This window comes from Odocoileus virginianus, chromosome 1, assembly GCF_023699985.2.
Source record: "Odocoileus virginianus isolate 20LAN1187 ecotype Illinois chromosome 1, Ovbor_1.2, whole genome shotgun sequence".
Taxonomy (NCBI): domain Eukaryota; kingdom Metazoa; phylum Chordata; class Mammalia; order Artiodactyla; family Cervidae; genus Odocoileus; species Odocoileus virginianus.
The window spans coordinates 4357589-4418536 of record NC_069674.1 but is presented as its reverse complement, the minus strand read 5'-3'; the positions used below and the strand labels follow the sequence as shown (position 1 = coordinate 4418536).

At 46.9% G+C, this 60948-nt stretch overlaps 1 long non-coding RNA gene across 1 annotated transcript; it reads left to right on the top strand.

Annotated features, from left to right (window-relative positions):
- Positions 1-4984: 4984 nt before the first annotated feature.
- On the top strand, positions 4985-30839 carry LOC139029845 (uncharacterized). The gene is made up of 4 exons (XR_011482094.1): positions 4985-5450; positions 15468-15577; positions 29710-29948; positions 30051-30839. It is a non-coding gene; the product is annotated as an uncharacterized lncRNA (long non-coding RNA).
- Positions 30840-60948: the final 30109 nt, after the last annotated feature.

Here is a 60948-nt window from a genome sequence, read left to right as displayed (position 1 = left end):
GCTTGCAGAGCTCCTTGAACATTACTGCACTTTGGTTTCAGCTGAGAACAGGAGATCCGTGCTTTCTCTCCCAAGGAAGGTGGAGACCTGTGTTCAGCTTCTAATGTGTGCCTGGTCACTCAGTTGTGTCTGACTCTCTGCCACCCCATGGTCTGTAGCCCACCAGACTCCTCTCTCCATGGAATTCTCCAAGCAAAAATATCAGAGTGGGTTTCTATGCCCTCCTCCAGGGTTCCTTCCCCACTCAGGGATTGAACCTGCATCTCTTGCAACTCCTGCATTGCAGGCAGATTCTTTAGCACTGAGCCACCAGGAAAGCCCTCCGAATCCTCTAAGAGTGAGCTATCTGGGGCCACTCTGTGATCCCAGCCCCACGTAGCCTCTCCAAGCAGCTGCCCATTCACAGAATAAAAGAACGAAGAGTGATGGCAATAGTGCAAAACCCCATTAAGGTGGAACTTGCCCTGATGGCTTCAAACTCTTGATCAAACATTCGGCAAGAAACACAGCTTTAAAAGCTCCCAACTGCACCCAATAACTCAGACCACGAACAATGTGCTGCCAAGTGGAAAGCTTTGGAGCACCTGCTTTAATGGAAATAATTATAATTAGCAAAGTGATTAGAGTCAGAAGTTGCTGCTTGAGCATCTCCCGGGGAATAATGATTGTTATTAATTTGCTTCAACTTAAAAATAGGCCTTTTCAGCTTACCACTGACATGGGGAGGCTTTGAGTGGCCAGTGCTGTTTCACCTGTCCAGGATCCATTTCCCCTTTTTCTGATAAACAAAGAGTCAGCCCCCCTGGACACTGTGTTCCCCTCATTCTCTGTCCCTTGTGTGGTGGAACTGTGCCCAGCTGCTCCTCCAGGGGTGGACATGGGACCAGGGCCTGGCCAAATAGTACTATTTCAGCCATCCTAGAAGGTGTAAGGTAGTATAGCTCAGTCAGGTTTTGACTTGCATTCCTCTAATGATTAATGAAGGGCTTCCCAGGTGGCACAGTGGTAAAGCAAGAATCCTCCTGCTAATGTGGGAGATGTAGGTTCCATCCCTGGGTTGGGAAGATTCCCCTGGAGATGAGAATGGCAACCCACTCCTGTATTATTGCCTGGAGAATCCCATGGACAGAGGAGCCTGGCTGGTTACACTTCATGGGATCACAAAGAGTCAGACATGACTGAGCGACTACACAACAACAAACGATGAATAATGCAGAGCATCTCTTCATCTGCTGTCTTCTGAATGCAGGATTTTAAAGAAAGGTATTTTGTTGTCATCTAACCATTTTGGGAAGCATTCTTAGGACTTTAGAAACTCAACAAAACCTCTATAATGTGCTTTCTCCCTTGTGATATGTAAGTAGATGCAGGGTAGAGGTGAGTGGGTGGCTGGGAAATAGAAGAGCTGATTCCTGACACTGTCTCTGCTTCAACCTTGTTACTGTTCCTGGACAGGCTAATCGTGCACAGGGCAGGACACCTCAGCTTCTCCAAAGCCCAGAGATGTTTTCCTGACCCAGTGGCTATCTGGTATCCTTCCAATAATGATGTGGTTAGGACAGAGCTGGGCACAGCTGTGCTGTGTAATGAAGTCTGGGTCCCTGGAGCTGCCCAAGATATTGCTTCAGTAAAGAGAACGTCTGAAGGCGGGCTGTAGTTTTATGCCGTGTCATCTTTCATCCCCTCGTGGGAGACCTCAGTACTGTTTGGCTTTCCCTGAGTCCCAAGCTAACAATTTTAGACAAACCATGAATTTTCCGTGGGGCTGGCGATGGTGTATTCTCAGGCTCAAATGGATAATAGATGTAAAATCAAAAGTTAACCATCAACAGTAATGCAATTAATTTTTTTTTTTAAAATCAGAAGTCAACCGCCACCTTCTTCTCCATAGTCACTTTGAAACATGATGCACCTCTATTGGAATATCTTCCCTGGCTACTCCTTTTCAATGAAATGAAATCCATGAATACCCCTGCAAGGCCCACATGAGGTGGCCTCATCTTCAACAGCTTCTGCCCCTCAGCCCCTCACCCCCGAGGACCCTGTCACACTGGCCCCTCTCCCGTTGAATCTGGCCCGCTGTGGCGTCTCTGCTCTGGACACAGAGCCATCAGAAGCGCCGTTAGCGCCGACCCTGCTCTGGGTGTGAACACCCTGCCCTTAGCTCCCCCTGCAGCCACCCCGCTCCGTCCTTAGACCTGAACTCACTAGAGAGGCCTTTCTCATCCACCTTATAAAAGATAGCACACCTCTACCTTTGGTTTTTGCCAAGGAAAAAAAGTATTCTGATATTTGTTAAAATGGTGAAGACTTCATTAGGACTATCCGGATATTGTGTTGACAATAGAGAGAAATGGGGCTCACGTTGAATACGATAGGAGTGTGGGGGTTTCCAGCCAAGGAGCAGGGTATGGGGGCGCTGGTGGATGGGAAGGACCAGGAGACCCCATCGAGGCTGGGGGCAGGGCTTTTCCAAACTGGCCTAACAGGGCTCGTGCTGAAGGCAGGCCAGATGATCACTGGGGGCTGGTGGGGACAAGCATCTAAGTGGACTTGGCAGGATTCTTGCTGAAACCGGGCCCTGCCAGTGCAGCAAGGATGGGGCCAAGGTTAGTCCAGAGGACGGCTCAGAGGAGCCTGGATGAAGTTTGCAGGAGAGAGGTTTGTCATGATGCACAGTTCTATGACTGTGTTTATTTCTTTTAGTGCATTTATCCCAATCTACAGATATAATGCTTACAATGATCTCATCTCTGTTATTTACTGTTTTGTCTTCCCCAGCAAAGCAAACACTCCTGAAGTCAGAGGTTTTCGCTCATTTCAGCCCCACCCTCTGTGTCCAGAGCGGTGTTTTCTGTAGCAGGCCATCTGGAGGTGTGTGCCCAGGGCATGACTGGGTCCTGCGAAGTTGTCCAGAAGAAACACACTTGTGGAACTCGAGCCCTTTGCTGTAGACAGCACATGCGAACAGGAGAGAAAGCAGGGCTCTGGAGGGCTCTGCAGTAAGCAGACCCACCTGTCACTCTTGACAGCTTACCTGCTCAATACCTGAACACATCAGTGTGGCCCGCATTTAGGGAAATCCCCGGCAGGGCAGGATGTCTGCTGTGACTTAAGGATCCAGGGAATGGTGTGAGCTGGTAGTTTTTGTCCTGACACTTCCTATCTCCTTCATCCTTTCAGTGGCAGCCTTGGGACTTCACAGACATTCAAGGAAACTCACCAGGGAAGCTTTGGGGACCCTACCGTGGTACAGGGTGGGCGGGCTAGTGCATATGGGCAGCTGTGTTTCATCCACAACACCGGCCACTGCTATGTCTGTATGGCTTGATAAGCAAGGCTTCTTGTAGGAACTGGCCGCCAACAAGCTTGGGCTGTTTCAGTATATTGCACAGTTGTTCTTGGCATCGGGCACTCTGCAGATGCTTCTGGGAGCTCTGCACGGGCACAGACACACGATGCCAGCTGCTGTGCCAAGTCTCGCTGTACTTTGTTGAGGACAAGGCCAAGAATCTCAGCAGTATTTTTGAGATATTGGTTCCTTTAAAAAAAAAAAACCCTACAGATTTACTTTTGATGGGAGCACATGGCTGGCAAACATTTCCCAACCTCTGGCAGTGCAGATGGATATGGTGTGTGGCACTTGATTTATGAAACTTGCTTGCAAAACTTTTCTTTTGGTCTTCACTATGCCAAACACCTGTTTCACCCAGTACTCGCTTTTCAAGTGGCTGTTTTAGGGTCATGGAGAGAACCTGGGTGTGCACGCTATCTTTAACAAGAGAGAGTTAGGCACGGCAGCCTTTTCAACAGCTCCTGCCTCTCAATTTCTCACTCCCAAGGACCCTGTCCCTGAGTTCGTCCACTAATATGCAGACCCTTGTGGAGAAATCTACGAGGGAGGGGTTTCTTTTGCAGCCACTTGCTGTGTGAACTGAGAAAGCTAAGTTCTGTCTCAGTATTTTATCTGTCAAATGAGCCAATTTCTGTTTAACCACCTTGCAGGATTTTTCTGAAGTCCCTACTAAATAAAAATCTAGAGACACCGGCTGGGTAGTGATGGACGCAGCATTGGGGCTGAGGTCTATCTCGTGCCAAATCGTCCTTGCTCACACTGGCATTTGGGGCCCTGCATGTGGACATGGGAGTTCCTTTCATGAGTAGAACGGAAGACCAAGTGACTTAAACTTTCCTAAAACGGCAGACCCAAGGCGAGGTTTAATCACCGGTGGGTTAGGGAGGTGCTACCCCAGGGCGGAAAGTGAAGTGAAAGTGTTAGTTGCTCAGTTGTGTCTGATGATTTGTGACCCCCATGGACTGTAGCCCGCCAGGGTCCTCTGTCCTTGGCATTTCCCAGGCAAGAATGCTGGAGTGGGTAGCCTTTCCCAGGGGGATCTGCCTGATCCAGGGATCCAACTTGGGTCTCTCGCATCGCAGGCAGACTCTTTACTGTCTGAGCCACCACGGAAGCCCATTCTGGAGCAGAGAGAGATGGAAAAGGGCGGTGAGGGAAGGATGGGCAAAGAGCATCCTGCTTCCCATGTGACTGCTAGGAAACACCCCGTCACACGCGGGGCACCTGCTCGACCACGTGGATGGCCTGGGGCAGGCCACTCGGGGAACTGTGCCCAGGAACAGTCCATCTGAGGGGAGGGAGAGTACGTTTTCCGCCACTGGTTGATGTTGGCTTCATGCCCTTCCCTCTGGGCTGTCATCTGCCCCGACAGTGACCACTGTGACGCGGCAGCTCACCCCAGCGGCTCTGAGCGTCCCACCGGAGTCTGGGCAGATGCCCAGCTTCTGACCTGGAGCCCCAGCTCCCCGGAGGAGTGGACAATACCAGACAGAGGGGGGAGGTCCAGATCGGCCCAGCTCTGAGTCATCCGGCCACCACGTCAGCTGAAACAGAGTCGTGGCCTGAATTCTGGAGTCAGAGCAGGCCGAGGGAGCCCATCAGTCACCTGATGGAGGGACGGGGCTTGCTTTACTGTCAGACACATCCTGTCCTGAGGCTGCCTGATAGCAACTCGACCACGGGGTCAAAATCCCGTCCTTGCAGCAGCCTGGGGAGCGCTGGCTTTCTCAAGTTCGAGAGCCCAGTGCCTGTAGTTTAAGTAACTTTAGCTGGAAAAAATGCCTTTTGCCACTTTTATTTGATAGGAAAGGGGCTACAAAGAGCAGGTGTAGTCTACATCCAGCTGTGAGCATAGTCAGATCTGGTGACTTGTTTGTGAGGTTGAGGAGAACTTTGGCCCCAAATACACCCTTTATTGGACAGCTTCCTCCTCCCACTTACTGGACTGCCAGAAATACCATCTGGGTCACGTGAGTCAAGGCGAATGTGTTTCCTGGAGCGGTGGTCCCTGGGCAGTCTGCACTCCGCGTCGGTTTTAAAGATACAGCATCTTACCCTTGAAGCCCTGTGCTAGATGCCAGATGTGGGGAGAAAGGTACGAGGCAGCTCGGTGTGCGGTCCCCGTGTCTGTGAGCTTTGCAGCAGGACTGGGCTTCCCTGGTGGCTTAGACGGTAAAGAATCTGCCTGCAACGCAGGAGACCTGAGTTACATCCCTGTGTCAGGAAGATCCCCTGGAGGGGGGCGTGGCAACTCCCTCCGGTGTTCTTGCCTGGAGAGTCCCCACGGACAGGGGAGCCTGGTGGGCTGCAGTCCGTGGGGTCACAAAGAGCCGGACACGACCGAGCGACTAAGCAGAGCATAGCAAAGCAGGACCAGTAGGCTGTTAGGCTAGCTTTAGCCCCCACACGTCCCTGGGGGTCAGGTTAGGGATGCCTGATGGGAAAAGAAAAGATGCGTAACCACCATTCTGCCCTTTGTTTCTACGATTTGTTTACGTTTGCGTGTTCTCTCGTGTCCAACCCTTTGCAACCCTATAGACTAGCCTGCCGGGCTCCTCTGTCCATGGGATGCTCCAGGCAAGAACACTGGCGTGGGCTGCCATCTCCAGGATCTTCCTGACCCAGAGACTGAACCTGCCTCTCCTGAGTCTCCTGTCCTGGCAGGCGGGTTCTTTACCACTAGCGCCCCTGGGAGGCCCCTTGTTCCTGTGAACTTGACTACTTTAGATGCCTCATGTCAGTGGCATCAGGCGGTATTTATCCTTCTCTATCTGAATTATTTCAGTGAGGGTAATGCCTTCCAGGTTCATCCAAGTTGTCATAAATGGCACAGCTTCGTTCTTTTTAAAGGCTGAATGATATTCTATCGTAGGTATGTACCATATTTTCTTTTTTCCGTTCATCCTTCAATGGGCACATAGGTTGTTTCTATATCTTGACTACTGTGAATAATGCCTTAATGAACATGGGGTGTGGATATGTCTTTAAGATTCTCATTTCAACTCTTCTGAATAAATACCCAGAAATTGGATTTTTAAAAATTATGGTAGTTTTATTTTTAATTTCCTGAGGAACCTCCACCCTGTTTTCCATAGTGGCTGTACCATTTTGCATTCCTACCAACATGCACGGGTAGATATCATCATTTACCAACTTCCTTTGATCAACTTTCAGAAGATTCTCATGGCCTTGGGATACGATATGTATTTTTTAAGGATCAGAGCTTGGCAGCTTTTTAGAGATATGTATGACTCCCACCTCCCTGTGCACTTTGTATTTTTCAATTTTTTCCGGGTCACTAAATTTGTCTTAAGATTATAAGAGATACGGAAAGGCTTTGGCTTTGTCCCACCATTCAGAGTTAGAAATTATTGTATCCTGGACTTTAAATATCATTGTATCTGTCATTTTATTATTTATTGGTGATTTCCCCAGCCAAACATCTGCCTCACACTTGCTTTTAATTGCAATGGTCCTGAAAGAGTCAGAAATCCCTGAGGGGAGAGGTTTTTCATCTGGGATGCCAACATCAACTCAAGACCTTTTGTAAATATTAGTGCTCTCAAAATAATGAAGTCTTCAGTTTTCTCACTTTCATTAAAACCAACCACTGAATCAGAGCTTCATGTCTTCACATTTTGCCCTTCTGTCAGTGAGGTTATGGCAATTTAGGAATACTGACTATGTAATTTATTTGTAGGAGGCATGCAGAGAACTTTCTATGTTCCCACCTTCATGTCTTCTATTAATTTGCTAACTTGTGACTCCCCTGGTGGTCCAGTGGTTAAGACACTGCCTTCCATTGCAGGGGGCATAGGTTCAATCCCTGGTCAGGGAACTACAGTCCTACATGCTGCCAGGCATGGACAATTTTTTTTTTTAAATTTGCTAACTTGTTGTCACTTTCCCATCACTTTTGGAAAAACCCCTCTGAGATGAAGTAACTTACAGGTCACATGTTTACATGAATGCTAGTAGGCTTGTCCTTTGGCAGCTAGATGATTCTTGGTGAACTGGAGAATTCTCTTCTTATTGTAGCTTGGAGAAGAGTTAGCCCATCACTAGGTCCACTGGAGAAGCACGCCAGGAATATTGTGTAACTCTGTCGTTCAGTCACTAAGTATGTCCCGCTCTTGCAACCCATGGACTGCGCACTCCAGGCTGCCCTGTCCTTCACTACCTTCCAGAGTTCACCCAAGTTCATGCCCACTGAGTCAGTGATGCCATCCCACCCTCTCATCCTCTGCTGTTCTCTTCTCCTTCTGCCTTCACTCTTTCCCAGCATCAGAGTCTTTTCCAACGAAAAGAGAGTTGGACCATAAAGAAGGCTGAGCACCAAAGAATTGGTGCTTTCAAACTGTGGTGCTGGAGAAGACTCTTGAGAGTCTCTTGGATGTGAAAGAGATCCAACCAGTCCATCCTAAAGGAAATCAGTCTTGAATAGTCACTGGAAGGACTGATGCTGAAGCTGAAGCTCCAGTACTTTGGCCACCTGATGCAAAGAGCTGACTCATCGGCTGCAAACAGCCAACTCACTCTATAACTCACCCGAACTGAAAACATTCAGTTGCTCCCCTATGGGGACAACTCTCCCTACAAGATATACTTCAAACCAACGTCTTCTACAGCATTTCTAAATACAAGGGGTGTGTGTCAGACAGACTGGCTCCAGTTCTGCGTCTTCGTTTACACTACTCTTCTTGCTTGGGATATCCTTGTTTCTTCTTATTCAAAACTTTTCCTGCTCCTACTTCAAGGTCTGACATAAATTCTACTCCCATTAAAACCCGTCTGGTTATGATGCCCTTTAAAGAGCTTTTCACTGAGTGTGTTTATCACCCTCCCTGTTTTTGTTGTCCACCTGAGTCATGGAAACAGTAAGTATCACAAGAAAACATTATCTCAGCATCTGGATGGTGGATGGCTTCCATGTTCCTTGTTGAATTCGACCGTGGAGGCACTGAGGACGAACTCACATGTTCGTGCTAAGTTATTTCAGTCGCATCTGACTCTTTGCAACCCTATGGACTGCAGCCTGCCAAGCTGCTCTGTCCATGGGATTTTTCCAGCAAGAATACTGGAGTGGATTTCCATGCCCTCCTGGGGAATCTTCCCTACCTAGGGATCCAGCTCACATCTCTTATGTCTCCTGCAGTAGCAGGCAGGTTCTTTACCACTAGTGCTGCCTGTGAAACCCATTCATGTGTGGATATTGCAAAAGCTTCCAGAAAGAACTTTTTACTTTCCTGTGCCACCAGGGTCTTCCCAGGTAACTCAGTGGTAAAGAATCTGCCTGCAATGCAAGAGACTTGGGTTCGATCCCTGGGTTGGGAAGATCCCCTGGAGGAGGGCAGGAAAACCCACTCTAGTATTCTTGCCTGGAAAATCCCATGGACAGAGGAGCCCGGTGGGTTACAGCCCATGGATCACAGTAGAGTCACACATAACTTGGCGACTGTTGGCAACAACAGTGCCAAAGTTCAAATTTGCTTGCTTTAAATTTTTAACCCCAACCCCCGACCTGCACTTATGGCCTTGTCTCATGAAGCATGTTGGGCTGGAGTTGCTGTGATGTGTGTCAAGGGCAGTGCAGTGTGTTTCCAAGCTGAAGATTTTGTTGTCACAGATGCATTTGCCCGCCTCCCTTTTTATCCTGGGGTCTTCCTTTTAATTTGTTTTTAATTGCCTATTTAACACACCTAGCAATTAAGGTGAAATGGCTCTTTGACAAATGTGAGGGCTTTTTAATTAGTGCTAATTGCTTTTGTTAATTAAAAGTAATGCTTTATATTGTGTTATTGGTATTCTCTTCGATAAAACTGGATTAATGAATTCCAATCAATCCTGCCACAAAAGGACTTTGCTTTGTGATCACTGGGACTTGAGGCATTGCAGTTCTCAGAGAATGAAGAAACACGGCTAGGACTTAAGAAGTTATCGGGGAGGCAGGTGATTTGTTTGCTGGCCTGGATGACTCTCACCAATTTGGAAGTTTCTTGAAAGTCCGTGGTGAGGAGTGATCTCTGCTGATGTATCAGAGGGTTTCAACAAGAAAGAGGAACATTCTTCAATTAGGACCATTTCTGGGGGACTTAAAAACAGGACTGTTTGAAAGAGTTTGGGCTAGGTAAAAGAGGTCATGATGGATAGAGCTGTTATACCCTTAGGTCAGAGAGACGGAAGTGGAAAAGTTTACTAGAACCTGGAATTGTTGTTGTCTAGTCACTCAGTAGTGTCCGATTCGTTGTGACCCCATAGGCTGCAGCACGCCAAGCTTCCCTGTCCTTCAATATCTCCTGGAGCTTGCTCAAACTCATGCTCACTGAGTCAGTGATGCTATATCTCATCCTCTGTTGCCCCCTTCTCCTTTTGCCTTCAATCTTTCCCAGCATCAGGGACTTTTCCAATGAGTCAGCTGTTGGCACCAGGTGGCCAAAGTATTGGAGCTTCTTCAGCTTCAGCATCAGTCCTTCCAATGACTATTCAAAGTTGATTTCCTTTAGGAATGACTGGTTTGGTCTTCTTGCAGCCCAAGGGACTCTCAAGAGTCTTCTCCAACACCACAGTTCAAAAGCATCAATTCTTGGGCACTCCGCTTTCTTTATGATCCAACTCTCACATCAGTACATGACTACTGGAAAAACCATAGCTTTGACTAGACAGACCTTTGTCGGCAAAGTAACGTCTGCTTTTTAACACACTGTCTAGGTTGTTAGCAGCATTGATACTTCCCCAAATATAAAGCTCATGCTTTTGAGTCTCTCCAACCCTTGTGACACCACTGACCATAGCAGTTCAGATTGTTGTCCTTCACTGAGAGCTTGGAGGAAGCAACGGCCCGCGCATAGTGCTACCCGAGCATCGTGTCAGCACCATCCCAGGGTCCTCCCCAGGGCGCTTGGTCTTCTGCCTTGGGAAGCGATCCCATCCTGGTAAACCTGTGTTCCATCCCCTCCATCCAGAAAGCTTAGGTCCTGTGTGCGTTCTCCTGGCTCCTGTAGGTACCAGTGGCCTTGGCCGATTCCAGAGGGACCTCCGGTTCTGGGAAGACCTTTGAGAGTAACCCTGGAATGGGGGGCGGAAAGAGGGGACTTGGATTTGCCCTCCTCCATCTGTCACTGGATGCAGCCTGATCTCGCCCACCCTGGGTGGGGGCGGGGCTTGAAGACTTCAGAGTTTGGCCACCAAAACTCCCCCTAGACTTGGCAATGTGAGCTTCAGTCCTGGAGGAGGGAATCTGGACCACGATCTGTGGCATCCACTTCTCTTGTTTATACAGATGATTTGGCAAACGGATAGGAAAACACTTCCATCTGTTAGGTCAACAGCTGGAGCGAAGCATATTTCATTTCTATTCACTTGGAGTATGAGGTCTTGATGTGCACACATTTTTATAGAAAAGAAGTCCTTCCACGCAACCTGGCTAGTCGGCCACACTGGTCTTCTCCCTCTTGGTTCTCACATTCACCCCTACTCTTAGCTTGCTCTGCTCTGTGTCATGGGGACTCCATCTTCCAGGCTGTTTCAGATCCTGGTTGGACCAGAGGGAAGACTGGATGGAAGCCTGGGGGCTGGCAGGAGCATGATGTTTCCTCCACCTCCCACTCTCATGCTCAGGGGAAGGCTCCAGCACTCACAGACTGACGACCACAGCCCCTGGTCTCTGAGAGCAGGGCTGTGCACCCCACAGCCTTGCAGTGGTAGCATCTGTCTTTGTCTTGCTTCATCACCGATGAGTCGGAATTGCCAAAAACCAATTTCTTGTATTAAATATCCTCTGTCTAAAATAATCCAGAGTAGCTTTAATTAATCCCCAGTTTTTGGACATGGAAGCTGTTTCTTCTCTGTTACTAGAAGTATACAGCTGTGACCATCCTTGGCACTAAATCTCTGTGCACACCGATGGTTATTTTATAAAGCTAAAATCCCAGAGGCGGAGGAATTACTGGCTCAAAAGGTTTAAAACTCTTGTTCAGCTATTGCTAACTTTCCTTCCAGAGAGTTTTCCTAACTGCTGACCTTCTCTTGGTCCCTGTGACTGAAACCCTCTCCTGGACCTGTGGCTGCCGACAGCACATGATGATGTAAATGGTGGCCATAACCGGGTGCTGTCGACAGCAAATAACTGAGTCTTGTTTTTTAAAAGCCAGTTTGGCAGTCTGTGTCTTTTGATTGGATTGTTTGATCCGTTCACATTCTGGTCTGCTTCTCCTGGAGTGATACACCTGTTGTCTGAGCAGTGATGGGTTGGGGTGGGAGCCCCTGGTCTTCTGGGCTTATCCTTCTGGTGTGGAGCCTCTCCTTATGAACGAGTTGGTGTAGGGTCTATTTGGGCTTCAGTATTGCCAGCCCATTGTACCCGGGGTAGAATTCTGCCCCACCAGGTTGGAACCTCATCTTTTCAGCCATTCGCCCCTGGAATTCTGAAAGCCTGAGAAGCACCAGTCACCTACGCCTTTCAAAGTGAAAGTGTAGCTGCACTGCGATGAAGTGGGGAGAGGAGCCCTGTCTTCTGGGCTGGACCTTCCCAGATCAGAGCGCCTGTGATCGAGTTACCCAGGGTTGGGGTGACGGTGGGCTCAGATTCCCTAGACCCCCACCGTTCTTACTGAGCCTTAGTCGATTTTCTCAAATATTTCTCCAATTGCTAAATGCCCTCAGGACAGTCCCCAGGAAGTTTAGATGACTGTTTTAAAAAATAATTTTCACTAGTTAAGTGGTTGCTTTTCCAGGGAGAATGGAGTCATTGGACTCCCCATTCATTCCAGAATTCTTCTGAAGGCAGCTCTCAACTACATGAAAATAAATGTTTCTTTCTTTTTTTTTCAATTGCCTGGCATGTGGGCTGTAATTCACCATTTTTGTCTGATGGAAAAGGTTTAGCACAAGTATCTTTATTGAAGTAAGTGACTGAGTCCCCTGAGATGACATTAAATATTAGTAATGCTACAGTTTTGATCCAGAAAGGAAACTCATTGTTATAACTGCAGTTCTTGCTCCATGAATATTTAACCCAACAACTTGTGAATTTTTATTACCAAATGCCTTTGGACCAGTGGTCCTATTATAGATTTAAATCCTCAACTTGGTCTTAGAGATAAATTTATTATTTGGTATTTGCTCCCTAGGGAGAGATTTAGGCTAGCTAGATTTTTATGGGGTTTTATGACCAGACAACAATGCTCTATAGAGATCCTTAAAATGTCTAGTCATGTATGCATTCTGTTCAAATATTCTGAGATTTTGATGTTTTCTGGAGAATTTATCCACTCTCCTTTATCCATACTGCAGACCAAGATGCCGAAGAAACCAAAGCAAGTGGCCAAGTGACCTTTATACTCTGCTATGTTCTCTGATCTTTGGTGAAATTGAGTGTGGCGGGGGTGTATTTTATTTTCTCCCCTTTGGCTTTATAATGTGAAGAACTGACTCATTTGAAAAGACCCTGATGCTGGGAAAGATTGCAGGCAGGAGGAGAAGGGGATGCCAGAGGATGAGATGGTTGGATGGCTTCACCGACTCAATGGACACGAGTTTGAGTAAGCTCCAGGAGTTGGTGATGGACAGGGAAGCCTGGCGTTCTGCAGTCCATGGGGTAACAAAGAGTCAGACACGACCGAGTGACTGAACTGGACTGAACTGCCTTTATTCTGGCCGCATTTCACATCTTTGCAGGATCTTAGTTCCCCCAGCCAAGGGTTCCCCAGACCCTCAGCAGTGAAAGCAGTAAGTCCAGGGAAAGTCCTAGCCGCTGGAACTCCCTCCCCTTGTCTGTTAAGGATTGTTGTTGTTTTATCAGTTGGGCTTCCCTGGTAGCTCAGCTGGTAAAGAATCTGCCTGGAATGCGGGAGACTGGGGTTCGATCCCTGGGTTGGAAAGATCCCCTTGAGAAGGGAAAGGCTACCCACATCAGTATTCTGGCCTGGAGAATTCCATAGACTCTCTGATTCTTTTGTGACCCCATGAACTGTAGCCCACCAGGCTCTTCTGTCCATGGAATTTCCCAGGCAAGAATGCTGGAGTGGGTTGCTACTTCCTTCTTCAGGGAATTTTCCCGACCCAGGGGTCAAACCCATGTCTCTTGCATTGCAGGCGGATTCTTTACCACTGAGCCACCAGGGAAGCCTTTTAAGGATTAGTTACAGGGATTTATAAGTATCCTTCATATATCTAATTTGCTATGCTCTATGTGCATATTTCCCATCTAATATTTGAATCATTGACACGTATGGAGGATCCATTTAAACCACATTTACAAAGTAAGTGGTCAGTTAGAACATTATCATGTGAGTCATAGCTTTTAACCAGATATCATTTAAAAATTATTTATTCCTTTGTGTCTGCACTGGGTCTTCATTGCTCTTTGCGGGCTTTCTCTCGTCGTGGTGAGCAGGGGCTGCTCTCTCGTTGCAGGGCAGCTAGATAAAGGCTTCTCACTTTGGTGAATTTACTTGTGGACCACTGGCTCTTGGGTGTACTGGGCTTCAGTAGTCGTGGTGCATGGGCTTAGTTGCCCCTCAGCATGTGGGATCTTTCCAGAACAGGGATCAAACCCAGGTCCCCTCACTGGCCGGCAGACTCTTAACCACTGGATCACCAGGGAAGTCTTTAACCAGATACAGTTTTAATTCAACCCTTTGGGCTCATGGAAACTGGCCAGTCACCCCTCCTTTTCCTCTATCAACAAAAGCTTATTGACGACCTACAATGGGTAATACTCCAAGTGGTATCTCAGGGATATGAAGAAATATCTGCCTGACTCTCTTGCAAGGACCCAGTCAGGCAAAGCTCCTTGTGTTAAATTATGAAGCAGACAAAAGTTGTTCTTGTCTTTTAGAGTCTCCTTTAAAATAAATTCTCCTATGTGTTCCTTTCTTCTCTCAAATACTATCTGCACTTTTATCTTGCCCTTCCTTTCATGCTTTTGAACGCAGTTTTGAAAGGATATTTCCACTACATGGATCCAGGTGACATGTCTGTCTTCTAAAGGAGGTTGTGGGTCCAGCACTTCTGGTTGTATAGACAGTGCCCCATGCAAGGGCACCTGGCCAATGTGCAAACATGATGGGCTGGAGTCAGACCTTACTCACTTTCCCAGTCCTGAGTCCTTGTGGACTGTTCTGGAAAATGGTATCTCACTACAGCTTCTATGCCCTAATCCTAAATGGACCACCTTTGACTAATTCTTCTAAAAGTACCATGTATGCAAGCTGACATCCCAAATATTTGAGTTTTAATATCTGAGTTTTAAGGAATATCTGAGTTTTAAGCCCAGTAATATCCCTGTGCTTTACTAGGAGGTTTCAAGAAGTCAGGGAGAAGATAGACTATTTTAGGGGGTCAGAGGGCTATGTGTGATTATGAACTCCTAAGATGAAGTTTGAAGTCTGCCCTGCTTCCATGTGGAATAGACCGAATGCTTGCTAGTCCTATATCCTGTATATTTGTGAGAAAGAGACTAGCTCCTCCCATATTGGTTAGGAGATAAGACCGGAAAACTCTGATGGGGGCTTTGAGTTAAGACTTGAGCTGTATATGTTCCTGGGGAAGAAAGGGTGATGAATTAAAACAGTTACAAGAAACTAATGCAGGTGGGTGGCCAATGTCAGTGATCTTGGCCAAGACAAGGTCAGGGAGCCTGGGTTTGGGCCACTGGCAAGAGTGGATGGCATGGATGATCACTAAGATCAAAACTGGGGACCCGGAGTCCAAAGATTAGATGCAAAGTCCAATGTAAGCATCCAGTTGAAGTCTGATTGAGGAGGACAGTCATATAAACCACTTCCAGACCCCCTCCACAACACCCTTCTATGCTTTTCAGGTCTGAGGTAAACAAAGAAATAGTGAAAACTATTGAGGGCAAGAGGAGAAGGGGGAGAAAGAGGGTGAGATGGTTGGATGGCATCACCGACTCAAAGGACAGGAGTTTGAGCAAACTCTGGGAGACAGTGAAGGACGGGGAAGCCTGGCATGCTGCAGTCCATTGGGTCACAAAGAGTCGGACATGACTCAGCAAGTGAAGAACAACAGATGATGAACTGGGAAAGCACGTGTCACACAGGGCGTTCTATGGAATCTTTGAATGGGACTAGTGTCTATCTTTCTGCTTAAGGAGAGAAGAAAGGGAAAGCAGGACGACGTGGACTCTTCCCAGAGTCGAGAGCAAAGCCTGCTGGCAGCATGGAGGGGCAAGCATGGCCCTGGGGACGTCTCTGGTTGCAGGTATGGAGGCCTTGGGTCTCTGCTTAGCTCTAGATGCTATTCTTTTGGCCATCACCATGGTGACTCTGCTCTCAGTACACACGTGGGCAGCCCTTCCTGTTTTGGTTTAGCGTTTCTTGGGAATCCATGGCCAGAGGGTGTCACTGAGTCCCAGGTCCACCTGCCTCAAGGGCAGAAAGGAGAAGGAGAGAGAGAAAGTGCAGGAGAGATAGTTGGTTCTAGTACTGATTCTGTCTGAGTTTCTGTAGAGGGTCCAGTTCACTTCAGTCACTCAGTCGGAAGAGGGTTTGTCCACGATTAGCAGCACAGTCTGGAGAGACCCGGTGCATTTTATGACTTTGTGATATTTAGGAGGGTGTTTTGTCTCTCATTTCTCTAACTTTTGAAACAGTTAAAGGATGCTTATTGGCCCCCGTTTTGTTGGAGAGACCAAGTATGCAAACTGAACCCAATATTTATAAAAAATCTAGGTGATTAGAATTTTAAATGGTAATTTATTAGTGATTAGGTATTGCAAACAAGAAGGGCTGCTCATGTGGTCACTAATAAATCCAATTATTACGCACAGAACTGGAGAACTGTTTCTCCTTAAGTGATGTGCTCTCCTATTTATTACAATAATTAAAATATTTAACAATGACTCTAAGAATTTTGTTTTGTAAAATTTGTTTACAAACTGACAAAGTGAAAGTGAAAGTCGCTCAGTCATGTCCAACTCTTTGAGACCCCACGGACTATGCAGTCCATGGAATTCTCCAAGCCAGAATACTGGAGTGGGTAGACTTTCCCTCTCCAGGAGATCTTCCCAACCCAGGGATCTAACCCAGGCAGTCAAACCTGCCGCATTGCAGGTGGATTCTTCACCAGCTGAGCTATGAGGGAAGCCCCACACTGACAGCGCCTTCATTTTTTAGTCAATTTTCACTTCTACAAAAGGGAATAGACATGGATGTGGCTGTCAACTCCAACCATGCACTGAAAAATGTTTAATTCCAGGCCAAAGGGGAAGGGGCATCAGAGAATGAGATGGTTAGGTAGCACCACCAACTCAATGGACATGAATTTGAGCAAACTTCGTAGGTAGTGGAGGACAGAGGAGCCTGGCGTGCTGCAGTCCCTGGGGTCACAAAGAGTCGGACAGAACTGAGCGGCTGAACCCCACTAGTATAGTGACACACCTGCTGCGTGTGACGTGACATTCACAACAAGCCTTTCTCACTGGGAAGACTGTCCTCAGTACTTCCACCTGTGCAGAGTGTTTTTTCGGGTGGTTGCATGTCTTGGGGGTAATTGGCATTTGATTTAGCAGTTGCCATTTCCCCCCAGGGATACCAGAATGCTTCATGTAGATTTCCAGAGTTCTTAGGACAGGAAAAAGCTTCTTAAGGTTAAGAGAATGAATGTCCCCCAGGCTCAGTACTAGGAATATGATGTCATCTACTTTAATGGGGCTTCTTGAGGTTGGTTCATCTGCAGCTCCAACTGAGAGACTTATTAAAAAGTGGATCCCTATGTCTACCCCTGAGTCTGTCATGCGTCTACGGCAGATTTGAGCATCTGTACTTTTTAATAAGCTCCTCAGAAAATCCTGACATACACAGGATGCTTGCCAATAAACCTCATGGATTCTCTTCTAATAATTTTCAAACAGCAACATCCTGAACACTTGTATCATGAAAATTGGTAAGTTATTGATGATCTTTCCTTACTGGACTGTTTCTTTTCATTGTAAATTATGATGGATAATAAAGCATGATGTAATATACCAGAGCTTAAAATGCAAAGGATCAATTCTGTTCAATAACTCAATTTATCAATTTCAGACTGTAAATATATTTAAATATTTTAATAAGTGTTAACTGCCTTTGTTTTGTTGGCTGAAACTTAGATATGCTATTAGCATTGATCAATAATTATTATTTGTAGGATTCTTGCTGGATCAACACAGCCTGGAGTGCCCCTCAAGTGTGAACTCTGTCTTGTATTAAAAGTTTTCAAGCCTCAGGAAAAATGGTCTGAAAGAATGAGCTTACTCGAGAAAAATAGTTAAAATGAGAGTTTTGATCTATAGTCATTGATTTTGGCAACTTGGCCTCTCTTAGAGTAAAAACCGGTTTTAAGTGTTTTTGAAAAAGGATTATGAAGGATTTGCATTTGTTTAATGTGAACTACAGTTCTGCAAGTTGCCCAAAATGTCACCATCTCTGATTTAATCCTTTAAATTACGGTTTCTGGTGTGTCTGTCCCACGAAATGTGCTGTTTGGTGTCAGTCTAACGATATTTTAGAGGCATTGCAGCGGGTGCAAAGGCCACTACAGTTGAAACAGAAACTTTGCAGTTCTTAACGTGTGTTCTTGGCCAAGGCAGGGCTCTCTGAGCGCTGCGTGGAGTGGAGAACTAAGTGGGATGTAACAGCAACTGATCAACCCTCTTCTTAACTCGACTCCGTTCTCTCCCCTTAACTCGACTCCGTTCTCTCCCCCTCAAAGCCGGATCCATCATCAGACATCAGGAGTGGGAATCTCAGGAATGCGGGCACCGGGTGTCTCTCAAGGGCCGCCCTCCATGGAAGAGGAGAGGACTGGAACATCTGGAGTAGGTCTTGCTGTCGCTGTCAAGGGCCTTTCCCCTCCTCTGGGGCAGTCCCACCTCCCTTGCTCTCTCATCTTTCCTACCTCTCGTCCTTTCCTGGGAGCTCAGGGTGGACCAGGGACCATCACTGCGATGTCTTTCAGCACCTGCATCACTCTCACAGAGGCAGAGAGAGGGGTGGGTTTTCTTCCTCCACCAAAACTGGCTGCGGTCTGTGTGTGTGAGTTCCCTTCTCATCCGTACAGATGTCTTTCTTTATTATCATTCTTAAGCTTGGCAATTACTATTTAGGGTAAAAATTCCCCACGTTGAAGGAGAGGAAAAAAAACAAAAGGACACAGGAACAGAAACGATAGTGGCATGCATGGAAGAGAGTGAGAAGTCTGGTTTCATTAAATGCTTTCATTCGGAGAAGGTGGGACTGGACTCTAGGAGCATCCGAAGCCAAGGTGAGCAGTTTAAATTTGATGGAGAAGGGGAAAGGGGGCCAAGCGCGCTCTGGGATACAGGCACACCTACAGGCAGTTTACCGGGAGCACTTCCCAGGTCAACGCCCGAGGAAGGGAGGAGGGCCCGGGGGGCACTGGGGTGTCCACAGCAGCCTCAGTGGACGGCCTCGGGAAGGACCTAGGAAGCTGGTGCATTTTCAGGGGGCCTGGCCTTGCTCCTCTCACACTGGCCAGTCATTAGGTGTGTCTTCCTCTGCCCGCAGTGGTGCGTCACGGGGTGAAGGGGTGCTCCTCGTCTGAGAGCAGTTTGCAGAGAGGATGGCAGCCGCGATCAGTCGTCTGGTGGGGGTGTGTGGAGTCCTTCACCCCTGAAGGAGGCTTGGCTGGTACACTGTGGTGTCCCTTACGGGGCATCTTGCTGTCCATCACTGCCGTGTCTTAAGGAATCTATTGGCAGGGACAAAGTGCTTACTTGGAGGTTGGGTGTGTTTTCGGCAGAATGAGCGAGTCTTTCAACCCGTAAGGCAGGAAGCATCCTGAAGGCTGTGGGTTGACGGCAAAGCTCTCTGGAGGAGTGAGTGGCATCAATGCGAACCCTCGTTACCCCTGATGGGACTTGGTCATGTCCGTCGTACGCTTGACCGGTGCTGTAGCAATATTTAAGCGTGCCATCTCGCTTCGCATTCAAAGCCTGCTGGTGGAGGACCGTCTTTCATTAGCATTCTGCTGGTTGTCAGCATTTTTGTGATACAATTAGAGGCATGTAATTCCCAGAACAAATGAGCCATTTCGAATATTGTGAGTTGTGTAATTCAATATCATAAGAGCCTGTAGAATAATTGAGTTTAGAGAAACAAATATGCACGAGTGTGGACTGAACAATCTGGTGGATGAGGATCCTGACAGTTCCTGACCCTCCTGATTGGGTCTTCGTGTGGAAGTGACACCCAAGGAGGGCGACCTGGCAAAAGCCACACATCTGCGGCTCCACCTGCTGAAGCTGCTGTTGCCTAGGAAGGAGCAGGATCTCGTTTTCCCTTGGACCTTTGGACAGTGCAGTTCAAGTAAGTGAGAACTGTAAATACAATCTCTACTGTGAATAAAGAACAATTTAGTTTTCCTATCAGGTTCAGCCAGAAGTGGATGCGCTTCATGTTCTTTTTAGGAAACACGTGTGGCTTTGAATCTTGGATTTCCGTATCTCAACTGAACTCATCAAACTGCTTTTAATGTTTCTTCAGATCATGTGCTAAGGCAGGGGCAGCACGTGATGGCTGGGGAGATGATAGTAAGGGTCTGTGAGCTTCAGGGAATGTGCGAAAGGGAATGTGAGAGGGGGCTCGAGGATCCAACTGCCTTACTGAGCCAAGGAAAGCCATCTGCTTAGCTCCATCAGCCTGGACAGAGGTTCCAGGACTTCCAGGCTTTGTAGAGACTGTCACTGCCCCTCCCCCTGCATGGGCGTGTGGCCAGCTGCAGCTATTTCCCATGGGGCTGGTCAGTGGCCCCTGTGACTGCCTCGCCCCCTCCTGCGACTGCAGTCTGACGCCCTGCAGGTCTCTGACCTCGTCTCTCATCGCCCGCTCCTCTGGTTCTTTTGAAGAATTTTTTACTGGAGCATAGCTGGTTTGTAGTGTTGTATTAATTTCTGCTGTACAACAAACTGACTCAGTTATATGCACACATACAGCCACTCTTTTCCAGATTCTTCTCCCATATAGGTCATTACAGAGTATTGAATAGAGTTTCCTGTGCTGTACCGTAGGTCCTAAAGGAAATCAACCCCAGACATTCATCATAAGGACTGATGCTGAGGCTGAAGATCCAATACTTTGGCCACCTGATGCGAAGAACTGACTCATTGGAAAAGACCCTGATGCTGAGAAAGATTGAGGGCAGGAGGAGAAGGGGGTGACACAGGGTGAGATGGTTGGATGGCATCACCTCCTCAGTGGACATGAATCTGAGCAAACTCCGGGAGATGGTGAGGGACAGGGAAGCCTGGCGTGCTGCCGTCCGTGGGGTCGCAAAGAGCGGGACACGACTGAGCGAGTGAGCAACAACAAAACCGTGGGTCCTTGTTGACCATTTTATGTACACTAGTGTGTATGTGCCACGAGGTTAGAAGGCGCTCACTCCTTGGAAGGAAAGTCATGACCAACCTAGACAGCATGTTAAAATGCAGAGACATTACTTTGCCAACAAAGGTCCGTCTGGTCAAGGCTATGGTTTTTCCAGGGGTCATGTATGGATGTGAGAGTTGGACTGTGAAGAAAGCTGAGTGCCGAAAAATGGATGCTTTTGAACTCTGGTGTTGGAGAAGACTCTTGAGAGTCCCTTGGACCGCAAGGAGATCCAACCAGTCCATCCTAAAGGAGATCAGTCCTGGGTGTTCATTGGAAGGACTGATGCTGAAGCTGAAACTACAGTACTTTGGCCACCTCATGTGAAGAGTTGGCTTATTGGAAAAGACCCTGATGCTGGGAGGGATTAGGGCAGGAGAAGGGGATGACAGAGGATGAGATGGCTGGATGGCATCACTGACTCAATGAACTTGAATTTGAGCAAGCTCCGGGAGTTGGTGATGGACAGGGAGGCCTGGCGTGCTTCGATTCAAGGGGTTGCAAAGAGTCAGACACGACTGAACTGAACTGAACTGAACTGAACTGAAGTGTGTATATGTTCATCTCAGTCTCCCAATTTATCCCTCCTCCCCTTACCCCCTGGTAACCGTGTTTGTTTTCTGCACCTATGGCTCCATTTCTGTTTTGTAAATAAGTTCATTTCTACCGTTCTGTTTCTAGATTCCACACAGAAGGGACGTCACAGGGTGTTTGTCGGTCGGTCTGACTCCTTCACTCAGCATGACTGACTGTCGGTCCATCCATGTAGTGCAAAGGCCACTCGTCATTTCTTGATTCTTACCCCCCACCTGCTTCATCTTCCTCTCAGTCTAGCAAGGAACCCACTTTATCACTCATTTAGATGTGTTCCTATTTCACCTGTGGAGGGGAGACTGCCCTGCAGGGTGAGTTCTAACCTGTTCTGACAGCTGGGGGCTCTCTCAGTGATGCTCATCTTCCTTAAATGTCTCACCTCAGCCCACTGCCACTTCATATCTTGGAGGTGCAGAGGTAGAACATTTCTACTTATCGTCTCCATTTCTGCGGATGAGAATACTGAATTAGAAGGACTTCAGTTCAGTTGTGTCTGACTCTTTTGGACCCCATGGACCGTAGCATGCCAGGCCTCCCTGTCCTTCACCAACTTCCGGAGTTTACTCAAACTCATGCCCATTGAGTCGGTGATGCCATCCGACCATCTCATCCTCTGTGGTCCCTGTCTCCTCCTACCTTTAATCTTCCCCAGCATCAGGGTCTTTTCCAATGAGTCAGTTCTTTGCATCAGGTGGCCAAAGTATTGGAGTTTCAGCTTCAGCATCAGTGCTTCCAATGACTAGAAGGAATTAAGCAACTGAAATGTCCCAGGCTTTGGGGAATGGTTAACGTGTGGCATATCTATATAATGGAATCTTTTAAACCCATTAACTGGGTTGCCAGGCAAATATTTAATGACCATAATGACTGTGGGAAATGCTTATGATGAAACATGAAGTGGTGAGCAGGATGTACTATTGTGGAATTTCAGTAGTTAGCATTCTGTGAGTCACCCTGAGGCTCCAGAACATGTTGTAAGGTTACTGAGGATGTATCTGAATCTGGCAGACTCTGAGTCTGTTCCACGAGGCGGGGAGGGGGGGCATTTCTTAACCAGAGGGGCAGCCGACCCTGGTGTCTACACATCCTTGAGGCCATATCTCAAAACAGTTTGTTGGTTTATACTTTCCAGATATTCACTGACTTGCCCCTAGCAATCAGTTCCATTTCTTTGTAAAACACAGTTCCCCAAAGAACACCAACTTCTAGTCTTGTTGAAATAAAAAGTGAAACAGTCATAACCTGCAATGGTCCTAGAAAATATAACCCAAACTTCAAAAGTATAGAATGCCAAGTTCCATCATAACTTAAAGTTGTGATGTGACGAAGGCGCCCATACATTCTCTTTATAAACAAGAAAAGCAACCTGAGAAATGGCAATGAGGATTCTAGGCAGTACCAAAATTGTTCAAGCGAAAAAGGAACTTTGATTAAAACTGAGAAAGGTGGTTGATGTGAGGTGGGGACATGCACACGATCGAGTATGTCTCATGTGAAAAGTGGATGTTTTGCTAGGATCCCAAGAGTCTGTGCAAATGACCCCATGGTACTACCAGCGGTGAAATTTCTAGGGACTCCATTAACCAATGATCTATCACAGGTCAGCGGTGCAGGGGCCTGGTGTCCTGGGCAAACACACTTCCTCTGAAGCCCAGAGGTTGCTGGGGCAGCCAGGCGGTGGGGGACACATGTTAAGTAGAATGAAGTGAAGTGAAAGTCACTCAATCATGTTCGACTCTTTGTGACCCCATGGACTAGACAGCCCATGGAGTTCTCCAGGCCAGAAGACTGGAGTGGTAGCCTTTCCCTTCTCCAGGGGATCTGCCCAACCCAGGGATCGAACCTAGGTCTCCCGCGTTGCAGGCAGACTCTTTACCAGCTGAGCCACAAGGGAAGTCTGTTGAGTAGAGACCAAACCATACATTTAAAAAGCCTGACATAGAAATCAAACTTACGGTTACCAAAGGGGAGACGAGGGGGGTCTCTTTGCCCCAACATGGGGTCAGGTGATGGGGAGTACTTGACCCATGGCTCCCCACGAACAGTCAAGCATGTAATTTCTGCTGCAAGCCCAGCACCGCCTTTCACATCCGGAAGCCTGTGCAGCAGACGCAGAGTTTTACTGTGGAATGGCAGGTGTGTACTTTAACGTCCCACTGGGGTTTGCCAGAGACCTGCCGGGCCCTGGGCCCCAGAGCCTGGACCTGCTGGGCACATGGCCCACCTGGGCAGTCCCTGGATTTGCTTCAGAACTTGCATCTGCCCCAGGGCACTCCCGAGCCTAGGTTTGGGAAATAGCATATGTCAGACTGCAGAATCTTGTCCCAGACTATTATCAGTTGACTTGAAAGGCTGCAGAAGAGGCCACTATGCCTTTTTTATTTTTGGTGGCAGGTGATACAAGTTGCAACAAATCCTTGAGGGTAAAGGGTCATTTTGACTTGTCCTGGACCACCAGAGATATAAAACTTCACTATTGGAGCAAACTGGCAAGATCCTGAATGTCCACAGAATTTTTTCCCCAGCAACTGGCCAAGATAGACCTCACTGGGACACGTAGATGTAACATGTAACACATGACCATTCATGTTGTCTGATTCTTGGTCGTGATTTGGAAACACCACTGGAATTTCTGGCTTAGAATTCTAGATCTTGTTCAAGCTACCCGTATGTTACCTTTTCATTTGAGCTGTTGTCCTGGAAACCTTTGAAGCAACTGGAGGTGGAACAAATTCCTATGTAGCTTTTGGCTACAGGGCCTTTTTTCTACCTCTGAACGTGGGTCTCCCAAGTGGATCAGAACGGCTCACAGACCTTCAATCTCTGCAAAAGGAGCATCCTTGGGAAGTTTCATGAAGGAAACAGACTTGTGCTCCATTTTGCGGCCTCTCATCTCTGCAGTGACTCTGTGATAATAAATGTGTTTAAAAATCCATTACAGTGGGGCGTCGATAGATGGTAGATTGTTTTGAATTTGTGTTAGTATCATAAACAATTTCACATCTCAAATGAGATTTCTACTCAAACACTCATGCTAGAGCACCATGTAAAACACCGACAGGTTTGAACAAATAGCACGGGGCTGCTTGGGTTTTAAAACGTTGGGTTAGATAAAAATGTATTATTCTTCTCAACTCTTTCGGCTGCTTTGAGATGCAAAATTATTTCTGTGGCCAGTTCTGAATAAATATGTGAGCTGGCGCCTTAGTGATCTTGACGTGTTCATCTAGCTTGATGTGAAATGTGCAAATTCCACCTCACACTGCAGTTTGACCTTCTCTTCTTCAGGGTCTAATGGCCCTTTAACCTGCTATTCTTGACATTGATATTTAAAGAACAAAATTTATTGGGGGTATTTATAGGGACTTCCCTGGTGGCTCAGATGGTAAAAGCATCTGCCTATAATGCGGGAGACCTGGGTTTGATCCCTGGGTTGGGAAGATCCCCTGGAGAAGGAAATGGCAACCCACTCCAGTACTCTTGCCTGGAAAATCCCATGGACGGAGGAGCCTGGTGGGCTACAGTCCACGGGGTTGCAAAGAGTCGGACACAACTGAGCGACTTCACTTTATTGGGGGTATAGTTGCTTTAGAATGTTGTGTTAATTTCTGTTGTGCAACGAAGTGAATCAGCTCTATGTTTACATGTATTCCCTCCCCGCTGAGCCTCCCACCCCCACCCCACCCCTCTAGGTCGTCCCAGGGCCCTGAGTTGAGCTCCCCATGCCCTACAGCATCTTCCCGCTAGCTACCTGTTTTACACCTGCTGGTCTATATATGTCAGTTGTAATCTCCCAGTTCATCCCACCCTCCTCGCCACATCCACTCTCTACACCTGTGTGTCTATTCCTGCCCTGGAGGAAGTTTCATCTGTACCATGTTTCTAGATTCCATATATATGTGTTGGCTTCCCTGGTAGCTCAGCTGGTAAAGAATCTGCCTGCAGTGCAGGAGACCTGGGTTTGATCCCTGGGTCGGGAAGATTCCCTGGAGAAGGGAATGGCTACCCACTCCAGTATTCTAGCCTGGAGAATCCCACGGACAGAGGAGCCTGGGGGGTTACAGTCCATGGAGTTGCAAAGAGTTGGGCACGACTGAGCGAGTTTCACATCACTTCTTATATGTGTGTTAATATACAGTATTTGTTTTTCTCTTTCTGAGTGACGTCACTCTGTGGCATACACTAGGTCCATCCTTGTCTCTACAAATAGCTATTTGAGGGGATGGGGCACTGTCTTACTTCAGAGGGGTCTTCTCGGTGTCCTCCGGAGAATCTTGAATGGGCTGGTCTGGGTTAAGGGATGAGCCTGAGGTCGGACTGGTATCTCTCTAAGTCTCATTGTCCAAAGGCCAAGTTCAAAGATGTTCAGCCAAGGCACGTTGATGAAATCAGGCCTCGTGGACCCAGGAACTCAGTCCAGAATGCAGGAGGTCAGGAAGCAAAGCCAGCCGGGGGTCACAAGGCAATAAAAGGTCAAGGACCCCACTAACCTGTCAGGAGACTCAGAGGCCAGCATTGAGGCGAGAACCATGACAATGTCTGCCTGGGGACTGACGGCATTCCTGAGGGGGAGGGACAGATGGGTTCTTCAGGTGGTTAACATGAAGCTGGCATTGATGCTCTTTGCTGCCTTTGGCAACCAACGCAGCTGTGCGCAGGGAACCATGCTGCACTCACAGCGTGAGGTCTGGTTTGCGGTTTGAAGCCATAGACTTTTAAAACAGTAAATATGTCTCAGACCGCAGACTTTCTAAATGCCTGAATTTAATTTTTATTCAAGCCCTCATCCCACCAGTCACAGTGATTTGCGGTCGCCCCTGTTCCGTTTCCCAGGGGTGACGTCCAGTCTCTGAGGGCAAGTGTTGGTTGAACCTGGGGCCCTGTGGTCATCGATCCAGGGCACAGATGAAGGGTCCTGCCTCTGGGTCACCCTCACCCTCAAGGCCCTTTGGGTGCCAGGGTCTCCTGCTGCCTCTGGCCGTCTCCAGACCAGAGGCGATGCACCAGCAGATCTTAGAAGTCCCCTGTGCGCTTTCTGTCAGCGCCCACCCCCTTTGGGCAGGAGCACAGCCTTCTGCAAGCACAACCTCTCCACACACCCCCTTAGCCTTCAGGGTTCGTGGCCAGGGAAACGGCAGGTCACGGGTGGGAAGGTGGCGTCTCAGGGGCTGGATCCCGTGATATTGACGCCACTCTCCTCTCTGCAGAGAGAGGTTCGTACTTAGAGGACCCCTTAGTCCCGATCAGAGGCTCTAAGTCTCCTCCTCTTCTCTGGCGTTCTTCTGGTTCCAGAGAATGGAATCTACAAGAATCTACAACAAGGCCACATTCTTTCTCTTTACCTCCTTTTCTGAATGACCAATCTTGCAGAATTTTGTTACATGTTTTTCAGTCACAGGTTCATCATTGTCTGTGATTTTGCAAGTCGGACGCAATATCTGAGTCTGGTCGTCCCCTCCTGGGCTTACAGCCACTGCTTCCAGGGCACTTGGTTCTGTGCGGAGGGCTTTTTACCTGTTCGTGCCTGTATGATTGTTCTTGGAGATTCTTGATAAGCCTTCCTATAGTTTGGACTCAAATTTTGGTTTACAAATTAGGTGCCTAAAATTGTAACTTGAGTTTCAAAACGTAATGTCTAATTGGAAGCACCACTCCATCAGGGTGATAGACCTTTCCTGTCAATTTGGGGTTCTTCCCTAGCTTTCTGGGACAGCATGTGGGTATCATGCATCCACTAGGACATGGTTTCCTTTAGCAGACATTCCCAATGATTTGTGATGAAGAGTTTTTCAGCATTCTTACAAGGCTACCTTAGGAACTGTTCCTCAGGAAACCTCGGTCACTCCATGGTGTGGCATCAGTGACAATCAACCACTGAGGGATGGCTTGGTCGTGCATTTTTTGGTCTTCATTCTGTCCAGCATGTCACTCTGAACCAAAGTTAATTTTCTAGACAAAAGAGTCAGGACATAAATCCTTTGGGGACTCTCTAGCCATTTAGATTCACTTTCCTCCTCCACCCCCATCTCTTAATGATGTGCCGGGAACCTGTTTAGCACTGGGTGCAGGACAGGCAGATGATGTCCATGTATTTGACAGGTCTGAGCACTTATTAGGCACCAGAGATGTCAAAGGTAGGAGAATGATTCTGGTCTTAAGGACATACAAAGATGAATGGAGAAGAGATGCTGATTAACAATTAAACCACAACATTATTACTTCCATTTGTGGAAATCTCTTCTGAGATGAACATTTGGCTATATTTTTAGCAATGATGATCATGAGGTTGAGGAGTTCCCTGATGACTCAGCAGGTAAAGAATCCACCTACAATGCCGGAAACACAGGAGACTTGGGTAAAATCTCTGGGTTGGGAAGATTCCTTGGAGAAGGAAGTAGCAACCCACAGCAGTATTCTTACCTGAAAAATCCCATGACCAGAAGAGCCTGGCAGCTACAGTCCATAGTTAAAGAGTCAGATACAAATGAGGAATTGCACACCCACATACACACACTCACACACATTGATCATGAAGTGCCTCTTCTAGAAATTGGAAAATAACTACTTTGTGTGATCCAGACAAAAACATGAATCAAAATTAGGATATGTGCCATTGGCTACTTAAAATTTTTTCTTTTTGAATGGATAAAGAAGATGTGGTACATATATACAATGGAATATTACTCAGTCATAAAGAAGAATGACATGTTGCCATTTGTGGTAATGTGGATGGACCTAAAGATTGTCATACTAAGTGAAGTAAGTCAGACAGAAACAGAAATATCATATGACATCCCTTACATGTGGAATCGTAAAAGAAATGATACAATTGAACTTACTTTCAAAGCAGGAACAGACTCACAGACTTAGCAAACTTTAGGTTGTCAGGGAGAAAGATGGGGGAAGAGATAGAGAGTTTAGGATGGACATGTACACACGCTATATTTAAAATGGATAACCAGCAAAGACCCACTGTATAGCACATGGAGCTGTGCTCAATGTTATGTGGCAGCCAGGATGGGAGGTGAGTTTGGGGGAGAAGGGATGCGTGTATATGTATGACTGAGTCCCTCTGCTGTCCATCTGAGATGGCCACAACTTTGTTAGTTTCTCTTCATTCAAAATAAAAAATTAGAAATTCTTTCTTTTTAAACTAGCAAGACCAAGTTTATAGATAAAAGGACAAAGGAGGTAGTATTTCTTCTTTTCATTCATTAAAAAGCTCAACTACTCAAGGATGATCCATCTCTGTTTCTGACTGTGCTGGGGCCCTGCTGCTGCTTGCGGGCGTTTTCTAGCTGCTGTGAACACGCTTCTCTTCTCTAGGAGCACAGACTTGAGATGCATGGGCTCAAGTTGAGGTGCTCAGGCTTATTGCTCTGCGGCATGTGGGATCTTAGTTCCCCAACTAGGGATCGAACCCATGTCCCCTGAATTGGCAGGCAGATTCTTAACCATTGGACCACCAGGAAAGACCTCAAAGAGAATTTTTGTAATTCTTGTGCTGAGCTGCATTGCCACTGAGGTATTGTTTGGCTCTTTCTGCTTACTGAGTCACAAAGCTCCTTAAAAGGCAAACTTCAGTTTTCCTTTCCAAATGGACAAAAATTCAGAATATGCTAAACCTGATGACATGTACAATTTCCTATGTCCTCCCTTAAGAGTGGCTGTAAAGCTCTAGCTTGTAAGGTGTAGGATACCATTTTCTTTGCCTTGAAGATGGAATTCCCTGGAAGGTAGTAAATAATACCTGAATATGATTTTTATTTCACTTAGTGGATTGTTTGTGGTTTAATTTTCTCATCTCTATAAGTGAGAGACTCGGATTAGATGATTTCTAAGAATCCCAAGAATATACTATAACTATGTGACTCCAAGTATGGTAAAGCCGAATATTTAAATGAAATTTATTCTGGTAATGCAGGTACTGTGTGGGTGTGTTTAGTCACTCAGTCGTGTCTGACTCTTTGCGACCCCATGGACAGTTGCTCGCCAGGCTCCTCTGTCCATGGGGGTTCTCCAGGCAAGAATACTGGAGTGGGTTGTCATGCCCTCCTCCAGGGGATCTTCTCAACCCAGGGATTGAACCAGCATTTCCTCTGTCTCCTGCAATGGCAGGTGGATGCTCTAATGCAGATGCCAACAGGGCTCAAATTCCTGGCTGTTCTTAACGCAGATGCCAGTCAATTTTAAAATACAGGTATTAACCCTGCATTTTCACTGAGAAAGCAGTAAAACAGCCACTTGTATAAACTGGTTTACCCCAGGTTTGCAGGAGTAGAGGTGTTATAAGTCGGTTCCCTGAATTTTCTGTGTGGTCCTGAAATCTGGAACTGCTAACACCATACATCTTATATCATTGACTTTCCATAGATTTTCTGAAAAGAAAGCCTCTACTTCCAAGTGTTGAAATCTGGCTCTTGTCCTCATGGATGCCTTCCAGGAGCATCCTCGCTCAGAAGATTTGTGGACCGTGGGGAAGACTACTCTCGGAGCAGATCACATCCCAGGAGCCCGGGGATCCCCTGAAGACCTTCAGTGCTTGTGTGACTACATCCCTCTCTGGTTCTGTGTGTCCCAGCACCCGCCCCGTGAAATGTCACTGCAGCATGGTCCCATCTTTCACAAAGTAACTTCAGGCTTAACCATAAACTTAGATAACATTTCTCTCAATACGGGCAAAAGCATGATCATTTGATATATGATTTTTCCAGTAGTCATGTATGGATGTGAGAGTTGGTCCATAAAGAAGGCTGAGCACCAAAGAATTGATGCTTTTGAATTGTGGTGCTGGAGAAGACTCTTGAGAGTCCCTTGGACTGCAAGGAGATCAACCCAGTTAATCCTAAAGGAAATCAACCCTTAATATTCATTGAAAGTACTGATGCTGAAGCTTCAATCCTTTGGCAACCTGATGGGAAGAGCTGACTCATTTGAAAAGACCCTGATGCTGGGAAAGATTGAAGGCAGGAGGAGAAGGGGACGACAGAGGATGAGATGGTTGGATGGCGTCACCGACTCAATGGACGTGAGTTTGAGCAAGCTCTGGGAAATAGTGAAGGACAGGGAGGCCTGGCGTGCTGCAGTCCACGGGGTCACACAGAGTCGGACACAGCTCAGCGAGTGAACAAGAGCAGTGGCAACAATGGTGGTGTTGTCTGCAGGCGCTGGCTCCCTGGGACTTACTCATCTGGTGGAGCTAAAACCATCTAATTCTCCTCCCCTTACACCGGGGAATATCTTCTACTTATTTCTGAATTTGACTAATTTAGATGCCTCGTGTAAGTGGTACCAGGCGGTGTTTGTCCTTTTGTGATAATGTGGTATGTGAAAGTGAAAGCGTTAGTCTCTCAGTCGGGTCTGACTCTTTGCTACTGTGTGGATTGTAGCCCGCCAGGCTCCTCCGTCCATGGGCTTCTCCAGGCAGGAATACTGGAGTGGGTTGCCATGCCCTCCTCCAGGGGATGTGGTATGTTCATAGAATAAAAAGAAGGGCATCTTGGTGTTTTTTGACTTGTATCTGAAGTCCTAGGAAGCCTTAGGAGCTGCTTTGGGGGCCGTGTGGACATGACTAAGGAACCCATGGGCTCATCCTCTCTCCCAACCCCACCCCTACTTCCCCCACATTCATGGTCCTTATATAAGAAAGCATCCTGGACTAGATGGTCTGAATATGACCATGCTCCTGATTTCAAGTGCTTTGCTCTGTTTCGGTCAAACAGGTGCCAGAGGAAATATTTTCCGTTGAGAAAATTGCAGTCACCCTTTCCCTTGATTCTCTCTCGGTGGTAATGTTCTCTGATTGTCTAACACGGGACAGGGGCTGAGACCCTTTCTCGGCAGGCGCTTGCGCAGCACACGATGGTGACAATACCCGGGAGAGGCGCCCATCACAGCTCCGGCCTGGAAGCAGAGTCAGAGGAAGGCTGCTGGGCTGCCCGACCAACCCACGGGCTGAAGGCAGATCATCTCCACCTGTGGGAGGAGCACCCCCAGGGCGATCGATACGGCGAGACCAGAGACTCGCCAGGCTCCTTGGCGAAGCGTTGTTACGTGATTCTACTGCATTAGTGGGTGTGTCCGCCGTCTCGTTTCCTTCCAGTGGTTTACCAGTCCCAAGGAATGAAGCAGAGAGCGCTTCCTGAACTAAATTTCCCCTTCGAATCAGCCATGTGTGATGCGCGTCCTGGTGAGTAGGAATAACTATCATGTGTGGCTGGTTCCTCTGGAGAGGAGCTTGGGTGAGATATTGAACTTGCACTCAGGAAGAGCTGTGTTTACACAGCCCACTAGGCGGCGTGTGAGCAGCAGGGATGATGATGGTCAGAGCTGGGCCAGGCAAAGCCCGCCTTGCCTCCCAGGAGCTCCCTCGGCTGACACCCAGATGTCAGGGTGCTGTGTGCAAAAACCCTCGGTCCGCTATGTCTCTCTTCCCCTGTGGAAGCAGGGCTCAGGCTTTCTCCTGCCTCCTTAATAAAGCACACGGTAAGGGTTTAAATTCCCGAAAACTTCATTTAATCCTCTGGACTCCAGGGTGCAGCGTTTTTAATTTTAAAGCCCTTACAGATTCAAAATATCAGAGAATGTTTATGGACAAATCACAGATTCAATAAAGGACTTGTATGTAGACTATAAAAGGAAATCTCAAACTCAAAAACAAACAATTCAGTTAGAAAATGACCAAAAACATGAGCCGACATTTAATCAAAGAGAATGAAATGTGAAATGTTAGGCACTCAGTCATGTCCGACTCTTTGCGATCCCATGGACTGTAGCCCGCCAGGCTCCTCTGTCCACGGGATTTCCCAGGCACGAATACGGGACTGGGTTGCCACTTCCTTCTGCAGGAGATCTTCCTAACTCAGGAATCAAGCCCAGGTCTCCCACATTGCAGGCAGATTTTTTACCACGTGAGCCACCAGGGAAACCCATCAAAAAGGATAGGATACATACACATATCCTCGTGCATGCTAAGTCGCGTCAGTCGTGTCTGATTCTGTGCCCACCCCATGTGCCCTCCAGACTCCTCTGTCCATGGGATTCTCCAGGCAAGAATACTGCCATGCCCTCCTCCAGGGAATCTTCCCCACCCAGGGACTGAACCCACATCTCTTACGTCTTCTGCACTGGCAATCTGGTTCTTTATCTCTAGCGCCACTTGGGAAGTCCTATACCCATATATTGTATTTAGGATTCTATTTTTTATTATTTTACTTTATTTTAGGCTGCGTCGTGTGGCATGTGGGGTCTTAGTTCCCCAACCAGGGATCAAACCCATGCCCCCCTGCAATGGAAGCGCAGAGTCCTAACCACCGGACCGCCAGGGGAGTCCCCGTGTTTGGAATTCTAGATCTATGGTTGCAGAATTAGAGAAGATTCCATGAGCAACTTTCCATCCAAGGGAGGGCCGAGGGAAGGAAGCGCTCAGGCTGACCCCTGCATCCGCACTGACACACTGACCAAGGATGCTTTTAAACAGGGTCCTGTGAGGAAGGTGTGAGGATGCTGACAGGGACACAAAGTCTGCTCTCATATGTGGGGATCCCTGCTCCTAGTGTTCACTGTGGAAATTCAAGCCAGACTGGAATGTCCTTTGGATGCTTGAAAATTGCAGCCGTTCTCCCCTGACTGATAATATCTGTCACTACTGACAGGGGTTAAATTCTCTGTTTCCACACTTGCAGTGTGGTGGCCAGCCTGAATCCAATCTCCTCCTAGACGCTGATCTATTAAACTTCTTTCTTTTCTGCTGGAGACATTTCCTGGTTTGTAAAATGCACTCAAGGTCATAGATTCCAACCAAAATCAATGGATTTGTATTTAGCTTTTCTTTAGTCCCCTGCAATTCTTTGCCCCTCCTTTGTTTGTGTCTCTAGGCTCATCCGCAAGACAGTTTTTACTTTCTGCCCCCAACCCTTCCCTGCTCCCTAGTAATCTGCAGAAGGGTGTGCCAGAACTGTGCAGTGGATTGAATTTGCAGCATGCTTACCCCGTGAGGCAACTAAGCCCATTCAGACAGAGCGTTCTACCCACTAAAAATTCACATCATGTGAAAAATAAGTGGGTCTTGTTAGCATCAGTGCCATTAGCAGGCTGACTTACTTTAAAACCATTTTCATGATGATTAAGTACTTCTTACTTACTTTTGACTAGTGGCAGCTCTTGTGGATTTCAGGACTCTGGTCCCTCACACTGGTGAGGGAAAACAGAAACCACCCAGGGCCTTGGAACAGAGAGAAGACAGCAGGGAACTGGCTATGAAGATGACAAAGGCCAGAAAAGTCAAATGTGGGTGGGGGAGGCACAGAGAGACTGGGGCTGCAGGACGTCCTGCTGCTTCTGGGGGCGCCAACCTGAGGGGAAGGGGTGTTGGCAGAATCCAGAAGGTGCTAGGAGTGCCTGAGAGAGGATTCCTGTGAGGGCTATGGGCAGCGAGGAGATGCTGGCTGCAGCTTCCTTCTTCCTCCTGTTCCACAGGACCCTTGGGGGCCTCCCGTTGGTAAAAATCACCAGAAAGCTGGTTGGCAAAGAAGCATATTAAAAAGCAGAGACATCACTTTGCTGACAAAGATCCTACAGTCAAAGCTATGGTTTTTCCAGTAGTCATGTATGGATGTGAGAGTTGGATCATAAAGAAAGCTGAGCGCTGAAGAATTGATGCTTTCAAACTGTGGTGTTGGAGAAGACTCCTGAGAGTCCCTTGGACTGCAAGGAGATCCAACCAGTCCATCCTAAAGGAAATCAAGCCTGAATATTCATTGGAAGGACTGATGCTGAAGCTCCAATACTTTGGCCACCTGATGTGAAGAGCCGACTCATTGGAAAAGACCCTGATGCTGGGAAAGATTGAAGGCGAGAGGAAGAAGGGGACAATAAAGGATGAGATGGTTGGATGGCATCACCGACTCGATGGACATGAGTTTGAGCAAGCTCAGGGAGATGGTGAAGGACAGAGAAGCCTGGCGTGCTGCAGTCCATGGGGTCACAAAGAGTGGGACACGACTGAGCGACTGAACAGCAAAAGAAGCCTGGAAACTGAAATACAGAGAAATGGGGGAAACGGAGGGGATGGGGGGAGTGATGGAGGCACGATCCCCTCCTCAGGGAGAAGCAGGGTCCACTACTTCCTTCTCCTCTATTCACGTGATGGATCTGACTCAGCCAAGCTGGCCCGTCCTGGCACCTGAGTTCACAGCTCCCAGCCCTCCCTTTGTCTCTGGCCTCTCAGGCCCTCTCTTGTCCAGTGGGCAGGCTCCCGGCTCCAAGCTCCAGGCAGGGTCCCCTTCATGACCTCATGCCTCCAGGGCCAGGCTGGCCCTAACTTCTCGCTTCAGAGAAAGAGGTGGGAGATCCAACCATCACCCTGCAGCGGGCGTGAGAGCCCTCACCTCCTTGCTGGGGACCCACGGATACATTAGGTCATGTGGGGAGGGGCGTGGAGGGTGCTAGCCAGCTGACCTCAAGAGAGAGGGAGTCCTGGGTTACCCAAGTGGACCCCGTGGCATCACAAGGGTCCTTGTAAGTGGAAGATGGAGGCGAAGGAACAGAGGCCAGTGGGCAGTGTGACTACAGAGCTCCATACGTGATGGGGACGCCGTTCAGATCAACTGGGAAAAGAACCCCCCACCCCCAGTGGATCAATCTTATAAATAAACTTTTTGAGTAAGATCAGTCTTACTTATATAAGATTGATAAACATGTTGATTTATCTTACATAAGTAAGATTGAACTTACTGTAAACATTGATTTATTTATTCTGCACTGGGTCTCAGTTTTGGTGTGTGGGATCTGTTAATAGTTTCCCCACACAGGGATTAAACCTGGGCCCCCTGCATTGGGAACATGGAATCTTAGCCACTGGACCACCAGGGAAGTCCCAGATTAATGTTACTTATGTAACCTTATCAATCTTTTTATCAGAAGAAGCTAGGCCATGTATGCCAATCATACTCAAAAATAATTTCAAATGCATTAAAGATATAAACATAGATGATCTTAAAAATACAAAATTTGGGGATACCATTTTTATAGCTTGGAGGAAGGAGGAGCATCTGCTTGAGTAGAACTAGAAACTCAACACTGTGTGACAAGTTATAAGGGAAAAGACTCTGAAAGATTAGATATAAATACACACACAGACATATATATGGCTGTGGTTTAGTCGCTAAGTTGTGTCCGACTCTCGTGACACCTTGGATTCAAGTGCTGTACGCCTGGGACTTACATGATACTGTAAATCAACTATGTGCTGTGTGCTGAGCTGCTTCAGCTGTGTCCGACTCTTTGCGACCCCATGGACTGTAGCCTGGCGCGCTCCGCGGTCTCTGTCTGTGGGACTCTCCAGGCAAGAATACCAGAGTGGGTTGCCATGTCCTCCTCCAGGGGATCTTCCAGACCTAGAGATTGAACCTGCATCTCTTAGGTCTCCCACATTGGCAGGTGGGTTCTTTACCACTAGCACCACCCGGGAAGCCCCATCAACCATACTTCAATTAAAAAGATTAAAAAATAAAACTAGAAACTCAAACGCATGAAGAAAAGATGAATGGTCTTGGCCACATAAAAGCATAAAGTCTCTGGACAAGCAGACACAAGTCAGAACAGGTATGAGAAATGGGAAGAACACAGGACGGCTCGTGTGAGCAAAGCTCCCCCTCTGTGCACACGGCTCCCATAAACAGATGAGGGGGCAGCCCGACAGGAGAGGGTCGGAGGGGACGGGCTGTCGGGCGTCACAGACATAGAAACACGAGCCGCAGAGCGGGGCCCGGCCTCCTGCCGGGATCTGGGCTTGTGTTGGTTTGTTTGAATTGTGGATGACATAATTAATAAACAGTCAATAAGAGGATGGAAAAGAGCTTTATTTGAGCCAAACTGAGGACTAGCCTAGACGCCCGCTTCCCAGATGACTGTGAAAAGTTGCTTTGGAGAAGCAGGGGTTTTTAGGACAATGTTATATCTTGTCAGGATGAAGGACATTAAACAAGTCAGGGTTCCATTTCTTCAAGGTTTCAAGGCAAAAACAAAAAAGCAGACCAGCTGGCTTCCCTGGTGGCTCAGATGATAAAGAATCTGCTCACAATGCAGGAGACACGGGTGCGATCCCTGAGTTGGTCGGGAAGATCCCCTGGAGAAGGGAATGGCAACCCTCTCCAGTGTTCTTCCCTGGAGAATCCCATGGACCTAGGAGCCTGGTGGGCTACAGTCCACGGGGTCGCAAAGAGTTGGATACAGCTGGGTGACGGTCACTTCCACCATTCACGTCACAGCACGTCAGCATGCAGCCTGGGAAGAGCGTCTTATCAGTAAAGGAGGACGAGCATTGGGTCCCAGGACGAGAGGCATTTAATCATTATTTTTAACGTGGACGTTCTTTGCTTCTGATCAGTGTGTGCTTTTCTTTAATAATTAAAGCGGCTGTGCAATGTATAGATAGGCCACAAGCAGGCCATTTTAATTAGTATCAAATTCAATTGAACTCCTGCATAAGCCAGAATGACTTCCCTACGTCTAAGTGTGTGAAGTTTTTTGTATCAGAGCTCATGGTTGGTGATTTTTACCTTCAGGTCTTCTTTAGCCCCAAACTTATATTTGACTTTTAAATTTCTTTATATATATATATTATTGAAGTATAGTTGAATTACAGTGTTTCAGTTGTAACAGTCAGTTATTCTTGTTCAGTCACTCAGTCGTGTCTGACTCTTTGTGACCCCATGGACTGCAGCATGCCAGGCCTCCCTGTCCATCACCAACTTCCGGAGTTTGCCCAAGTTCATGTCCATTGCATCGGTGATGCCATCCAGCCGTCTCATCCTCTGACACCTCTTACCCTTCTGTCCTCAATCTTTCCTAGCATCAGGGTCTTTTCCATTAAGTCTACTGTTATACATATACACATATATTATTTTCATATAATTTTCCATGATAGGTTACTACAAGTTATTGACTATAGTTACCTGTGCTATGCAGTAAACATTTGTTGCTTGTTGTGTATCTACTTTTTAAAAAAATTAGAACTCTAGCATTCTATTCATATTAAGTCAAATGAGTGGAACCAAAATGTCATAAATGTTTTAACTAGGCAAAAATTCATAAGCTTTCTGAAATATTTATATTTTACATGCTATTTATATACATATACAAAAGCTTTTCTACTATGCTTGAGGAAGAACATCAAATGGATGAGTGTCTGGCATTCTGTGAGCAGTTAGATTTGTTTTGACTGCCCTCCTGTCCTCTGTGGTTTACTTGTACAATGATCAGGAAGCAGGTTCTGAATGACCGCTGACTTGGGGAGACCATATGGAGAATATGCTTATATATTAATGAAATTTTTATTAAATGTTCCGTTAGTGCTCTAAAAGTGTTTATTCTGGTTTTGCATGTAAAACTTTTATACATAGTTATTAACTATTATATTAAGGTTGTTAGTCATGTTATTCAAATTCTTAAACCCCGTTTTTATTCTTTAATCCATTTCTGAGAAGTGTGTTTCCAATTTTCTGTTTCTCCTTGAATTTGCGCATCTTTCACTGTAAGTATTTCGATGTTTTATTATGTGTCCCAGGATACATGCCTGTTATATTTTCTCTATGAATTATCTCTGTAATCAATGTAAAGTTGCTTCTTTGTCCTTTTAAAGAACGTGGGCTTTGCAATCTCATGTTAACATCCATATGCCTAATTTTCCTGGGTGTTTTCCTCGCGTGTCTCGTCTCCTCTTTATTTATTAACATTCAGTGATGTTGCTAATGCTGCCATCACTTGGTTTTGATGCATCTCTGGTAAACAGCGTGCATTTATATCTACTCTGTGGGAAGATGCCTTTTAATGGGGGAGTTCAACCTATTAAAATGACTAATGTCTCAAGGTATTTCAGTGACCCTATTGCTAGGTCTTCTGTTTATATTTTGAAGGAAAAGCACTAGTCAATGGAAATAAAATGTTGAAGTTACTAAAGGAAAGAAGGAGAAAGATTTCCACCAGTCAGGGCAGCATATGGAGAGACAGACATCTACAAGGAAGGCAGTGAGTTCAAGTCCCAGCCTCCTTCTTGGGGCCTTCAGCTCGCATCCCTGTCTCTCCACTCACCCTGGAAAGATGTCTCATGAACTCCTTGGAATTTAGTGATTGACCTTTTTTTTTTTTCGTTGACATTAGTTTATAAGTCTGTTCTTTAACTTACTTTAAAATGGATGACTGCATTCACTTAACTGAAAACGTACTGTCTCTGCCTAAAATTACAAGGCTCTGTGTGCAGCTGAGGAATCGCTTAAGGCATCACTGTTGTGAAGTCCTGTCCTTCACCCCTCCAGCATAACAGATTTATATATATATTTTGTGTGTGTGTTAATGTAGCTTCATCTTTTAGAAAGTTGAAGTACAGTTGACTTACAAAGTTGTATTAGTTTCAGGTGTATAGCAAAGTGATCTAGCTCTCTCTCGACTTCTGTCTCTATATATTGCTTTTCAGCCCACTCCAGTATTCTTGTCTGGAGATACCCATGGACAGAGAAGCCTGGTGGGCTGCAGACTGTAGGGTCGCCAAGAGTTGGACATGACTGAAGCCAGTGAGCATGCATGCATGCATTGCTTTTCAGATTCTTTTTTCTTACAGGTGATTATAAAACACTGATTAGAGTTACAAGATAGTGACTATAGTTTCCTGTGCTAGACAGTAGGTCCTTATTTATTTAATATGTAGTAGTGTTTCTATTGGAGAAGGAAACGTCAACCCACTCCAGTATTCTTGCCTGGAGAATCCCAGGGACGGGGGAGCCTGGTGGGCTGCCGTCTCTGGGGTCACACAGAGTCGGACACGGCTGAAGGGACTTAGCAGCAGCAGCAGCAGTATTTCTATGGGCTTCCCTGGTGGCTGAGAGGTTAAAGCGTCTGCCTACAATGCGGGAGACCTGGGTTCGATCCCTGGTTCGGGAAGATCCCCTGGAGAAGGAAATGGCAACCCACTCCAGTATTCTTGCCTGGAGAATCCCATGGATGGAGGAGCCTGGTGGGCTACAGTCCACGGGGTCTCAAAGAGTCGGACACGACTGAGCCACTTCACTTCACTTCACTTCAGTGTTTCTATGCTAATCCCAAACTCCTAATTTATTCCCCCTTTCCCCTTTGGTAACCATAAATTTGTTTTCTATCTCTGCCACTCTATTTCTGTCTTGGAAATAGGTTCATTTTTTAAAGATTCCACAAATAGGCAATATGTCATATGAAATTTGTCTTTCTCTGACTGGCTTACTTCACTTACTATGATAATCTCTAGGTCCATCCATATTGCTGCAACTGGAATTATTTCATTCTTTCTTATGGGCCAAGTAGTGTTTAGAAACCCACTCCAGTATTCTTGCCTGGGAAATTCCATGGACAGAGGAGCCTGGCGGGCTACAGTCCATGGGGTTGCAAGAGTCGAACATGACTTAGTGACTAAGCCAGTATTTCATTGTGTGAGTACCTACCTATCTTCTTTATAGAGTTTTCTAGACTTTATATTTATCTCACATTTTTCTAGGAGATATCAGTAAAATGTTCTGGTGATGGAGTGTATTTTGAAATTGGTTCCTTATCTGCAGCCAGTTTAACCTAATATTTGGCGATTCTTCGCTGTTTATTAATTTTTGTTACACAGCCAGATTAATCTGGGGTGAACTGTCTCAGAAACTATAAAGGTCAGCTCTCCATTTCCTCAGAGTAAACCTCATCCTGGAGGGTAAGATGCCCTAGTACAAAGGCTTCCCTTCAGAAAGCTGGGCAGGGACCACAGTACAGACCCCACTGAGGGCTCCAGGGTCTCCAGCTCCTGCTCACCCTCCCAGGTCGTAGCTGGTTCAGCACACACAGGGAGAAAAGCTGGTGAGATAAAGAGAGCAAACACACACTTTATCTGAAGTGACAGGGCTCTCCGATTAAAATGGCCTCAAAATATGTGTTTTTCTGAACAGTTCTATTTCTATTAATAAGTGAAGAAAAAGGCTTAGCCCTGAAGGCAGCCGATTTCTCCTGCAAACTGAAGACCTAATTCAACGCATCTGAATTGGATGATTCCATCTCTGTTGCAAGCAGGGATGCTGGAAGAGGGGGAAAGAAGACCCCCTCCAGGTGGGCTGGTGCACCTGGGCAGTGAGGCACACAGAACAAGGGTGACAGGCATCCTCTGTGACGCCCAGGCAGTGGGAGGTGCCTGCCTGGTTCTTGCCTCTGATGCCCAAGGACAGAAGTGTCAGGCCCTGGCCAACCCCATTATTGCACCGTCCTCCCTTGGAGAGGGGAGAAAAGATGAAAGTGAGCACTCGGTGGTGAGAGTGGGAAGAACGGAGTCTCTTCTTTGGGAGCCTCCCCCTTCTGTGGGGGGAGCAGACGTCACCCCCCCCCCCCTCCAACTGATGTTGCAGTTTGCATCTTGATTGTCATTCCCACTTACCTACATCTACTGTCTTTAAATGACCCAGATGTTGCTCAAGACCCACTTCCACGTTGACACCCTTCCTGTTTTCCAACGACCTGTCGGTCATTCTTTTTTTGTAACTCTTTTATTTCAAGGGCATCTAGAAGGGAGGAACTATAAACGTGTGAACCTAGTTCATCTTTTTGGATTGAAAAGTTGGCAGGAGGGGTGAGAGGCAGACTCTGAGGGAGCCCAGGGGAGGCAGAGGATGTGATCAGCAACTCTGTAGCTGGGAAACTCGGGAGAAGGCAAGGGGTAGGGTCCTTCCTGTCTTCAGAGATTTGACATCCCCAGTGTGGAGACAGCACAAGTACCTGGAATCATGGGAGACTCACGCACGGGTATTCAGTAGAGATGAGCTCTGCTTCAGGGCGAGGTTTACATGCCTGTTAGTCATTTCAGCCTGTGCTTTGTTATGACCACCATTCTAGAATTTCTGTATTCTCTTTTTCAACTTACTTCTACTCATCTTCAAAGGAAGGAACTCGATCCATGTCCTCTATGGAAATCCTTGCAGACCCTTGTCATCTATACTAGCAAGGAGCCCAACACATGTCTCTGGAAAGAATGCCTTTCGTGGACTGGGACACAGCCATGGGCATCCTCGGCTTCCCTTTGAGGAGCAAATGAAACTCCTCTTCTGAGAGAGTTGAGTGCCCCTGGTTTGCACCATCTTTTTGACACTTGGTTGTTGTTCAGTTGCCCAGTCGTGTCTGACTCTTTGCGACCCCACGGACTGTAGCACGCCAGGCTCCGCTGTCTTCCATTGTCTCCTGGAGCTTGCTTAGACTCATGTCCATTGAGTCGGTGATGCCATCCAACCATCTCATCCTCTGCCGCCCCCTTCTCCTTTTGCCTTCAGTCTTTCCCAGATCTTTTCCAGTGAGTCTTCCTGATGGCACCTACATAGACTTGGCCTTCCAACAGGTGCATCCCATTGATTCCTGGAGGTGAGGGGATCGCCACCGAGTGCTCCTGCTCCTCTGGGGCGGCTCCTTCCACTGCCGTCCTGACTCAGACAGGCAGCACCGCTGTGGTTCACTCTGCTCCCGCCCTGGGAGGCCTGCCGGACCCCCGGGGGCAGAACGGTACCTGCTGGTGTGAATATCCATGTTGCCTCATGGCCCCTTTCAGCATCTCAGTTCTTCCAATACCTGTGTTAATTTCTTGTAGTAAATTCCCTACCCTGGTTTCTTTTTCTGACTGATACAATGGGTCATCTAGTTTCTCAACCACTTATTCATTGTTAAAAAAAAAAGATAATTGTCCTGCTTCTACATAGCAGGCACTGTGCTGGATGCTGAGCATTGAAGAGGGAAAAGGGGAACAATCAATGTCTGTTGTCTTGAAATTCAGTGACTGAAGGTGTGCGTAAGGGACGTCATTCCTGCCTTGAGCCCTGCCATACCCGCAGGCACTGCATATTTTGGACATCTTTGTGTTTTGACTCCACGACTGGGGACGCTCCCCAGGGAGAGAATCTCAGAGGAGACATAACCGTATTTCCACCAGTGGCTAAATGTTAGATTCTTTTTTTGCAGGTGAACACATTGTGCAGCATGTGGGAATCTCAGTTCCCCAACCAGGAATCAGACCTGTGCCCCCTGCAGTAGAAGGGCAGAGTCTCAACCGCTGGACCAAAGGGATGTCCCTAGATGTTGGCTTCTTAACTGGACTTTAGTCCTGGTTCTAGAATGACCGCTGAGCAGTCACACCTGAATGTGATGGGAGGTCGAACTTTTACAGGCTTCCGTGGTAGCTCAGACAACAAAGAGTCTGCCTGCAATGCAGGAGACCCCGGTTCGATCCCTGAGTCGGGAAGATCTCCTGGAGAAGGAAAGGGCACCCTACTCCAGTATTCTTGCCTGGAGAATCCCATGGACAGAGGAGTCCGGCAGGCTACAGTCCATGGGGTCACTAAGACTCGGACACCACGACTAACACTGTCACTTGAATGTGAACTTTCACATCGACGCTCATGGTGTCCTGGAAGGAGCATGCTGAGTGGATGGAGAGCCAAATCATGCCCCACTACCCCAAGTCTTGCCACACGTTCAAGAATATAGCATCCTGCAATCCCTGTATGTTATTGGGAGAGAAAGGTTCAACGTCATTGCTGAACATTTTTAGCAGCCAAAGCAAGTGTTTAAAGTGGAGTGACACCCTCGAGACAGCCTTGACCCAGTCAGAATGCCAAGTACCACTTATGAGCCATATCTTACCCACAGCAGGCACTCCTGATGGGAACCGGTTTCAGAAGCTGGGCTGGGAGGACCTTCGTCAGATACTGCTCTGCTCTCTGAGCCGCGAGTCTTTAGGCAGACCACACTGAGGCCCCACTGAATCTCTGTCCTCACACGATTTGATGGATCCTGTAGCATTTATCAGCCTCTGAAACTCCATGCCTGGAAGTGACATTTCCTTGGAATCAAAGCCTTTAAAAGAGGAGCGTTCGATCTGATGGGCGGGTGATTTATTGGGCTGCTGGACTATTTGGAGTTTTCTGACTGGTGCAGCTGCTGCCTGGTGCCCTGGGTGATGATAGATGATGCTTTCACAGGGAGCCTATCTCAGAGAAGGTCTCTTGTGGTCTGGTGAGCTGGCTATACAATTTCTTTGGTGTAGAACAAAGTTCTTAATGTCTTTTTTTTTGAGAAGAAGACATGGGCCTATTGAGAATCTGATAAAAGCTATGGTCCCTTTCACTAGAAAAATGATTTGCACATCATTTTGTGTGTAGTTTAACTTAAACCCGTACATCCAATGGGCCCCGGAACAAAGACTTCTGATAGAACACATGTGGCTATTGTGTGCTGAGAGGTGTGCTGTGATGAACGGCGTATCTGGCTTGGCCTCTTGGTGTATAAATTTCACACATCCTAAAGAGTGGCAATGGCTGAGCATTCACAGTCACCCCAAGCTACAGTCTGTACCCGGTAGAGAGGCCCCGACTTCTCCACGGCACAGGTGTCTTTGGAGATGTCTTGAAGTGAGTGACGTCTGGGTCTATTTCATCACCATTTCCATGGTCACTTCTATTCCCATCACCACACAGAACCTGCTCTTGTCAAATTTGCTAGCAACCTCAGTCTCTCCAAAGCAGATGGCGTTTTTATTCCTTTCAGGACAGCTCAGCAGCCTCTGTCTGACCCGGGGATTGCCCCTTCCTTGGAACGGGTTTCCTTCTTGACTTCTGGCAGGCTCTTTTCTACTTCCCTGGCCTCTGCTCCTCCATCTGCTTCGTTGCCTCCTTCACAAACGTTGGCACATCCTACAGAGTTTTCCTAGGGTCTTCCTTCATCTCGGTCTGCATTTATTCTCTAAATAGTTTCATCCATCTGGCAGAGGGAGACCGGATAGATGCTGGTGATTCCAGACCTGTCCACTCCCCTGAGTTCTGACACACACCCAATCGCTTACATGAATTCCCCACTTGGTGAATGCTCATCTCAAAATTGATAGGTGCAAGTGAAGTTCTTGATGGCAATGAGGTGCCATTTTTCTGAAGAGAGACTGGAGAGAGCCTGTTTGGGGTTCCAGTGGGGAGATGACTGGTTACCAAGCTAACCATTTACCACCCTTGATTTTTATTCTTTCCTCTTATTTTGACCGTCTAGGCCATCTGAAAATTCAGCGTTCGGCCTCTGAACAGATCGCTGTTCGGTTGAAACTCTCTGTTCCTGCGACTCCAGACCAGGCTGCCTTCCCCTCTCACCTGGAATGATGCGCTGAGTGCCTCCTTGCTTCCTCCTTTATCCCCCAGCTTGCTGCCACGAGCTGCTCCAGTGACTTTTCACAGACACAAGTCAGATTCCATTATATCGTTTACATTCTCAAACAGGGACTCTTTATTGTTCTGATGAGATAAATGCACCTCACCTTGGCCTCTGCAACCTCCATCATCGGCTCGTCTCATGCTCTCAAATCCTGGGCTAATGTTGGAGCCAGGATCAGGGGTTTCTATTTTTCCAATATGCTAGGCTTTGCTCTGGGCCCAGAGAAGGATTCCAGAAAAAATATGACACCACTTAACTCATTTTCGCATGTGTGCTGCCTTCTCCCTCCGAGCAGGTTATCAGCCCCTGTGAGCAAGGGCTCCGTTTTACGCTTTCTGTCTTCAGCCTCCCCACGTCTGCCACCAACCTGCTCCCCTTGTCTTTACCTAGAATAGCATCTAGTGTTATTCATTTAACATGTTGTTTTCTGAGCACCTCCTGCTTATGAGGCTCTGCGTTAAGTACTGGGAGTTTAGTAGACTTTATGTTGAGATGATTTCTCTAGGTCTAGAATTACCAGCCATTGCACAGTAAGGATGGGAATGGGAGGTATTTGCCGTAATAAATGTGAGATGTGTCAAAGCAAATTTTCAGCTCAGGTAGAATTTTGTCATCCTAATGAATTCTGAAAACTATTTCAAGTTAACTCTGTTGCTTTGGATTAGTAATTCACTAAATGGTGCCTTAGTGGCTTGCAAGGGTAAATATGATTTCCCAAAGTGCTGAATTCACTCCTACACTGTAACTGAGACGATCAGACATAATGGAAAATAATGATAGTCCTAACTCAAAGAGACAACGAGCAAGGCAAACCCTTGCTCTTCTTCCTTCCTCCTTGATTAACATTTCCTACGCAGAGTTTTGCCCAAAACACAGCAGTACAATGAATCAAAGAATGTTAGGGGAGAAAGGATTACTATTTTAGCAACAGATTTCTCCTTCTTGACTTAAAGAGACCAACCACCCATGTTAGACGTGAGGCTGTTTGTGTTCAGGTGTTCTATTTGGTGTGTCTATTTACCTGACAGCTTTGCTTCAAACTTCATTTTTTGAGGAAAATTTTAAAGCAAGTCTCACCAGGTTATAACCACCAACTTCCTGCTAAGGCAAGTGGATTTAGGGATGGTTTATCAGTATAGCATACATGATGCATTGCATATACTTAGTTTGTAGAGGTGAGCGAGCAAGAGGAAGCATGCCTTGTATACATTTTAAGCTATTAATTCTAGACAAGCATGCAGTTTGGTTTATCTTAAATGGAGTGGGGCTATTCTGCACTGGTTGAAAATCAGAACGGGCTTATGGAAATAAGTAGCCTGGTGTCAGTTACTTTTAAAAATTAGTATTTTTTCCCTTTTCTGCTTAAATAAAAAAATAGATGCAGGGAAGAGGAAATTTAGGCACGCCTGAGCTCTTTCCTTCTGTCCTGCAGAGAAGCCTGTTGCAGAGGCCAGAACCCAGGGCCTTTCGATGGAAGGGGTCCTCAACCTGAGAACTACGGAGGGTAAAGCTTGTGCACCTGGGGGAATTCCATGTCTGATAGTCAGTCGTGAACTGCCACGAAGAGTGAAATCGGCTCAGTCTTGTCCGACTCTTTGCAACTGCATGGACTATACAGTCCTGGGATTCTCCAGGCCAGATTACTGGAGTGGGGAGCCATGCTCTCCTCCAGGGTATCTTCCCAACACGGGGATTGAACCGAGGTCTCCCCCACTGCAAGCGGATTCTTTACCAGCTGAGCCACCAGGGAAGCCTGTGACCTGGAGGGGAGAGACAGACAGACACGCAGACAGGAGCCTCCAGGTCAGAAGGCTCACTTGCTTTGTCTGTTTTCAGCAACACCCCTCAGTGGCTGCTGAGACCCACAATAGGAAAAATCAGGGCTCACCCCGGAGGCCAGACAGGAAAACACTGGGTGAAAGTGGTTATATCCAGTTCTCAAGGCCCCAGGTTGACAAGATGGCCAGGTGCACCCCAGAAAGTGGGTGGGTATACATTTTTTTTTCCAGGCAAAGCTCTCACTTGTATTTTATTTATTTAAAAAAATTTTTGTTAGAGTATAGTTGATTTACAGCGTTTTGTTATTTTCAAGTGTACAGCAAAGTGAATCAGTTTTACATACACATACATACACTCTTTTTCAGATTCTTTTCCCATATAGGTCTTTATGGAGTATTGAGTAAGTCCTTATTAGTTATCTATTTTATGTATAGTAGTGCATATATGTCAATCCCAATCTCCCAGTTTATCCCTTGCATCCCACCCCCATCCCCTGGTAACTATGTTTGTTTTCACATCTGTGATTCTATTTCTATTTTGTAAATAAGTTCATTTGTACCATTTGTTTAGATTCCACATATAAGCAATATCATATGATATTTGTCTTTCTCTGTCTGACTTACTTCATTCAGTATGACAGTCTCTAGGCTCATCCACGTTGCTGCAACTGGCATTATTTCATTCTTTTTAATGGCTGAGTAGTGTTCCATCGCATGTATGTATCACATCCTCTTTATCCACTCCTTTGCCGATGGACATTTAGGTTGCTCCCATGTCCTGGCTATTGTACATAGTGTTTCAGTGAACATTGGTGTGTGTGTATCTGTTTGAATTATGGTTTTCTCTGGAGATGGGTATAGAGTTTCAATGTTGCAAGGCGAAAATGTTCCAGGTTCTGTTGTACAGCAATGTGAATATGTTTAACAGTGTTGAATTATACACTTTAGAGCTGTTAAGATGGTAAATTTAATATTCTGTATTTTTCCTTTACCTCAATAACCAACACACACACACACACACACTCAGCCTCTAACTCAGCGCCTTTTGCCTGCCCACATGCAAGTCACTTGTGACGTGGTTGGAAAATTTCAATATTGGTGATGATTTAAGACATAAATGTTTGCAGATTGCAAGCAATAGAGGAATACATTGGTACATGTCAATGGCTTATAACTGTACCTGGTCCATAGTCAGTATCAACAAACCTACTTGTGAAGTGGTCAAGCATAATGCTGATGGTTGACAGCCTTGAAAGCAGGCCCATTCTTTTGAAAACAATACCAGAAATACTCTTACAATATACATAGATGGAGATGACTCATCTTCAAATCCCTCCTGTCATCTCTGATGACACTGAGTTGGGAAAGGATTGCAGAATGACCTCTAGACCCTTGCAGAGAGAAGGGGCTTGACAGAAGAAAAGAAAGGGTCAGTGCAACTGTGCCAAAGTTGGCCGAGGACATTAAATTCTCTACAGGTTTCACAGCTCATGGTGATGTTGTGGACCCTTCTGTCAGACTCCGGATGTGTAGGAGACTCAAACTCCTTCCTCGAGAGAGGAGGGGATTCCTGTAGCTCCGACTCAGGCTCTGTCGGCCGGGGCAGATGAGGACCGTCCCACAAGTTTCAATCAGGACTGACACTGCGAGCTTTGGGGAAGGCAGTGTGAGCTCTCTGCGGGCTCTGAGAGCCACCTCTTGAGGCAAAAGGTCACATGGCCCTCAGCTAACAGAGATACAGATGTGGAACAGCTGTGCCTTGGAAAACAGCACACTCCACAGGCAGCTGGGGGAGCTCTGCTCAGCTGTGGTCTGAAGCCGTTTCTAAAACAGCCGCCAGGAGATTACTCAAACTGGGGTCTGAGCACTTGATTTTTATTCAAAGGGTCACAAACTATACTCAGTTGTGAGAAATTTTGCTCAACGCTAGGTCATCCCTTTTTTTTTGCATTCATGATGCAAAACAATATATTGAAACTCAGAGCATGTTTCTGGCATAAAGACACGAGTTTAGTGTAGTTCAATCAACTTTCCCAAATGTATATAGACTCAGAACATACTTTTATCACAGCACATTATAAATAATATTTGGATAAGTTTCTCCAGAAACATTGAATTAAGTAACCCCCCAAGTCCTCAAGCTCATTCAGTTGCTTCCATACTCAGAGCCTCAAATCGATCTAATCTTATCTACAACTGCTTTTCTGTGGAAATCTTCAGATGGGGAGAGAAGGTTGCTTCCTTTTCCTGAAATTCTATGTCTCTCTCTCTCTTTTTTTTTTTTTTGGCCAATATTTCAAGTTCAAGGGTCGTTACTGCATCTTTGTTCAAGTTATAATTCTCCCAGGAATTTTTCTCCACCATTAGCAGTTAAACTTTAATGCACAAATTAAGTACTTATCATCTATAAAGGCTTTCCTAATTTCTTCTGTTATTTTGTTAATAATAATGGTTAACACTTCATAAACATTTGCTATGCACCATAAACTCTACCTAAAGCCCTTCTTATGCATTATTTCACTTAGCTATTAGTATTCTATGAAGATCCCCTGGAGGAAGACATGCAACCCACTCCACTATTCTTGCCTGGAGAATCCCATGGACAGAGGAGCCTGGCGGGCCCCATTCCATAGGGTCATAAAGGGTTGGACGTGACTGAAGCAACTCAGCATGCATGCACATTTTGTGAAGGTGGGTGTGTGATAAACTCTCTCAACCTCAGCCCCCTGATCTATAAAATGAGCAAGTCCTTACCTAAGGCCCTGCAGCTGGTAAGGAGCAGCTGGTAAGAATTCAAACTTACTTCCCTCTGATCTGACAGCCTGCCCTCTAACCACTATGCTGTACCTCATCTCACAAAAATTATCCTCTCATCCACGTCCTACAAAGGTTTTGATCAGCTGCTTTTGGAATTTTGCTATTTAGTACCTTGAAAATTCACTGCCTTATAATTAATAAGTTGCAAATTCAGAGCTTAAGTCAAGATGGTAGGAATCTCTCAAGAAATACTTGCTGTGTCTTCCAGGTAGTTGGGGGTGGGGGGGTGGGGTCAAAAGAAGCTTTCTAAATCCTCATCTCACCACAATACAGAAGAAGAGTCTATAAAATTACATAAAGCCTGGGACATTGGCACAACTAGAAGACAATGAAGGCACAAACTTCAAGTTGTTTTTAAGTAAAAATAAAATCTCAGTAAGCACTCTCTCAGACTCTTTTTGCAAACCTTCTTCATAGGCAAAGGAGTCTGACTCAAAAAACAAAATGAAACCAAACAAAAACATTGCCCAGAAGAGAGAATAGGGGAATGAGCAGCAGGTATAAAATCATTCTAAAACCACAACCATAATGATATCTAGCCTAATTGTGAAAATACTGGAAAAATTTGTGCTAGTAGACCATAGCACTGATTACAGGGAAGAGACTTAAAATATATGTGATTTGAGGTGGTAGTCTTCAAAAAGCATAGTTTCTGCTAAGAAAAAGACAAAAAATAAGGGCTAGGCACTTTTGGGATTTGGGTGGGAAAAATAAAAGGAACGAAAGTAAAAATTAAAGTCCTACAAGACCAAAAGTAACATAAAAAATAGAGGGTGCAGAACCACTCCATGCATCAGTAAGAAGTACATGCATTAAAGAAACCAGACTATACAGGCAGAAGAAGACATCATGCCACGAGAGTAGAAATCTTGTAAACCACCACAAATATCAAACTGAATATTGTGCATCTGAATAAGTCTAAACAAAGTTACCACAAAAATATGAAAAATGAGAATTAACACATTTCCATTGATGGAACTACTTCCCTAGAGACACCCATGGAACAAAACTAAGAAGTGCTCCAAGTGAATTAAATAATTTCCAACACTTATGATATGAAGAACCACCTTGAATCAGAAATAAAAACTTAAAAACAAAAATGGGCAGAAAAAACAGAAAGAAATGAAGAGAGTAATAAGAGGCATTGAAGAAATGCAAGAAAACAATGCAAAAATAAGATAAAGGAAGAAGTAAAAAGAATCAAACAGAAAGAGGTTTGTTTGTTGGGAAGATCAACAAAGAAAACACATGTACATAACCAAAATCACAAATACAGAAAACAAACAATGGAGCAGAGTTAAAGTGTAAATTGTAATCCCAGAAAACTTTACAGATATAAAAAAGACCTGAATTTATAATTGAAAGGGTTCACTGGTTTCCTTAGAAAGCAGAGTGAATGATTAGATTCCCAATATATCCCAGTAAAGTTATTAGACTTCAAAGATAAAGAAAAATATTTCAAAGTTTTCAGGTAAAAAAGATTAAAATAACTTGCAAGAGCAAAATAGTTAATCCGTAATTATAATTGTCAACACAACGTTAGGAAAAAAATACACAAAGCAACAATGGAGGAGAATTTAAAAAAACTCAGTGGAAGAAAGTATGAGAAAGGCCCTTTATTTTATTTTTAATCAACCTGTCTGTGAATCATCAAGACTATAGCCAATGGTTCCAGACACTCAACAGCATGGGGGACCACTTCTCGAATTCAAGAGAGGAGGAGCTTCATCTCAAAAGAGCGGACTGGGAAAACTCAGAGAACACGGGGGAAACGGAAACAATAAGAGACATCAGGTTGCCCTCCTAATGTCAAAGTAGAACTGACACCTAAAAGCATTAAATATGGCAGGCAGGAACATTTTAAAATGCTACAGAGGTCATATGTAATAAAAATATTATGTAATTATATTAATTGGTATATTATATATGTGTACATTAGCCAATTAACCAGTGTTATGGAGCAACAATTACAGAAGAAGCAAGGAGCTAGAAATGCCAACACGGAGGAGATGTTAACACATCACTTTCGGTAAGGACAGGTCAAGCTGACAAACCAGTAAGGGTACAGAAGACTTCAATGATAAGGGGCCGCTCATAGCGCGGGAAGGAATGCAGATTGGCAGAAGGAAAGTGGCTGCCATGCTCTTGTGACTGAGGCCCCAGACAGTCCTGCTAGGAGCTGGGCTGTGTCTTTCAGGTTTCTCCCAGCTTGAGACAAGGAGGCTCAGTCTTTGGGTTTCTCCACCAACAAGTCCCTGAAACAAGTCCCCAGGGTCATAACCTCGGGTAAGGCAGTTCCATGTGGCCAAGGGCGATTCCCAGTGACTTTGAATCTCATCTGAAAACTTCTGCCTGCATTCCAACGGGGAATAGGGAGCCACTGCATGTTCTTGAGGGGGAGAAGGGTAGTATGGATGAAACTTAGAGGAAATATTTCTGTCTGTCCTTTACACTAAGCGGAATAATCGGAAAGAATCTGAGTTCCGTGCCGTAGTCAGCATGTGGGTCCACGTGGAGCAGTGCTTCACGGCCGAGCTGCCTTTTTTACATCAGCAGAGTTAACATTTCCAGTCATGCTTAGTTATTGCCCCTAAAGACACTCTCCATGACAGTGCATTTGTCTGCTGCTGGTTAGGCAAATGGCAAACCGAGGCGCCTGCTCAGGGAAATTAACGCCCTCGTTTGTCATCAGCCTGCAGAGCGGAAGCACTGGCTCCCTTTCTTGCTGATTGAGGATGGTTTTGAAGAGAAGAACCGATGGGTAGAATGCTTCTCCTAGAAGGGAAAACTGATGAAAGGAATTGACTACCCAAATCTCGCTCATGTTGGTGAGATGGTATTTCTGCTCACATTAAATGAGCTTGTCAAAATAAATAGGGAGGTGCGCTCGCTGTGGGTGGTGGGAGCTACGTCCTTAGTGGAGGAAATCGATCTGGAGGTGGAGGGTCTGTTTCTGCTCCAGGCAGGTAGGTCTCCAATCTCACGCATGTCTTCATCTTGCTTAGCAGGCAAGCTCCCGTCTGCCTGGGCTACAATTCCTGTGTGTCTCCAGGGGCAACTTCCGTCTCTTCTCCTGGAAGTCAGAGTGTCCTTCTCTGAATTTCTCCCACCTGTATCTGTGCTGTGCAAGTTGGCACTTAGCTGATGTCGTGTCCTCTTTCTTGTGTAATTCTCACACTGTCCCTGGTGTGTTAGCCTTACCAATTAGACGATCTGACTTTTTGTGGCCATTGATCAGATTTTACAGAAGACCTGTATTCTCTCTCCTGCATGGAGCACCATGCTGGGGAAGCGATAGGGATGTCATACATACCTGGTGATTGGTAAAGCCTGGCAGGCATAGGCTGCATCAGCGTTTTGCTGCCCAGCAGTCACTGTTTTCCTTTCTGAAAATAATACCATGGGATAATAATCCCAAAGTTTTGAGAGGTCACTCAGTCCTCTGTTATTGACCCTGGGTTTTTTGTGAGGTTGATCGTTCTTCAGCAACGATCAGTTAACCTCATTTTTGTTGGCATAGTAATTGGTGGTTTGTTCAGGGATGGCTATGTAGCCTAAGACAACACCGTCAGGGTAAATGTCGAAGGCTTTTCTGGGACATGAGTTAAGCATTACACCCAGCTTATATCCTTGGGAGCTACTAGTTGCCATCATGTGACCAGGAGGAGAACCAGTATTAAAGTAAAGGCAGAATAGAGAACGATTTGAGAACATAATTGAACTGTTGGACTGAGGCCTGACTGTGGAATTTCTAGTTGAAGATCTTTACTATTTAAACTGGTTTGAACCATGTCTTTGTTCTGAGCAACCAAACAGATGCAGGAGATCCTTCATAAATATTTCCAGGCAACTCAACCGTCATCCTTATTAATGTGAGCATTTTATATCTCTTTGGAGATCAGAATCGTGCTTGAACAGCTTTTCTTTTCATAATTCTAACATTTAGTTGCTTTCAGGAGGAGAAAATCACAACATTCTTGCGAGCTTATGTTGTTGTGCAGCTGTGTCCGACTCTTTGTGAGCCCGTGGGCTGTAGCGCACCAGGCTTCTCTGTCCTCTCCTGTCTTCCAGAGCTTGGTCAGATTCGTGTCCATCAAGTCGGTGACGCTGTTGAACCATGTCTTCCTCTGCCACCCCCTTCTCCTTTTGGCCTCCGTCTTTCCCAGCATCAGGGTCTTTTCCAATGAATTGACTCCTTGCATCAGGTGGCCAAGTACTGGATCTTCCGCTTGTAGGGAAAACTACGGATTAAGGAGAATAAAATGAAAAGCAAGCTTCCCCAGTTCCATACTCTCTCCCTTCATGGGGCACCTCGTGGAACTTTTGAGGAACGTGGAGAAAGCAGCAGTGGGGGAGGGGGTGACCTCAGATTAGTTTTTTACCTTTTCCAGGTTCTTCTACTCTCTCTTCAACTGCTCCAATCTCAACTCAGACAAGGGGCCTCTTTCCCCCCCTTTAACCAGGAGTCCCATCCTACATTCTGCTTCCACTGTCCACCCCATTCATAAGCCAGACACGCAGGCTTCACACCATCTCTTATTACACTTCTATCAGTCTCAGAACCATTGATGTTTTGGGCTGGTCAATTCTCTGTTGTGGGGGATGGTTACCAGTAGTCTTGGCCGCCATCCATTAAATGCCAGTAGCCCTTCCTCCTCTTTCTAGGGTTTGACAATAAAAATGTTTACAGGCATTGCCAAGTGTCCACTGGGGTCAAAATCACCACCCGCCTCCATCCTGTTGAGGATCTTTGCCCCACAGGGAGTGTTCGGGGGTGTAAAGTTGAGAAAACCACTTACCTCTTGTGGTTCCTTTTTGGAGACTGAGTTTCACATTAGCGTCCTGAATCTGTTGACTCAGCATCTCTGTGAAAAGATGGAAGAATCAGGACCCTTGGGGCTCTCAGAAACAGGACCCAACTCAGGGCATCTTGTGTCAGGGCTCTGAATCTGTGCTCGCACACAATGATTCAACCGTCCATTGAAACTGTGTTCCCAGCCACAAAGCAAGAAAACGTTTGTTCTGTCTTAGGAAAAGAGCAGGAGAGTCATAACTACCATTTGCTGAGCACCTACGATGTTCTGCTATGTACATCACTGAATGCTTTGTGTTTATCCAAGCTAATCGTCACAGAGGTGCTCCAAGGTCTACATTATACTCCACTTGATGGATTCAGGATGTAACCCTCGTGAGCTAAACACGAACTCCTAGTTGCAGGTTGTTGCAGCCTAACGGGAGACTCACAATGCCCGCAGCCTTGGGAGGGGGCCCGCAAACCTGTACCCCAGTGACCAGAACATAGAACAAGCTCTGAGCACCCACCGTTTCTTTGTTTCTTGGAGAGAATGTAATTGTTCGTTAAGTAAAAATTCCATAGCAGAAGAGCCATCACTGGACTGAGATAAGACAGATTAACCAAGGAACCAGAGTGCAAAGGTAATTTTTTAAAACTGTATTTATTTAGTTTGTTCTGTCATTATACATTTGCATTTGGAAGCAGGTATACTTTAATCTGGAAAATGAGGCATCATCTGAGTATTAGGGTATTACATAGGGCTTTATCCTAATGGTGATAATTTTCAGTGTCTTAATTGACTTTACCCAAAATGAAATAAAAGTTCACAAGAGGGGCTGTCGTGAGCTGGATAACAAGAGGTCTATATTCCTCTTGCATTTTTCCAATGGATGATTTTGGGTAAAGTCTCATCTTACCTTCCATGTATCCTTGTCTACCTATTTTTCTCTCTTTCTCCCATCTATTAAATAAAGGAGGAGTTTGGGCCGGATAACAAAGGCAGTTTCTGACTTTTTGTGGTTCTGATGACGGAATTCTGATCATCTGAGTAGTCACTTCTCTTCTTCCTGTCTCTTAGACCCACGTGTCCAGGGCTAGCTGCTGGTAGGCAAGTGTCCCTTACGTCACATTTGATGTGCTTCTGGAGTCATCTGAGTGCCTATTTCACATGAGGGGTTCCTGTGCCCCTCACCTCCCACTGTCCCAGCTCACATGCCTCCAGCCTGCCTGGCCCTTTGATAATGGTGAGTAGGAGCCAGCTTTACACAGAGAATTAGCCAGCCGTTGCAGGTTCCCATTCCCTGTCATTCCTTGGGAGGCATCACAGCTCTGCCTGGGAGCCCCATGAATCACATTTTCCCTGGCCTTGCCGTTAAGCCCTTTTGTGAAGCTCCTCTGAGGACTTAGCGGCAGGCTCTCAGGGGACCCTCTGTCGTCAATTTTTATGATCAATGTGGCCCATTTTTAAAGTCTTCATTGGATTTGTTGCAATATTACTTGTTTTATGTTTTGGCTTTTTGGCTGCAAGGCATGTGGGATCTTAGCTTCCTGACCACGGTTGGAATTCGCATCCCCTGTATAGGAAGGCAAGGTCTTAATCCCTGCCTCACCAGGAAAGTCCTGATGCTCTGTCTTCTGACTTCACATCTGGCTTTCCCTTGGTTTTCTTTTCCGACTTTCATTTTTTTCTTCTCTCAGTTTCTGCATTAAAAGCTCTTTTTTCTCCTCAAGTCCATGCCTGCTGCTCCCAGCTTTGAAAGTGCCTGGGAGTCTAAGGTTTCAGTCCTTCATTGGCCTTGGGCAAGTAAATGCAGAGGGTGAAATCGAAGTTTGTGCAAAAGGTTATCACGGAGGATATAAAGTGAGCACGCCCACCTCACCATCATTAATACTCAGGAAGAGGGTCGAGGGGTCAGCAAGCATGACTCCACTCAGGCTCTTTGGTGGTGGAAGGTAAGGTTGGATGGCGGCCCAGAAGCTGGGCCAGACAGCATCCGAAGGGGATGTGAGGATGGGTGCCTGGCACCGGCGGGGGAGGACAACGCCTCTTACATCTAAGACACAACAGCAGGCAGATCATGGCCCCCAGGAGAGTGGAAGACTGACCTTGCTCCCCTCCCGAGCTCCTGGGGGAGAGCCCTCCTCTGTTCATTCATCGCAGACGAGGCGGCCTGTCCGTGAAGGAATCCAAGCCCTGCTGAAAATGCAGAGATCAGCCGCTTCCGTTCCCAGGTCTGAAGAAAAGGCCAGGTTATGCCACTGTGTTGACCTACTTGCTATAGACGCAAGGTAATTTGGGAACAAACATCCAAACCTTTAGCTTTCTAGCCTCACGATGAGTCAGAAGGGACCCAAGTGGGTAACTGAGCTGCTCTCCGAACAGAACTTAATTACGGTCAGTATTTTGGAAAATGTAAGGATTCAGCGGCAGTATTTTGGAAAATGTAAGGATTCAGTGGCAGGGGCTCTACAACCCTCAGAAGTGATCAGCCTCTTTCGAGTCATTTAGATCCAATTTGCAAATTGAAAGCAATTGCGAGGGGATAAATATTACTTAACTCTCGCCATCACGGACTGAGTTTATTAACGCTGCACATGAGTGGACTCTGTGGAGAGCTTGCTTGGGTGGGATGTGACAATCCATTCCAGGCTTTTCCTTCAAGCATGGCAGGCAGGATTGCAGGAACTTAAAATGGATTTATGATCACTGGGGAGAAGAAGTTCTGGAGAGGAAAGCCACCTACAGACCAACACTGAGAAATCCATGCAGGTTAGATATCGGAGTTTTCCAGACTACCTTGTTTGTCTCCAATGCCACGTTTGGTCTGGCTCAAATGCCAGCTTCAGTCTTTACCTGCCAAGTCTGGGCTGGCCACCATCAAAGTCCCCGGCCCAAAGTGAGCAGGAGCTGCCCTTCCTGCCTCCCACGGCTATAGCCGGGACCGGGCAGAGAGGATGGACAGGCTGACAGGCAGCATCTCAGCCCAGAAGACTACACTACAGATAAGCGGCCTTTGCATCTTCTACGCTGTTGTTTTGTTTCCCTGACAACCCCCAGAGGCAGGTCTAGCAGGTGGATCAAGCCCATTTTACAGAGAACAAGAGTGGGTCTGACATCAGGAGGGTCTCTGGCCACAGGGGCTCTTGACTTGAGGCTCAGTCAATGCGAAACAATGGTGGGTGGGGACTGGGAAAGGGGGCTCCTACGATTGCCAGAATCCTGCCAGGATGCGTTTGGGACGGGGGACCTGAGGAGTGGAGAAGGTTGGTGGGCTGCCTTCTCATCCAGCCACCTGCCGCTGTGAGGCGTGGCACGCAGGGGATTGAAGTGGTGTTGACAGCCTGCAGGAGAGGAAGGACTGGCTGTCTCCACCACCTCCTGCATTCCTCCCTTGCTGACTCTCCTCCCTCCCATCTTTGTTGGTTTGGGGGCTGAACATCAAAGCACTGAAGTCCTTTAGCCTTCGTTGAAATCTCAGAGCTCTGCCGTTGAAGGCAAATGTGTGGATGTTGGGAGGAACTTATCTACCGTGAAGGGCGAGGGAGACCTGGGCAGGCTGAGATGGCTCAGAAGGATGTGCCAACATGCACTGCAGTGAGTGTGCGCGTGTGTGTGCAGGGCCGTGTGCATGCCTGTGTGGGTGTGTGTGTGGACACATGGGTGTAAGGGTTTGGCAGGAGGGGAAGTGGGCTGCATTTAGTTATCAGGACGAGCAGGAGAGCGGTCTGAGGCCGAGGACAGGAGTGTGCAGTCAGATCCTGGTGGCCTCTGCTTGCTGGGCAGAGGAGATGGGTCATGACCTGGCGGTAGGGTGACTAGGGTCCAGACTTGTGCTGGATGGCTTTGGTTCAGGGGATCACACTGCACCCCCTTCAGCTCTCAGAAGCGTCTCCCATGCATTATTTGGTCATCCTTTCCAGAAGGAATGGAAGCCCTTCCAGGTTCAGGAGTCCCAAGCTGGGCAGCTGAGTGGACCTAGTTACCCTCCTTCTATTTTCCAGGTCCTGCCCAGGAGCCTAACCTGGCTTCAATCTTTTCCTCTTACCTCTGAGTCCAGTTCCTGATGTTGAGTCTTGGGTGTCTCTTCCCCTTAGTAGCAGATCCAGACTCCGCAGTGACCGGGCGCCAGGGCCGTGGCTGTTTCTTCTGACTTGTCTGTCCGCCGTCCTAACTGGGGGTCCCCGGACCATGCGCCCCGCCTCCCTGAGAGCAGGGGCCCTTCCCAGGGGGCTGAGGCACACAGGCATCCGGACAGTATCAGGTCGCCTTCCAGTAGTCGTCTATTCGCGGAGCGTGAGGGCCGTCGTTGTTTACATTCAGGATGCAAATATCTCTGTGTCTTGACCAGCTTCAAGGAGAGCTTTGAAAACATCCAAACATGAAAACACACTTCCAGCATTGTCTCCCTCACATCCTGATGATCTCAGCATCTTTCAATCAGCGCGGTTTTCTTTCCTATCTTCCCTGTTATGCATGGCAATGACCCAGCCTGTGTTGGGGTTCCTTCTCCCCGCCCTTCTCCAGACTCTGGCGGGCTGGAAGCGGGCGCTGGGCTGCTGTCTTTGAACGCTGTGCGGACGCTGCGGGCTGAGGGCATTTAATCAGGCCTCTGTGACGATGAGGGTGTTAGATGCAGCCATCGGGGTCCCTGGGCTTTGAGATGGAATCAAGGGCTGTTACAGGCGATCCGAGTTAGGGCGGCTGAGAGGCCCACCCACCACCGCAGCCTCACACTCCAGGCTTTTCCATACGGTGTACTAGAGGAAACCAGAACCCCAGATGACTGACATCCGCATTGAAACTTGATTCCAAATTTATAAAACTCTAGCTGGCATTTCAACATCTGACAAGTTCTGACCCTCCATTTTCCCAGTCGTATCTTTTTGTAAAAAATTGAAGTATAATTGCTTTACAGTGTTACATTAGTTTCTGCTGTACCAAAGTGAATCGGCTATGTGCATACAAATATCCTGTCTTCTTGGGTCTCCCCCCACCCCCCCCGCCCCCGTCCCACCCCACTGCGACCTCTAGGTCATCACAGAGCCCTGAGCTGAGATGCCTGGGCTGCAAGCAGCTCCCACTAGCGTCTGTCTTATGTGTGGGAGTGGGTTTAGTCCTCCTGAGCACCCACCCCCCTTGCCTGGGTCTGGCTCAGCCACCGCAATCAGAATTGGGTCTCAACGCCCACCGGCCACTTTGTAGTTGGATGACTGCCAACTTTTATTGGTGAGAAGCGTCACCATTTGGAACCTGAGTGTCTTCACATGTGAACTGCTGGGAGGGGGGCAGGACTGTGGGGAGAGGACCCCCCTGTCCTGGGTTCTCTCCAGCACCCACTGATCAGGCCTAAGGGCCTGCCCGGGGGGGGTTTGGCCCCTGAGACACATAGGCCAGAGGAAGTGCTCTGAATCCCGTGGAACAGACTGGTCACCTTGAAAGGGGGCCTTCTTCTAGTCCCAGCACACCAAGTCCATGTTACATTAGCCCAGGTTCATCGATGCCATCCATGAGCAGGGGTCTGGGCTCATCTGCCCTTTCAGGGGCCTGGATGCCCGTGTGTGTGTGTGTGTGTGTGTGTGTGTTTAGTCACTCTGTTGTGTCTGACTCTTTGTGACCCCAGGGACTGTAGCTCTCCAGGCTCCTCTGTCCATGGGATTCTCCAGGCAAGAACACTGCACTGGGTTGCCATGCCCTCCTCCAGGGGATTTTCCTGACTCAGGGATCGAACCTGGGTCTCCCACATTGCAGGCAGATTCTTTATCCCTGGCCACCAGCGAAGCAGATGCCCATAGTCTGCCCCACATGACTCCATCCTACTCTCCACCCAGGTCTCTTCAAGATCCAGGACCCATTCCCCAGCTGTATTTCTAAAAACCCAAAGATCTGCACTTGGTCCTTTTGACTCCCTGGGAAATGATTCCCAGCCCTTTCTTGATGAGCTGTGTGTGCTTTATTTGAGAGGCTTTCTGCCCAACACCCAGGCCCATCCTGCAGATGAGCGGTCCCTGTGAGCGTTATGCTGGTTTAGGTCAGCTTGTGGACTCACTGGCTTTAAGGAGGTGGGATTTCTCGAGGAGGTGCATTGCGTGGTTGGGGCAGTGACTGCTGGCCTGCTATAGGTTGAAGAGCGATGGATTCATGTTTTTTGTTTTCTGGCTGCAGAATTGACTGTTCTAAGAGGTCATGGGTAAGTGTTTCTTTTGCAAAAGTCAAAGCATATCCCACATTTGTTAGGATTCAATATCCAGCACATGAAAACTTGATCATAGCCACTTTCTACTTCATACACATTCAAATTTTCTTAATTAGGTTAAGAGTACACTGCTTAGGGCTTCAGTGGCTCAGCGGTAAAGAATCTGCCCACAATGAAGGAGCTGCAGGAGACTCGGGTTTGATCCCTGAGTCAGGGAGATCCCCTGGAAGAGGGCATGGAAACCCATGCCAGTACTCTTGTCTGGAGAATCCAGGGGCCTGGTGGCCTACAGTCCATAGGGCTGCATAGTCAGACACGACTGAAATGACTTGGTATGCCCGGACACTTCTTTAAACAATTATTGATTGATTTGTTTGTGGCTGTGCTGGGTCTCTGTTGCTGCGAGGACTTTCTTGAGTTACAGCCAGCAGGGGCTGCTCGCTCGTTACAGGGCCCGAGCTTCTCCCGGCAGGGCCTTCTCTTGCTGCGGAGCACGGGCTCTAGGCACGCAGGCTTCAGTAGTTGCGGCTCACAGGCTTAGTTGCCCCACAGCATGTGGGATCTTTCTGGACCAGGGATCAAACCCGTGTCCCTTGCATTGCTGTAGTCCATGGTTCCGCAAAGTGTCGGACAAGACTAAGCAACTGAACTGAGCTGAACTTGCATTTCAAGGCAAATTCTTAACCACTGGACCACCGGGGAAGCCCAAGGGTGCATTTCTCTTTTAACTAAAAAAGTGACAATGTGACATCCCCCGCTCCCCCACGCTAATCACTGTAAATGGTTTTCATGTGCC